General features: G+C 36.5%; 2 protein-coding genes across 2 annotated transcripts; one reads left to right on the top strand and one right to left on the bottom strand.

The window, feature by feature from the left end:
* Positions 1-24,621: 24,621 nt before the first annotated feature.
* On the top strand, positions 24,622-31,403 carry LOC139862620 (cellulose synthase A catalytic subunit 3 [UDP-forming]-like). The gene is made up of 15 exons (XM_071851235.1): positions 24,622-24,757; positions 24,918-25,015; positions 25,553-25,748; positions 25,907-26,127; positions 26,228-26,330; positions 26,414-26,606; positions 26,849-27,115; positions 27,237-27,582; positions 28,011-28,148; positions 28,266-28,391; positions 28,491-28,703; positions 28,819-29,086; positions 29,173-29,375; positions 29,467-29,817; positions 30,562-31,403. Exons 2-15 carry the CDS (start codon positions 24,992-24,994, stop codon positions 31,144-31,146), a joined length of 3,234 nt encoding a protein of 1,077 aa, XP_071707336.1. The 5' UTR covers positions 24,622-24,757; positions 24,918-24,991; the 3' UTR covers positions 31,147-31,403.
* A 10,217-nt stretch (positions 31,404-41,620) lies between these two features.
* On the bottom strand, positions 41,621-48,079 carry LOC139862766 (carotenoid 9,10(9',10')-cleavage dioxygenase 1). Its single transcript, XM_071851396.1, has 14 exons — positions 47,793-48,079; positions 46,916-46,986; positions 46,765-46,779; positions 46,503-46,614; positions 46,071-46,170; positions 45,858-45,920; positions 45,631-45,741; positions 45,370-45,554; positions 43,901-44,039; positions 43,613-43,730; positions 43,416-43,517; positions 43,056-43,307; positions 42,846-42,957; positions 41,621-41,806 (listed from the first exon to the last, which is right to left on the bottom strand). Exons 1-14 carry the CDS (start codon positions 48,015-48,017, stop codon positions 41,777-41,779), a joined length of 1,635 nt encoding a protein of 544 aa, XP_071707497.1. The 5' UTR covers positions 48,018-48,079; the 3' UTR covers positions 41,621-41,776.
* Positions 48,080-72,089: the final 24,010 nt, after the last annotated feature.

Here is a 72,089-nt window from a genome sequence, read left to right on the forward strand (position 1 = left end):
GAGGGTGTTTTTAATTCGGGTTTCAAACCGCTTTAAGCTAAGGAAATATTAGGTATTATTCGGGGTATTGTTCTTGAATCCAAGGCCACCCATACGGTCGTCTACCATCATTACGTCTACGCAATTTGCCTACAATATTGAATCGCAATATTGAACTGTGAGTTTATAGTCTCCCTTTTTAAATACTTTAAATATTTTTGGGCTGAGAATACATGCAATTTATTTTAAACGCGATAAGACACAAGTACATACTAAATTCTACACTGAGTTAAACCGAAAATCCCTTAGCTTTGGTAACTAGTAGCTTCCAGTACATAGGATATGGACTGGTGGGCGCGAATAATTGTATATGGATCCATAGGGCTTGACATCCCCGTCTGAGCTAGAGCGCTAGCCTTTTAACGGACGTATGTTATTTGAGTTTAAGACACGTTGGTTTGCGTGTATTAAAACGAATGGGGTAATTATCACTATAGCGTTAAGTTTAGTTACCAGGGTGCTCTGTTACGTAGAATCTATTGATAAACTTTTGATGAAATCTTGTGGTCTATCTTTATATATGTTTATGACTCGAGCAATTAAACCTATAACTCACCAACATTCGTGTTGACTTTTTAGCATGTTTTATTCTCAGGTCCTTAGAATGCTTCCGCTGTGATGTGCTTGTTGCCTGCATGGAGTCTCTCATGCTTTGTACAAAGTTTATTGCATTCAAAATAAAACTGCGTTGTGTAATAAATAATTGGACTGTGATGTCAACCTGTAAATTAAAGACTTATGTATTTCGGGGTTTTGCTTATACCTAAGCACTTGCCCACATGTTTATAACTTTCTATGTTTAGAAAGTCACTTATTTTAATGAATGCAATATTTTATCAAAACGTATCATATAGAGGTCAAAACCTCACTGTGGAATCAATGATTAACGTGCCGCGTCAATAGCGATTTTGACGGGTCGTTACAGTTGGTATCCGAGCTTGAGGTCATAGGGAACAAGAAATTACATTAGTGTGTTTAACTGGTAACTGTTAGGATGCATTAGTGAGTCTGGACTATGACCATATCTGTTTTTACTGATTTTTGCTTATCATTTGGTCAAAAACATTATATGTGATATATTTATATGCTAACGTAATTGTTGTTTCAATTATGTGATAGATGACTTCTTCTAATCCTATCATTTTGTACGACTCGGAATCGGACACTGAATCTATTCTATCCACAACTGAAAAAGGGCGTTCCAATACCTATTAAAGAAGAAATTGTGTTAGCCGGGGAATCTCAACTCCCGGTAAACCCAGAGGAGGTTCCAGCTCCACCCAGCTTTAGTTTTCCGGAGCCACAGTATCGTTGGCATGGACCCATGATCCCTGGAGTAAACGAGGATCGTCCATTTCTAAATAAATATGGACATTGGTCCAGATATACCGCCGACGAGCGGGTTGTGCCGATTACGCCTGGCAGATTTCGGTTCATGACCACCGGTACATATTCTCGCAGTTCGTCATTATATTCTCCTACACATGACTCAGACAGTTCGTCATCAGACGAGATCAGTAAGGAGGAGGATTTCGCTAATGAAATAAAAGAGATCACTAAGGAGAAATTCCAACTTGCTATAGATAATAAAAACAACCACAATAATAAAAAGTCCTTAATTATTAAAAAGGAACATGACCATTCGATCCGTAACCACCCTTATTGTATTAAACCCACTGAGGCAACGGGTACCTCAAAACCCCAACCAAAAATAAAATACACTGCCAGAATGTCTGCCGGTGTAGCGACCCGACCAAAATCGTCATTGACGGCGCCGCTAACTGAGGTCCCGTTACGTGGTCGTAGTCCCTATATGAGACTCGTTTGACCAAAATTATGTCGCATTCATTTGAAAAGTACAAGACTTGCAAAGTTTAGTTTAACAAGCGGATCGACAACAAGTTTAAGTTTACAAAAGTTATAAAGTACGAATGAAATATTTAGCGACATAATTAGTTTAAATCACAGTTGCTATAAATAGCGTAAATATGTAGACCAAGGTTTAAATCCAAAAGTGCTATCCCTAGCGTATGCATGCATGGTTGACTCCAATCAAGAAATCAAAGAGTGCGGAAGCATGTATCAAGTAGCCAAGTATGAACCTGAGAAAACATGTAGAAAACTGTCAACGCAAAAACGTTGGTGAAATCATAGGTTTAAGTAAGTAAGTGAGTAAAAGTAAAGTAAGTCGAACCACAAGATTTGCAAAGTTGAATAATAGTACATTCTAAAAGTTAATATTCACGAGCACCCAATTATCAAAGCTTAACATTCCGTCCGTTGAATACCCCATAAATTAGTGCTAGAACAACACTGTTTCCCGAAAATATATTTCATCCGTAGACGGTAGCGAACCGTCAAAGATGAGGGTTGTCAAACCCATATGGCCATATAACATAAGTTCTCGCTTACATCATCTGATGTAACTAATGATAATCGGATTGAGGATTTTCGTTCTAAACTCGTATGTAGAATGTTTATTTTCCCGTTCTTGTGTTCACTTAGTTCAAAAGAATCGTTTATGTTTTCTCATCCCAAAAGTAAGTTCAAAAGAGTAAAAAGTGGGACTATGATCTCACCTCGAGTGGACGAGTATAAAAGTACTTCACAAAGTAAACGTGTGCATGAAAGTTGCTTAGCCTTGACCTAAACAAGTAAGTTGTATCAATTAACCGGTTACGACACAAGGTCGGGCGAAATGTGTTCAATTAGTCCTATGGCTCGTTACGACTCGATTAAATATAGCATGTGAATCACGTTGCCAAGTTTCATGCGAGAATCAAGTATAAAAGCATGTTAGAACGATTGCATAAAAGTTTGGTTAAGTTTGACTAAAAGTCAAACTTGGTCAAAGTCAACGAAAAAGTCAACATGTTCGGGTCGGGTCCCGGACTATTTTTCTATGCTAATTATTCATATACAAGTATATTAGAACAAGTTTCATGTGAATCGGAGGTCGATAGCTAGTCAAACATTTCACGTGAAAAGGGACATAATGAGCAGAATCTGGCCAGACCCATTTGCGCGCCGCGCGGGGTGAGGTGCGCGCCGCGCACCATGCTGTTCAGCTATTTTCTGCAGTTTTCAACTTATGCACGAATCCAACTTCAAAAATTCCTAACTCACAAACCGCAAATCTCCTAAACATGTATCTTATATCGTTGGAAAGGTATTTTAACAAGGAATACAACTAAACACTTTTCATAGATCATAACCGACAATTTCCAAATCGAAAACATCATCAAAGTTCATCATTTTCAACCAAAAATCAAAGAAACGCATTTTATGATTCGGGAACTTTTAACATACAAATGATATGACGTTTTGAAGGTAATAACGCATACATTGCAACTAGACGCATATTCCAAGTTTCAATAAACATTTACTACGTCAAAATCACTAGCCACGTTATCGTTTCAAAATCAATTTCGACACAAATGAGACTTATGATTCACTAATCAAACGCTAGCATACATCACACCATTTCGAAGCTATTTACGCATACAATTTAACTAGTTAACTAGCATACATTCAAACAAGTGTCTCAACTAGCATTCAACCGCATCAAGTTCCTACCAAAACGATAATCGATTCACCAAAAACACATTTCATGTTATTGAGCTAGTTTTTCATCATCCAACATATCAAAACGAAGCTAATGAAGTAACTAACACTTTTAACACATACACTTTATCTTATAACATCATTTGAGCAACCAAAACTCAAGATTAAGCTAGACCCATTTGGGTGTTCATGTCATATTTTCAAAACACGAAGAACGAGCATACAAATTACATACACGACATCCCTACGAGCCATAGACACTAATTAACCACTTGACAAGTCTAAAAACGAATTTAACAAGTTAGGGTTTCATGAGAAATTCTTACCCCATGCCATGAGACTAGTATCAAATCGAAGAGGATGAAACGAGAATTCCAAAAGTACAATTTGTTTTGATGTTTGATTCCTTGCTTGAATTTGGATGATGATTGAAGAAGATGAAGAATTTAGGATGGGAGTTTTTGGTTGAGAGAAAAGAAGAAAGAAAAAGAAATTAAATGTGGAGGATGGTAGAGAAGTAGTTGACTTAGTCAACTACTAGTGAGTAGTTTGGCCATTTGGTAAAAATGGTCCCTCAATTTTAAGCCGGGTGCGTAATTTAACCAAACGAGATATTTTAAAACGCTAGAGTAAACGAGTGGTGTTAAAATTGAATAGCGGAAATATTATGAACGTTAGTCAACGGAAACTACGAATTTAAATAACGAAAGATATTATAAAAAAAAGAAGACGGTGTTAAAATAAATTTAACGGAAAAAACGCGGGATGTTACATTATCCACACCTCAAAAGAAATTTCGTCCCGAAATTTAGTTGGAAGTAGTAGTTGTTGAATCTTCATCGAGGTCTTGTGTTGCCGATTCTACGAGTGAGGGAAGGTACGTCCTTGGGTATTTCAACGAACCTGAAGGTCGGGGTCGTATGTTGTTTTAAGGTTTGGTTCCATGATTTTATGGTTTCCGGTCCTCCTAGGAAGTGAGGTTTATCGTCGATAGTGAGTTCATCAAAGAAGATAACAAGTTCTCGTTTCGCAAAACACGTCTTTGAGTTAATACATCGAATGTAGGATAACGGAGACCCAAAATGAGTCGGAAAAGTCTAAACGGCTAGCGACGGGTCCAAAACGCCCCAAGAATTTAAAGGATCGAAATATAGCGGATTTAGCTTCCTACGTTTCCCGAAACGGATTGCACCTTTCCAAGGTGCGACTCTTAACGTGACGCGGTTTCTCACGTGGAATTTGAAATGTTTACGTCTAAATCGGCGTAGCTCATTTGGCGACAACGAGTCGTGTTGGGTCTTCCTTGGATATGGATAAGTTTTCTCGGTCGCTCATGCATAATCCCGGTCCCGGTGAATTGGTCATCGTTTACTTGGTTCGACAAAAGGAGAATGACGTTTCCGGTCATATAAGGTTTCGAAGGCGTGGCGTCAATACTCGAATGAAAATTTTGTAGTAAGAGAGTTTGATTAAAGGCAAAGACGTTTCTCAAGAAAATTTGAAGTTGGTAATACAAATTCGTATTATGGTTTTCAAGACTTAAATCGTATGTTTGTTCGGTCCGTCGGGTTGTGGATGGTACGCGGTACTCATGTCTAAACGGGGTCCCGAGGCTTTTTGTAAGTCTAGAAATGAAACGAGGATCTCGATCCGAAACGAAGTACATTCCGTAAGGTGTATTTGAACAAGTTTGTTAGGACTTGAAAACGTTAGTTGGAACAAGTTTCTCAAGAAATTCACGTCGCGGGAGATTTATCGGTTTCCAAATACGTTCGTCGGGACAAATTTCTTATCGGTTTTTGAAAGAAAAACGTTCGTCGGAACTATTCACCCTCGAGGTGAATACTAGTATCACGTGGAGAGTCCCTCCCTCCATTGAAAGTTTAGAATAAAGATTTCCTGAACCGGAAGTACGAGTGTGGTGAGAGAGAAGTTTCCGCCTCAGTGCGAGCATAACGAGTAAATTGTAATTAGTCAATAAGACTGTGCGAGGACGAGCTAGTATACACGTGTAACATACGGTTGAAGCCGAGAGGAATCGGTAATTCATTCGGAAGCATAAATACAGTTCGACAAAAGTCGAAGGTGTGTCCCCGGTATGGTTGTTATCAATATTCTCGGAGTTTTCAGATGTCCAAACATGAAAGGATGAAGTCATGTACATGGCACATGGTGGTGTTTAGGTTGATCGAGTCTAACCACCATCACGTGTCACTAGAACTTTGGTATGTCTTACCGTAATATAACTACGTTGATCGAGTGTAGTTATATTACGCTAACTCATACTTCCATTCCCACATCACTCCATAGTTTCAAGTTCGTGTCATCGCGAAAATCTAAAATGAACAAAATGTAACGACGTCTCAAACGTGACTCGTATTAAATCGAAAGAGTTTCTACAACTCTAAAGAAGCGTTTCCCCGTGGGAAGTGTATAAATGATTGTTCACGTCAAATCGGTTCGATTCAAACAATAATGTATTTAGGTACGAAAAGAGTAACGAGTCATGATAACGAGTAGTACGCAACCGTAGCAATAAACAGTGATGACGATACTCATCTAGAGTAGTGACGGTGACTTTACAATACTCATGAATAGTAAGATGAGACGGGGTGAATAACAACCATGGAGTCAGAGTTCCCAAACCAAGGTGGCAGAATACGAGCTCGTATGATGAAGGTTGGGTACCATTAAATATTTTTCCTAAGAATGATTCAAGTATAATGCACAGGTAGTCAAGTAAGTGCTATCTATAGCAAATGTATGTCAGAATGCAATGGCTAACTATCCGGTTGTAGTCTAGACTCACTAATGCGTCCTAACGACTCTGTCAGACACACTAACGCCCTAGTTCCCTACAACCAACGCTCTGATACCATCTGTAGCGACCCGACCAAAATCGTCATTGACGGCGCCGCTAACTGAGGTCCCGTTACGTGGTCGTAGTCCCTATATGAGACTCGTTTGACCAAAATTATGTCGCATTCATTTGAAAAGTACAAGACTTGCAAAGTTTAGTTTAACAAGCGGATCGACAACAAGTTTAAGTTTACAAAAGTTATAAAGTACGAATGAAATATTTAGCGACATAATTAGTTTAAATCACAGTTGCTATAAATAGCTTAAATATGTAGACCAAGGTTTAAATCCAAAAGTGCTATCCCTAGCGTATGCATGCATGGTTGACTCCAATCAAGAAATCAAAGAGTGCGGAAGCATGTATCAAGTAGCCAAGTATGAACCTGAGAAAACATGTAGAAAACTGTCAACGCAAAAACGTTGGTGAAATCATAGGTTTAAGTAAGTAAGTGAGTAAAAGTAAAGTAAGTCGAACCACAAGATTTGCAAAGTTGAATAATAGTACATTCTAAAAGTTAATATTCACGAGCACCCAATTATCAAAGCTTAACATTCTGTCCGTTGAATACCCCATAAATTAGTGCTAGAACAACACTGTTTCCCGAAAATATATTTCATCCGTAGACGGTAGCGAACCGTCAAAGATGAGGGTTGTCAAACCCATATGGCCATATAACATAAGTTCTCGCTTACACCATCTGATGTAACTAATGATAATCGGATTGAGGATTTTTGTTCTAAACTCGTATGTAGAATGTTTGTTTTCCCGTTCTTGTGTTCACTTAGTTCAAAAGAATCGTTTATGTTTTCTCATCCCAAAAGTAAGTTCAAAAGAGTAAAAAGTGGGACTATGATCTCACCTCGAGTGGACGAGTATAAAAGTACTTCACAAAGTAAACGTGTGCATGAAAGTTGCTTAGCCTTGACCTAAACAAGTAAGTTGTATCAATTAACCGGTTACGACACAAGGTCGGGCGAAATGTGTTCAATTAGTCCTATGGCTCGTTACGACTCGATTAAATATAGCATGTGAATCACGTTGCCAAGTTTCATGCGAGAATCAAGTATAAAAGCATGTTAGAACGATTGCATAAAAGTTTGGTTAAGTTTGACTAAAAGTCAAACTTGGTCAAAGTCAACGAAAAAGTCAACATGTTCGGGTCGGGTCCCGGACTATTTTTCTATGCTAATTATTCATATACAAGTATATTAGAACAAGTTTCATGTGAATCGGAGGTCGATAGCTAGTCAAACATTTCACGTGAAAAGGGACATAATGAGCAGAATCTGGCCAGACCCATTTGCGCGCCGCGCGGGGTGAGGTGCGCGCCGCGCACCATGCTGTTCAGCTATTTTCTGCAGTTTTCAACTTATGCACGAATCCAACTTCAAAAATTCCTAACTCACAAACCGCAAATCTCCTAAACATGTATCTTATATCGTTGGAAAGGTATTTTAACAAGGAATACAACTAAACACTTTTCATAGATCATAACCGACAATTTCCAAATCGAAAACATCATCAAAGTTCATCATTTTCAACCAAAAATCAAAGAAACGCATTTTATGATTCGGGAACTTTTAACATACAAATGATATGACGTTTTGAAGGTAATAACGCATACATTGCAACTAGACGCATATTCCAAGTTTCAATAAACATTTACTACGTCAAAATCACTAGCCACGTTATCGTTTCAAAATCAATTTCGACACAAATGAGACTTATGATTCACTAATCAAACGCTAGCATACATCACACCATTTCGAAGCTATTTACGCATACAATTTAACTAGTTAATTAGCATACATTCAAACAAGTGTATCAACTAGCATTCAACCGCATCAAGTTCCTACCAAAACGATAATCGATTCACCAAAAACACATTTCATGTTATTGAGCTAGTTTTTCATCATACAACATATCAAAACGAAGCTAATAAAGTAACTAACACTTTTAACACATACACTTTATCTTATAACATCATTTGAGCAACCAAAACTCAAGATTAAGCTAGACCCATTTGGGTGTTCATGTCATATTTTCAAAACACGAAGAACGAGCATACAAATTACATACACGACATCCCTACGAGCCATAGACACTAATTAACCACTTGACAAGTCTAAAAATGAATTTAACAAGTTAGGGTTTCATGAGAAATTCTTACCCCATGCCATGAGACTAGTATCAAATCGAAGAGGATGAAACGAGGATTCCAAAAGTACAATTTGTTTTGATGTTTGATTCCTTGCTTGAATTTGGATGATGATTGAAGATGATGAAGAATTTAGGATGGGAGTTTTTGGTTGAGAGAAAAGAAGAAAGAAAAAGAAATTAAATGTGGAGGATGGTAGAGAAGTAGTTGACTTAGTCAACTACTAGTGAGTAGTTTGGCCATTTGGTAAAAATGGTCCCTCAATTTTAAGCCGGGTGCGTAATTTAACCAAACGAGATATTTTAAAACGCTAGAGTAAACGAGTGGTGTTAAAATTGAATAGCGGAAATATTATGAACGTTAGTCAACGGAAACTACGAATTTAAATAACGAAAGATATTATAAAAAAAAGAAGACGGTGTTAAAATAAATTTAACGAAAAAAACGCGGGATGTTACAGCCGGACCATGTGCACACAAACAATTGGCTGAGAGAACCAAATGGGAAGAAGTTTCTGATAGTTCTGAATAAACGACCTCGCAACCATAAATCTTCCATGCGCTATTTTATTGCTTATGTGTGCTACTCTATCTTGTTATGTAAAATAAGCATATGTAAAATATCAGTATTGTATGGTATTGTATTATTTTGGTTTATTAATAATAAATGCATGGAATGATTATTTGTATTATTACTACTTCTTATTATTATTATTACATAATAATGTAGTAACTCGCTATAATTTTTCATAGTGGAATATTATTAGGATTTTAGTAGTTAATTCCTTGTACTAGCTATTATGTATGAACTTAACGGGTAGGTAATACCCTAGAAATAATTATAAAATGCTAATAAGAAGAAAAGGCTTTTATAATAATTGGTTCATATTATTAATATGCTACGATTAACTATTGACAACTCATTTTACCTATAATATTCTATATGATTAAATTATATCTGTTGTGTTTATTGAAGAAACATGTCTCAAATGTCGGATGCTGAGTTTGAGCAACTAGTCGAGAAACGTGTGAATGAAAGAATTGCTGCAACCGAGGCAGCAAAAGCAACAGCCGAAGCAGCAGCCGTAAACACAAATTCACGAAACGGATGCTCATACAAAACTTTTCAAGGATGCAAACCACAGACGTTTAGTGGAACTGAGGGACCAGTCGGTCTAACCCGATGGTTTGAAAAGATGGAGTCCGTTTTCAAAATCAGTAATTGTGCAAAAGGAGACAAGTCAAAGTATGCTTCGTGCACGTTGCAAGATGGTGCACTTACTTGGTGGAACAATTATGCTAAAGCAGAAGGAATAGATACGGCATATGATATCTCTTGGGAAGAACTGAAAAAGATGCTAATCGAGGAGTACTGTCCTCGAAACGAGATCAGAAAAATGGAATCTGAGTTACGTAATCTGAAGGTTATCGGCGCGAATCTCAATAACTATGAAAAGCGTTTCATGGAACTAGCCTTGTTGTGTCCCGAATTGGTGCCAAATGAGAAACGAAAGATAGAAATGTATATTGACGGTTTATCGATCAATATCAAAGGAAATGTTACATCGTCCAAACCGAATACGATGCAGGAAGCCATGACAATGGCACACCAACTCATGGACCAGATCACAGAGAGTTCGATTAAGGCACCAATTACCGAAGTCAAGACAACTGAAGGAAAGAGGAAATGGGAAGACTATAAGGGTAAAAGTACTCACCTGAAGAAACAAGAAACTTTTAAAGGTAAACAAGATGGGGCAACTGCAAGTCCAAACTATAAGGGACCCCATCCGTTCTGCAAAAGATGTTACACACATCATGCAGGCTATTGCCAAGTGGTCTGTGATAAGTGCAACAAGAAAGGACATGTGGCGAAAGATTGTTATGTCACCGTTTCTGAAGTAAAGACAAAATCGACCGATGTCAAGAAATGTTATGGATGCGGGAAGTCTGGTCACTTTATAAATCAATGCCCTGATAAGGAGAAGAACAAAGAACCCGCACGTGGGAGGACATTTAATGTTAGTGCCAGTAAAGCACGTGAGGATCCTAATCTTGTCACGGGTACGTTTACCGTTAATAATCAACTAGCTTCTATTATGTTTGATACGGGTGCTGATAGAAGTTATATGTGTAAAGACTTTAGTTTTAAACTAAAATGTGCATCATTACCTCTAGACGATAAATATACTATTGAATTAGCTAATGGTAAACTGATAAAAGCCGATAAAATTTGCCATGGTTGCGAAATGAATCTCGCTGGTGAAACCTTCAAAATTGATTTGATACCCGTAGAATTAGGAAGTTTTGATGTAATCATTGGCATGGACTGGATGTCCAAAACAAGAGCGGAAGTTGTTTGCGCTGAGAAAGCAATCCGCATCCCTCGTAAGGATGAAACGTCATTAATGATTTATGGGGAGAAGAACAACTCAAAACTGAACTTTATCAGCTGTATGAAGGCCCAGAAACTTATAAGAAAAGTTTGTTATGCTATTCTGGCACACGTAAAGAAGATCGATACTGAAGAAAGAATCATTGATGACATGCCGGTTGTAAGAGAATATCCCGGAGTATTTCCAGAAGAATTACCGGGGCTACCTCCACACAGATGTGTAGAATTCCAGATTGATCTCATACCAGGAGCTGCACCTGTAGCCCGATCTCCATATAGACTTGCACCTTCAGAAATGCAAGAATTACAAGACCAGTTGCAAGAATTATCGGACCGTGGATTTATTCGTCCTAGTTTTTCACCTTGGGGTGCTCCTATTCTGTTCGTCAAGAAGAAGGATGGATCTATGAGAATGTGCATAGATTACCGAGAATTAAACAAATTAACGATCAAGAATCGGTACCCATTACCGAGGATTGATGATTTGTTTGATCAATTGCAAGGATCAAGTGTTTATTCTAAGATTGATCTACGCTCCGGATATCATCAGCTGAGAGTGAAGGAAGAAGATGTTCCTAAAACCGCGTTCAGAACCCGTTACGGTCACTATGAGTTTCTAGTCATGCCTTTTGGATTAACTAATGCTCCAGCAGTATTCATGGATCTAATGAATCGCATCTGTAGACCGTATTTAGACAAATTTGTCATTGTTTTTATCGACGACATATTGATTTACTCGAAGAACAAGGAAGAACATGAGCAACACTTAAGACTGGTACTAGAGATACTCAAGAAAGAAGAATTGTACGCAAAATTTTCGAAGTGTGATTTCTGGTTACAAGAAGTACAATTTTTGGGCCATGTTGTCAGTAAACATGGAATTAAATTTGACCCCGCCAAGATCGAAGCCATTAGTAAATGGGAAACCCCGAAGACTCCAACACAAATTCTCCAATTCTTAGGTCTTGCTGGTTACTACCGAAGATTCATTCAAGATTTCTCTGGAATCGCCAAGCCCTTAACTGCATTGACTCAAAAGGGAAAGAAGTATGATTGGTCCACGGAACAGGAATCCTCATTCCAGTTATTAAAGAAGAAGTTAACGTCTGCACCCATTTTGTCATTACCGGAAGGAAATGATGATTTCGTGATCTATTGTGACGCTTCGCGCCAAGGTTTAGGATGTGTATTAATGCAACGCACAAAAGTTATCGCATATGCCTCACGACAACTAAAAATTCATGAAAAGAACTATACGACGCACGATTTGGAACTTGGAGCAGTAGTTTTTGCACTCAAAATATGGAGACACTATCTATATGGCACCAAGTGTACAGTGTACACCGACCATAAGAGTCTTCAGCATATTGTTGATCAAAAACAACTCAATATGAGGCAACGTCGCTGGGTAGAGTTGTTAAACGATTACGATTGTGAAATCCGTTACCACCCCGGAAAAGCTAATGTTGTAGCTGATGCCCTAAGTCGAAAAGAAAGAGTAAAACCTCTTAGGGTCCGAGCTTTGAATATTACAATTCATACTGATCTCATAAAGCAAATTCAAGCAGCACAGTTAGAAGCTTTAAAAGAAGAAAACGAAAAAGGTGAAATGAGCAAAGGGTTAGAAAAACAACTTGAAGTAAAAGCCGATGGAACCCTGTATTTTGCTGGTAGGATATGGGTACCAAGACATGGTAACCTAAGGCAACTAGTACTAGATGAAGCACACAAAACGAGGTACTCAATTCACCCAGGAAATGGGAAAATGTACCACGATCTCAAGAAGTTCTATTGGTGGCCTAATATGAAGACAGAAATTGCTACTTATGTAAGCAAATGTTTGACGTGTGCAAAGGTTAAAGCTGAGCACCAAAAGCCGTCAGGATTACTGCAACAACCAGAAATTCCGCAGTGGAAATGGGAAAGAATAACCATGGATTTTATTACGAAATTGCCAAGGACTGCAAGTAGTCATGATACTATTTGGGTGATAGTTGATCGTCTAACTAAATCAACTCACTTCCTACCAATAAAGGAGACAGACAGTATGGAGAAATTAGCACGCCTATATTTGAAGGAAGTAGTTTCCAGGCATGGTGTACCCATCTCCATCATATCTGATCGCGACACCCGATTCACATCACGTTTTTGGCAATCATTACAAAAAGCATTGGGAACTCGATTAGATATGAGCACCGCTTATCACCCACAGACAGATGGTCAAAGTGAAAGAACAATACAAACATTGGAAGACATGTTACGGGCATGCGTGATTGACTTTGGAACCAGTTGGGATCGACACTTACCGTTGGCAGAATTTTCATACAATAACAGCTATCATACGAGCATCAACGCAGCACCATTTGAAGCACTTTACGGTAGAAAGTGCAGATCTCCTATCTGTTGGAGTGAAGTAGGAGAAAGACAACTTACTGGACCAGAAATTATTCACGAAACCACCGAAAAGATCATTCAAATACAACAGCGATTGAAAACGGCCATGAGTCGCCAAAAGAGTTATGCTGGTGTAAGAAGAAAACCGCTAGAATTTCAAGTGGGCGACAAAGTCATGTTGAAAGTGTCACCCTGGAAAGGCGTTGTACGATTCGGTAAACGAGGAAAGCTAAGTCCTAGGTACGTAGGACCCTTTGAAATCACCGAAAGAATTGGAGCAGTTGCTTATCGATTAAAGCTACCGCAAGAACTTAGTAGTGTTCACGACACATTTCACGTGTCAAATTTGAAGAAATGTTTAGCTGAAGAGGATGTCGTAATTCCTCTTGACGAAATACAAATTAATGATAAACTCCATTTTGTCGAAGAACCTGTTGAAATCATGGACCGTGAGGTCAAACAATTAAAACAAAGCAAAATACCGATAGTTAGAGTTCGTTGGAACGCAAGACGAGGACCCGAGTTTACTTGGGAACGTGAAGATCAAATAAAGCAAAAGTATCCACATTTGTTCACTGATATCGCTCATGAAACAGGTACTACTCAAAATTTCGGGACGAAATTTTCTTTAACGGGGAGGTACTGTGATGACCCGAAAAATTTCGACTAATTTAAACCAATTCTCTATACGATTTATTATTTTGGCACGTTAAACAAAGTCTGTTAGATTGAGTCTCAAAATTTTAGAACTGTTTCATATATACAATTACCTTTGACTACTCTCAACGATTCATGAACAATTATATGTATGTATATATATATATATATATATATATATATATATATATATATATATATATATATATATATATATATATATATATATATATATATATATGTACAAGTAAAAACGACTTTCCTACAGTAAAACCCTAGTTGCTACAGTAAAAATTACTTTGCTACAGTTAACACTATTTGCTACAGTAAACACTATTTGCTACAGTAAAACACTCTTTGGTCCTTACTTCTTTAATTGATTAACATCGAACATCTTTCTTTATTTTTTATGCTTCTATTTTTAATATGTTAATTTTTCATCCTTATCTTATAGAACGAGTTTATGTATTTTATGATTCGTTGTTATATCTTGGTGATTTGAGTCGCAAATAACTCACCGACGGCCAAAAATCAAGGTTATTTCACCATTTAATTTCAGAGGATTTCACTTTTTAATACTCCGTAAATAAGAAAACGTAAAATTTATATTTTATTTTATATAAATTTTTTCAGAGGGTTTCACAATTTATTTTAGGGTTTGTTAACCTGATATAAACATGTTCTATATCTTTTATATCTGATTTCAACCTAGTTTATTATTATTATAATTTTGGTTTAATTCTGCATCTGTAGGCTATATCTCTAATAGAGCATACACAGTTTTTTGCTTTTGAGATGTTTATCATATTGTATATTTTGAGTGTTTTAGTTATAGTTTTATTGTAAGTGCTGCTAATAAGTTGCTCCGTACTATGTATTTGGTGTTTAATTTGCTTCTAGACTGAAAAAATAAGGTTTAATATGGTAAATAAAAGAAAGGGCTAAAAGTGTCCACAAATTTTATTTGGTGGTGGATGGCAAAAAAGAAGCGGTGTACGGATCAACTCCCTTTCATCAATTCAACAACTTCACATTATTGTTTTTATTTTTTATTTTTAAAAAGTATACATGTTATCGATAACGATATATCAACTTTTAGAAGTCTTTTACATTTGAGTAAACTAATTTTCGAACCCTCGCTTCTCGCCGTGAGTTTGGTTTTCAATGTATTTTATTGCGTTTAGTTTGTAAATTATTTCGTGACTAATGATGATGTCGTTGAAGCGTGTGATGACCCGAAAAATTTCGACTAATTTAAACCAATTCTCTATACGATTTATTATTTTGGCACGTTAAACAAAGTCTGTTAGATTGAGTCTCAAAATTTTAGAACTGTTTCATATATACAATTACCTTTGACTACTCTCAACGATTCATGAACAATTATATGTATATATATATATATATATATGTACAAGTAAAAACGACTTTCCTACAGTAAAACCCTAGTTGCTACAGTAAAAATTACTTTGCTACAGTAAACACTATTTTGCTGCAGTGAAACCGTATTTTGCTACAGTGCTACATTGAAAACGACTTTGCTACATTGATTTGCTACAGTAAACACTATTTGCTACAGTAACACTATTTGCTACAGTACCCCCGATTTGCTACAGTAACACTAATTGATGTCGACGAACTAGCAAACAAAAACGGAAAAGGCGGCCATGCGATCGCATGGCAAAAACACTGAAAACTCATGCGATCGCATGAGCTACAGTAAATCGAAAAGTAATATAAATACGCAGTTTGTTCGACGAAGTTTTTTCCCATTTATCTCTCAATATTTATATTATAATTATAATTTTAAATTTAAGTTTAATAATAATAAGGTATATACGAGGGTGTTTTTAATTCGGGTTTCAAACCGCTTTAAGCTAAGGAAATATTAGGTATTATTCGGGGTATTGTTCTTGAATCCAAGGCCACCCATACGGTCGTCTACCATCATTACGTCTACGCAATTTGCCTACAATATTGAATCGCAATATTGAACTGTGAGTTTATAGTCTCCCTTTTTAAATACTTTAAATATTTTTGGGCTGAGAATACATGCAATTTATTTTAAACGCGATAAGACACAAGTACATACTAAATTCTACACTGAGTTAAACCGAAAATCCCTTAGCTTTGGTAACTAGTAGCTGCCAGTACATAGGATATGGACTGGTGGGCGCGAATAATTGTATATGGATCCATAGGGCTTGACATCCCCGTCCGAGCTAGAGCGCTAGCCTTTTAACGGACGTATGTTATTTGAGTTTAAGACACGTTGGTTTGCGTGTATTAAAACGAATGGGGTAACTATCACTATAGCGTTAAGTTTAGTTACCAGGGTGCTCTGTTACGTAGAATCTATTGATAAACTTTTGATGAAATCTTGTGGTCTATCTTTATATATGTTTATGACTCGAGCAATTAAACCTATAACTCACCAACATTCGTGTTGACTTTTTAGCATGTTTTATTCTCAGGTCCTTAGAATGCTTCCGCTGTGATGTGCTTGTTGCCTGCATGGAGTCTCTCATGCTTTGTACAAAGTTTATTGCATTCAAAATAAAACTGCGTTGTGTAATAAATAATTGGACTGTGATGTCAACCTGTAAATTAAAGACTTATGTATTTCGGGGTTTTGCTTATACCTAAGCACTTGCCCACATGTTTATAACTTTCTATGTTTAGAAAGTCACTTATTTTAATGAATGCAATATTTTATCAAAACGTATCATATAGAGGTCAAAACCTCACTGTGGAATCAATGATTAACGTGCCGCGTCAATAGCGATTTTGACGGGTCGTTACAAAGCGCAACTCGAGTCGAACTAAAAGGTATAACCCGTGAAAGATTTAAATGTTATTTTAAATTAACAATATATGTGCATCTCCGCGTTTCGCTATGAAATTGTCGACTTTTAAAAATTTAACGCAAATCAACGTGTATGAAAAGTACCCAAAATATTTAGCGTTTTTTAAAAAGCGTCAGTTTTGTGTATAATTAGTGACATTGTGTTCCTAAATTTATTTCGAGTTTAGTGCTGGTGTCGGAAAAATTTAACTCGTTGCGAGCAAGAAGATATGACCCGTTGATTATTTGGGTGGAGTTTATTTAAGATTTTTTATGAAAATGGTTATTTGACACTTTACTCCCTGTTTAGGGGGACGATTTGAATTTGTGGAAAAAATGTGGGGGCTTTGTTGGTGTAATGAAATTTAATTAAAAGTAAAAAAATAAAATAAAAAACTGAAAAGATGAAAATACCCTTAGTCACTATTCATAACTTTTGTATATTAGATAACAAGTTTTGGGGTCAGCCGCGCGCTGCGACTGTGGACCCCATATTTTTTATATACATAATTAGTCATTTTTTCGTTATACACATTTTATGTTTAAAATAAATATTTAAATGTTAATAACTCTAACAAAATTAAAGATAAAATATGTTTAAAAAATATATTTTAAATAGTTAAAATCAACATAATTTGAATATTCGTGTTATTTAATTGTAAATTTTGGGAGTAGAAAAAAATTATAAAGAAAAGGAGTGAAAGAAAGAAAAATAAAAGTTTTTAAATAGAATATTAAAAAAAAAATTAAAAAGTGGTTAAGATAAAATAAATAAAAAATCATATAAATATTGTTAGAAATGTGAAATTACAAAAGAATTTAAAAATAAAAGAACGAGAGTAGGAAGTGTGAATTATAACTAAAAACATTAAGGGGTGAATTATGAAAAGTTAATAGATATGGGGGATCAATGGGTAAAAATAATAATACAAAAAAAAAAAAAAAGATAAAGTAGGTTAAAGGGAATCGAACACTTGAAGCCTTGTGACAACACGCACGCTTAGCCACTCAACCAGCCTTGACATTGTGTTACTTTTCACAACTGCTACTATATATATAACTGGAAAAAGGTGGTTTTAAAAGTAAAAATGACGGCTGTGTTTGCTCCTTTAGTTGAGGTTTATTACTGGATTATCTTAAATAAACAGTGTCTTTCATTGATTTTCTAATTGAATATATTTATAATTATAATTATAATATAGTAATATAATAATAAATCACTTTTCCTTCCGTTAACCATCATAGCCTCATTGTCACGGACTTATCTCGATAAGCTCACGTGCGGCACTTAGTCTCTACTAAGTCAGCCTTTCTCGGACCTTATAACGATTCAAGTAACCAAAAGAGAAAATATTATAGAACAAGTGGAATTGAAGAAAATACTTATATTGCTTGAGAATGCTTTACAAGAGAGAATGTTTGAGATTTGAGGTGTGGTGTGCCAAATGAGGCCACCCCTATTTATACTACTCATATCACAAAATGGATGGCTAGGATTAAATACAATGGATGGCTAAGATCTAAGAACTAGAAGCTTCATGTATCTAGATATTTCCATGGACATTCTATACCATTCCATGGAAGAACTCATGGGAAAGTTCTAGTGAACTTCCATGAGGTTCTTGGGCCTTCTTTGATTTTCACATATTGGGCCATAAACTTAGTGGGTTGGGCCATAAAATTGTTGGATTGTGACATTCTCCCCCACCTAAGCTCACGACGTCCTCGTCGTGTGATCCTCGTGATACTTCTTGATTTTGTCTGTGAACTGCCACAATAGGTCTTCGGCCTCCCAGCTTGCTTCACTATCGGGTAAGTTACGCCACTTAACTAGGTATTCTCTATAGCTCGGCACACCTCGTCTTCGTACCGTTCGATGTAACAAGATATCTTCCACCTCACGATCAAACGAAGTCGCAACTGCCATTGGTGCTCGTTTGGAAACTCCTCGTTCTGGTTCTTCCTCGTCCCCATGATAAGGTTTTAGAAAACTTACGTGGAAGACTGGATGAATCTTTAACTTGGGCGGTAGTTGGACTCGATAAGATACGTTCCCAACACGTCCAATTACTGGGAATGGGCCTTCATATCTCCGGATCAATCCTTTGTGCACCTTCCTAAATGTTTTGAATTGTTGAGGTAAAAGCTTCACCATCACTTGGTCCCCGACTTTGAACTCAACATGTCGCCTTTTCTCATCCGCCCATTTCTTCATTTTCTTGGCCGCCTTATCTAGTGATGCTCGGGCCAAGTCGGCTTGTTCGTGCCACTCCTTCATCGTTCTATAAGCGGCTGGGCTGCTTCCATCATATGAAGCGGCCAAAGCATTTGGGGTCAAAGGTTGGCGTCCTGTCACCAACTCAAAAGGACTCTTCCCCGTGGACTCACTCCTTTGCATGTTATAAGAGAACTGAGCAATATCAAGGAGCTTAGCCCAATCATGTTGATTTGCACTTACATAGTGTCGAAGATAGAGCTCCAATAGTGCATTCACCCTTTCTGTTTGTCCGTCCGTTTGGGGATGAAAACTCGTGGAGAAATTCAAGTCCGTCCCCATGATCTTGAACAACTCTGTCCAAAAACGCCCTGTGAACCTCGGATCTCGATCACTTACTATCACATGTGGTATCCCCCAATACTTCACCACATTCTTGAAAAATAGTTTTGCGGTTTCATCCGCGGTAACTTCGGATGATGCGGCTATGAAGGTACCATACTTAGAAAACCGGTCTACCACGACTATAATACTCCCACACCCTTCCGACTTGGGTAAGCAAGTAATGAAGTCCATAGAAACACTCTCCCATGGTCCTTTCGGTGTAGGTAGCGGCTGTAATAGTCCTCCTGGTTGGCGTTGCTCTATCTTGTCTTGTTGGCATATTAGGCATGTCCGCACGTACGTCTCTACGTCGTCTTCCATCCTTGGCCAATAATAAGTGCCTTCTACTAATGCCAGTGTCCTCTTGATACCTGGATGACCAGCCCACTTTGAATCATGACACTCCTTCAAGATTGTCCGTCTAAGATCACCCCACCTAGGTACATATAACCGGTCTCCTTTGGTGAATAATAGATCACCCTTGAGCCAAAACCTTCGCGTTTTCCCATCTCGAGCCAATCCAACAAGGTTTTTGGCTATAGAATCATGCTCTAATCCCTCCTTTATACGATCTTGAAGGAAGAATTGTGGTTTTGTGATCGCTGCAAACTCCGCCTTACGACTTAGGGCATCAGCTACCACATTGGCTTTCCCAGGCTTATACTCCAGCACATAGTCAAATTCGGCTAAGAAGTCTTGCCAACGAGCTTGTTTGGGACTCAACTTCTTTTGGGTTTGAAAATAACTCGTTGCCACATTATCCGTCTTGATCACGAACCTTGATCCCAAAAGATAATGCCTCCATGTCCTCAAACAATGAATAATCGCTGTCATCTCTTTCTCTTGCACAGTGTACTTCCTTTCCGCCTCGTTAAGTTTTCGACTTTCGAACGCGATTGGGTGACCTTCTTGCATTAGAACTCCTCCAATAGCAAAGTCCGATGCGTCTGTGTGTAACTCGAACGGAATGGTCACATCCGGAAGTCTCAACACCGGTTCTTCCATGACAGCTCCTTTTAACTCCTCGAATGCTGCTTGACATTTCTCATCCCACAACCAAGCTTTATTCTTCTTTAACAATTCTGTCAATGGAGCCGCTTTCGCCGAGTATCCCTTGATAAAACGACGATAGTAGTTTACTAAACCAAGGAAAGATCGTAAATCAGTCACCTTCGTTGGTGCCTCCCACTCTTGAATTGCCTTGACCTTAGCCCCATCCATGAGTAACTTCCCATTTTTAATTCTATGTCCAAGAAAATCCACCTCCTCTAATCCGAATGAACATTTCTCTAGCTTCACATACAACTCGTTGTCCCTTAGTACTTGAAATACTTGCTTCAAGTGCCTCACATGATCTTCCATGGTGTCGCTATACACGACTATGTCATCCAAGTACACCACGACAAACTTGTCGAGGAACGGGTGGAATAATTTGTTCATCAAAGTACAAAATGTGGCAGGGGCATTGGTTAAACCAAAGGGCATGACTAGAAATTCATAAGCGCCATACCTCGTCACGCATGTGGTCTTAGCCTCATCTCCTTCGGCAATTCGGACTTGATAATATCCCGATCTCAAGTCTAACTTGGAGAAGTATCTCGCCTTCCCAAGTTGATCGAACAAATCAGCAATAAGTGGGATTGGGTATTTGTTCTTGATAGTTACCTTGTTGAGTGCCCGGTAATCTATACACATCCGCAAGGACCCATCCTTCTTTCTTTGAAATAGCACCGGAGCACCATACGGGGATTTTGACGGTCGGATGTATCCCGCATCCAGCAACTCCTTGAGTTGTCTTCGCAACTCCTCTAACTCGGGTGGTGGCATTCGGTATGGGGCTTTGGAAGGTGGTTTTGATCCCGGCTCCAACTCAATCGCATGGTCAACCTCCCTTCTAGGTGGTAACTTCTTTGGTAACTCCTTGGGCATGACATCCTTGAACTCATCAAGGACCTTCTCAATTTCCTTTGGTACCTCTAGTTTTCCCTTATCTTCAACCGTCTCTTGCTTTGCTACCGCTAAATAGCATGTCTCATTCTTGTTGTACCCCTTCTTGAATTGCATGGCCGAAAGTGACTTGGATGCACTCTTGCTTCCACGTTCGGTTGACACCATACAAGTCTTCTCACCATCCAAGATACACAGTGAATTAGCAAACGGCATAGGAAAACCGCGTACCTTATCTAGGAACTCCATCCCAAGTACCAACTTGAAGTCGTCCATAGGCACGACTGAGAGATCAATCATTCCTTCCCATTCTCCAATCTTCACATATACGTCTTTAGCCACCCCACTAATCGGTCTGGCACTCGTGTTCACCGTCTTCATCATGCCACTCTCTTTTGTTTCCTTAAGTCCTAGCCTTTTGGCTTCTTCGGTGGAGATAAAGTTATGAGTTGCTCCCGTATCCACCAATGCTCGTACCCGATCTTCACAAATGTTAATATCTACGAATTGGAGTCCTTTAGCCACTACCTTGGGTATCTCCGTCTTGGCCTTGATTGCGTTGAGGATATGCATTGATCCTATGCACCGCTCCTCATCCTGACAACCCGCCTTTTGAGCTTCCATAGCATGAAGGCTAGCTTTCTTCGGACAATCTCGGGCTCTATGCGGTCCATCACATATGAAACATCCATCATTCTTGTAAGAAGTTTTTATGCTCTTGTTATTCCCGGTTGGTGGCTTACGTGTATTATCATTCCTTAATTGGGCGGGCTTATCTCCCCCACCTTTCTCATGGCTCACCTTCTTATCTTTTGACTTGAACGAATCTTTCCTATTAGCATGGTCGACTAGTGCCTCCGCTTGAGCAATTGCGGTGGCAAGGTCTTGGACTCCTCGTCTCTCCAACTCCGTTTTAGCCCAAGGTTGCAAACCATCGAGAAAATAGAAGAGAAGAATATCATCGGGAATATCTGGGACCTCCAGGCTAAGGTTCGTGAATTCTTTAATATACTCCCGAATCGTCCCGGAATGATGTAATTTACGTAGACGACTCATCGCATCCTTTTGAGCATTCTTGGGGTAGAATTGATTCTTAAGTTCAGTAAGGAAATCATCCCAAGTATCAATAGTAACCGTACCTTTCTCGATATCTCCATATCGACGACGCCACCATAATGCTGCGGTATCCTTCAGGTAACGAGTTGCCGTCTTGATCTTCATTGCATCATCCACTATGTTGACTCCCTCCAAGTATTGTTCCATCTCCCATATAAAATCATCAACCGCTCGGGCTTCCCGCTTCCCCACGAACGGTGACGGCTTGGGAATGTCCACCTTCAGAGCATTGCATCCAGTGTTGCCACCCCCACTAGCCATGAATCTCAAACAAGAGTTCATGTTGGTTTGTAAATCCACGAGGCGTTGGTGAATAGTGGAGACCTCCCCCTCCATTTCGCCTCGCAACTTCGTAATCTCACCCATGAGCATACCCTTTAAGTCATGGATCTCACGTCGCATGTCAACGTCTAGCACGTTGATTGCACTCTTGCAATCATCTTTCAATTCGTCAAAGTCCCCGTCCAAACCATCCAAACGTTGGTGGACGTCTTCGACCTTTGCTTTCACGTCGTCCATGGATGTCTCTACATCCATGATCCTCTTATCCAAGTTTGCGACAAAGTCTTTGGACGTACCTCGGTTCTTCTTGGCTCCTTGGCGAGTCTCTACCCGACCACGAGTCTCATCACCCATCACACCACTTGTTGCGCTCACATTCTTCTCGGTCTCGGTTGCCATCTCCTTGAATCGACCTTGCTCTGATACCAAATGTCACGGACTTATCTCGATAAGCTCACGTGCGGCACTTAGTCTCTACTAAGTCAGCCTTTCTCGGACCTTATAACGATTCAAGTAACCAAAAGAGAAAATATTATAGAACAAGTGGAATTGAAGAAAATACTTATATTGCTTGAGAATGCTTTACAAGAGAGAATGTTTGAGATTTGAGGTGTGGTGTGCCAAATGAGGCCACCCCTATTTATACTACTCATATCACAAAATGGATGGCTAGGATTAAATACAATGGATGGCTAAGATCTAAGAACTAGAAGCTTCATGTATCTAGATATTTCCATGGACATTCTATACCATTCCATGGAAGAACTCATGGGAAAGTTCTAGTGAACTTCCATGAGGTTCTTGGGCCTTCTTTGATTTTCACATATTGGGCCATAAACTTAGTGGGTTGGGCCATAAAATTGTTGGATTGTGACACTCATAGTCCTAAAATATATAAATATATATTTTGTTCTACTATTATATTATATTACATATACATATATACATATTACTACATATTACATATTTACATATACATATTAATAACACAAATTAATTTAGTGGTTTTTTCGAGAATGGATTTCTAGACTATTTGTAGTGGTTGGGGGTGTGGGTTGGGAGCGTGGGTTGTTTTTTGTACCTTTTTGATGACTAGATGTGTGGGTTGTTTTTGTGAAGTAGTGGTGGTGTGGGTTGGGAGTATTGTAATTATGTGTTAAAATATAATTTGGTTAAGTATTAAAAAATGATAAAAATAAGATTTTTAAAATAATAAAAATTAATAAAATTGCAAACTACTCCGTTGCCATCCCAGGAACGCTCCAATTTTTGCTGTGAGCCACGCCTTGATACGGCTCGATAGGGGTGGCGCCGGGTGCCATGTCACCCCCCAACGCCGTTGCAACATACCGCTACAAGCGGTCTTACAAAGAAGATATAGATATCATAGATAAATATAAATAAAAATTCGGAAAGCATAAATAAAAGGTTTTAATAACAAAATGAATATAAACTATCTTCAAAGATTTTTTTATTTTCTATTTTTACAAATTAAAAATTATTTATTGATCAATTATTTGCTATTTAATGAGGAAAAATATTTTTTTTTGTATAATAAAACTCATCTTCTTTATTCTTTATATTGAAAAAGAAAAATATGTAGCTTTCGTGTCTGTTAGCTATTTCCACATCACTACATTAACAGCTGGAACATCTTGTATCATATCTTTTATATATATATCTTTTATATATATATATATATATACTCTGTATCTATAATGTATCTTCTATAATCTATTAATATCTATATCTACTATCTACTATCTATATAAATATTTGCGTATAAACACTAAAACATCCTCTTGTGGTTCTCAATTATACTCCACTTGATCTATCCATTCAGATCTCATACTTGTTTTTCTCACTCCAGATTTGATCTTCATTTACGTTTCACTCCAGAAGGTATTGCATCAATTTTATACTATACTGTTGTCTAATTAGCCCTAATTTTAAGTTACTTAATTCTATATTATACACGTTAATGTTTGTTAGTTGATGTTTTACGCACATTTTAACGTATTATATGATGAGAACCTAACTGATTTTATTATATTACTTACAGATCCGTGGTTATGTTTGCTTTTGGCGGTTGATTCTTCGAATTTGTAGTTGATTTGATTGCTTCTGTAAGGAGTGATGGAATCTGAAGGAGAGACTGGGGTTAGTAGTCAGAACTTGTTAATTTGATTATAATTGGTGTTTAATTCGACTTGGTTTTACGTCAATTTAAGTTGTTTTACTGATCTGACGTTTCATTTGAATACTGGAAAGTTATGGTGAATGTAGATTCAGGTTACACTTTTTTAGTTAATGCTGGATTGGAGATGGCAGTTGATCATGATTGTTGTGATTAATTACACTTAATTTAAGTTCAATTTCAGCTATTTTACTGATCTGATGTTTTGTTTGGATAATAGAAACTTTTCAATAGATATGTATTCAGGTTTTATATTTTTGGTCTAAGCTAGATTTGTGATCATTGGTCAATGTAGCTAATCATGATTTTAGTGGTTAGGTACACGTTTTTTAGTTGATTGCTGCAAATTTTACTGATTTTAGGTGTAAATTTTTAAATGCTGGAGATATTTTACTTATTTAATTAAGCATCATAGTTTAGCTCTTATGTTAGATACGTACATGTGCGATTAGGCTATATAAAGTTGATCTAATTTGAAGTATGATATTGGGATTATGTAGGGGACGTCTATGAAGAATGTGGGTGGTCAGGTTTGCCAGATCTGTGGTGATATAGTTGGCAATACAGCAAAAGGGGAACCTTTTGTTGCTTGTGATGTGTGTGCTTTTCCAGTTTGTAGGCCTTGCTATGAATACGAACGCAAGGACGGCAATCAATCTTGTCCTCAATGCAAAACCAGATACAAACGACTCAAAGGTTTGAATTTTTGTGTGATCTCGTATAAAACTGTTGTTATGTGTTTAGTCTGAACTTGATGAGTTTCATTAATATTTACATCTAGTGATACTGCGATATCCTATAATTGCAAATATATATATGGGCATTTGATTGATTGTTTACTTGTTTGAATACAGGAAGCCCTGCAACTGCTGGTGACGGAGAGGAGGATACTGACGCTGATGAAGAAACCACCACCTTTCCCTTCTCTTCACAAACTCAGAACGAGAAACAGAAGACTGCAGAACGCATGTTGAACTGGCACATGACGTATGGGCGAGGTGACGAAACTAATGCTCCTAATTATGATAAGGAGGTCTCTCACAATCACATACCTTTACTTACCGGTGGACAAGAGGTACCTACATTTTAAAATATCTTTTCTTGCATTTCATCATTTCTCATTGTAGCTAATTAACTGTGTGTATACCATTGCGTGATAATCTATATTTTTAAAGGTGTCCGGGGAGTTATCTGCTGCTTCTCCTCAACGTCTTTCGGTATCATCTCCTCCACCCGAGAGACTCACACATTCTTATGCTGGATATGTGAATCAATCCCGTATGTCTTTTGTAATTCAGTAATAAGACAATGAGTGATCTTTATAAAGTATGTAAATTCTGAAGTTAGTCTATCGTTTGCAGCTAATATTAGGGTTGTGGATCCTGTAAGAGACTTTGGATCCACTGGATTGGGAAATTTAGCCTGGAAAGAGAGAGTTGATGGGTGGAAAATGAAACAGGACAAAAATGTGGCTCCTATGACAACTAGCCGTGCTGCTTCTGAAAGGGGTCAGGATATTGATGCTAGTACAGACGTGGTTGACGATTCATTGCTGTAAGTCTATCTAATCATGTTAAAAGAAAATATGTTATTCTATCTTAATCGCTCCTAGATCGTTGTTATGTTTAAAGCCCGATGCGTGTTATAAGGGCTTGTTAGTGACTTCAACTGTTAATCTCCATTCTATAAAATGCTCAGTGGGTTTGATAATTGTTTGTGGTTTGGCTGACTGTGCTAGTTATACTTAGACCTATGTTTTATCTTGTTAATTAATATGATCTGTTCTACTTATGAAGGAATGATGAAGCCCGTCAGCCACTTTCAAGGAAAGTATCCATTCCGTCATCCAGGATAAATCCATACCGAATGGTTATTGTTCTTCGGCTGGTTATTCTTTGCATCTTTTTGCACTACCGTATAACGAATCCTGTGACTAATGCATACCCGTTATGGTTACTGTCTGTTATTTGTGAGATTTGGTTTGCAATATCATGGATATTGGATCAGTTCCCTAAATGGCTTCCTATAAATCGTGAGACTTACCTTGACCGGCTATCCTTAAGGTAATATAATGTCCTTTTAGATTCTTCTATTGTTTGAATATTTATGTTTGGATGTACAGTTTGAATATGATTACGTGATATTTGAAATTTATTATTTTGATATATAATTACTTATTTATAGGTATGAGCGGGAAGGGGAACCATCACAACTAGCTGCGGTTGACATATTTGTGAGTACTGTGGATCCTTTAAAGGAACCGCCACTTGTGACAGCAAACACGGTTTTATCCATCCTTGCAGTTGATTATCCGGTTGACAAGGTGTCATGCTACGTTTCTGATGATGGTGCTGCCATGTTATCATTTGAGTCACTGTCTGAAACATCAGAATTTGCTAGAAAATGGGTTCCTTTTTGCAAGAAATATCAGATTGAGCCACGAGCTCCAGAGTGGTACTTTTCCCAGAAGATTGATTATTTGAAAGATAAAATTCAACCAACATTTGTAAAAGATCGCAGAGCTATGAAGGTGATACTTTTTTCATGCTACTAGATTAATGATTCTACACACAAGTGACGATTTTGACCGACTTACTTTTAAGTTCGGTTTATTGGTGGTTCACCTCAAATACATCAAATTAGAAGATTAAACTAAAAGGGGATGAGTTAAACTACTTGAAAGTCGTTCGTCCATTTGGTTTTGTGATTACAATTAATATATTGGTTATTTATAAAACAATATACATGCAATTAAAAAGGATTGGACAAACAGTTGTCTGTGGGTGAACCCATTGTTACCTGATATGCTTTGACCCGTACTAAAGTACATCCTATTTCAACTCAAACCCGTTGTAACCCACGGCCGATCTATCCAACCTTATAATACTGCACATATATACTTGTATCATCTTTCTTTCGGTGGATTGTTTGTTACTTTAATTGAAAATAAAAATGCAGAGAGAATATGAAGAATTCAAGATTCGTGTGAATGGTCTTGTTGCAAAGGCTCAGAAAGTTCCTGATGAAGGATGGATTATGCAAGATGGTACACCATGGCCTGGGAATAACACCAGGGATCATCCAGGAATGATACAGGTTACTGAATTTACTTAACAAGTAGTAGTCTTTTTCACCTATGTGTGAAAAATGACATGAATACCTTCGTTATCACTTGTTATAATGTTATTAAAAGTGAATTATCATTTTTTTCAGGTTTTCTTGGGTCAAAATGGTGGGCTTGACAGTGAGGGAAATGAGTTGCCACGATTAGTTTATGTTTCCAGAGAAAAACGTCCAGGCTTCCAACATCACAAGAAGGCTGGTGCCATGAATGCACTTGTATGTAATTTCTATATCTATATATGAATCATATCAAATACTTAATATATCTTATTGACATGATTGACTTATAAAGTAAAAAAATGTTGCTGCTTGTAGGTTCGTGTATCTGCAGTCCTTACAAATGGCCCCTTTTTGTTGAATCTTGATTGTGATCATTACATTAACAACAGTAAGGCACTTAGAGAAGCTATGTGCTTTATGATGGACCCGAACCTTGGAAAGTATGTATGTTATGTCCAATTTCCACAAAGATTTGATGGCATTGATAGGAACGATCGATATGCTAACAGAAACACAGTGTTCTTCGATGTGAGTTCTTTCGTTTCTCAATCTATACTAATCTGATACATGTGCAAATGGGTTATACAATGTATTTTTGTGCACACATTTTATTTGACTTCTGGATAATTTGTTTCATGTACAGATTAATCTTAGAGGTTTAGATGGGATTCAAGGTCCAGTTTATGTGGGTACCGGATGTGTGTTTAACAGAACAGCATTATATGGTTATGAACCTCCCCTTAAACCTAAGAAGAAGAGAGAAGAAGGTTTCTTCTCTTCTTGCTTTGGTGGATCACGAAAGAAAAGTTCAAAATCAAGTAAAAAGGGATCTGACAAAAAGAAATCGAGCAAACATGTTGATCCAACTGTGCCGGTATTTAATCTGGAAGATATAGAAGAGGGAGTTGAAGGTAAATTTTCTAGTATATGATTTTATTATTTGAACCTTTATTTGCTATCAAGTTTTACAATCTTATATATTGTTATTACTCATCAGGTGCTGGATTTGATGACGAGAAGTCATTGCTGATGTCACAAATGTCACTTGAGAAACGGTTTGGCCAATCGGCTGTTTTTGTTGCATCAACACTTATGGAAAACGGTGGTGTTCCTCAATCTGCTGCGCCAGAAACGTTACTTAAAGAAGCTATTCATGTCATCAGTTGTGGTTATGAAGATAAAACCGATTGGGGAAACGAGGTCCATTAAACTTTATACATTTCTCATTATATTATCAATTCTAAAAATTTTCTATATGCTAATAAGAAAAATTTGAATCTGAAATGTGCAGATTGGATGGATTTATGGTTCAGTGACAGAAGATATTCTTACAGGATTTAAGATGCATGCTCGTGGATGGCGATCGATATACTGCATGCCACCTAGGCCCGCGTTTAAGGGTTCCGCTCCTATTAATCTTTCGGATCGTTTAAATCAAGTGCTTCGATGGGCTTTAGGATCCGTTGAAATTCTGTTCAGCCGACATTGTCCGATTTGGTACGGCTATTCCGGTAGGCTAAAATGGCTCGAGAGATTTGCGTACATTAACACAACCATTTACCCCATCACATCGATTCCTCTTCTCATTTACTGTACTCTCCCTGCTGTCTGTCTTCTCACCGGAAAATTTATCATACCACAGGTATTTGTTAGATCACCTTTAAGTTGTATAGGGTATGTTTGGTTAGGATCTTTTGGGTGTTCATCGGTTAGGTTTTCTGTTTCTTCGATACGTTTTCCTCGGTTTTGAAAATTTTGAGACCAAAACTGAAAACCGAATTTAAAGACAAAACCGGAAACTGAATTTGAATTCAGTTCGGTTTCAGTTTAAACCTTTAAAAAATCATAATTTAAACAAAGTAAACATAAAAATTGACACTGATTTCCAATTTTGGGTTTTTAAATTTATTTTTGGTCTATATAAATTAATGATTTAATATATTATTAGTCCTATTCGGTTTTCAGTTTAATTTAATATCAAAAAACTAAAACCGAATTCAGATTTGAAAACCCAACTGAAAACCAAATTCAAATTCGGTTTTTTTTTTTAGGTTTGGTTTTCGGTTTAAACGGTTTGAAACCAAATGTTGAACACCCTATTTTAGGATCTTTTAGCTTCTATCTTTAATGAAAAATCTCCTATTTTATAAATAGATTTGTTTGGATCTTAAAGCTGTTAAACAGAGTGAAAAAGCTAGAAGCTAAAAGCTCATACAATAGCGTTTGAGAAAAAGCTCCTAGCTTTTTGTCATTTTACTTTTTATTTTAACAGTTCCAGCTATCAGCTACAAGCTACCAGCTAGTTTTGCCAAACATGCCGATAATAGAATAATAGATTAATAGCCTCTTGATTTTATATTAACTTATTGATTATTCATAATTGCAGATCAGTAACTTAGCAAGTTTATGGTTTATATCCCTCTTTCTTTCCATTTTCGCGACCGGTATTCTCGAAATGAGATGGAGTGGTGTCGGAATTGACGAATGGTGGAGGAACGAGCAGTTTTGGGTCATCGGTGGTGTTTCAGCACATCTATTTGCCGTCTTCCAAGGTTTACTCAAAGTACTCGCAGGTATCGACACAAATTTCACCGTCACATCAAAAGCATCAGACGAAGACGGTGATTTCGCTGAACTTTACATGTTTAAATGGACCACTCTTCTAATCCCGCCTACAACTCTCCTCATTGTAAACTTGGTCGGAGTGGTTGCCGGAATTTCGTATGCAATCAACAGTGGGTACCAGTCATGGGGTCCACTTTTCGGTAAATTGTTTTTCGCCTTTTGGGTGATTGTTCATCTTTACCCGTTCCTCAAGGGTCTGATGGGGAAACAAAACCGTACACCTACTATTGTTGTCGTGTGGTCGATTCTACTTGCGTCCATTTTCTCCCTATTATGGGTCCGAATCGACCCCTTTACCACTAAAGTGACTGGCCCGGATGTTAAGTTTTGTGGAATCAATTGTTAAACTTATAAAGTAGAAGTATTTAAAGTTACCTATAAACCATATGAATATTTAAGTTCTTTTGTGATGTGAAGATTTCGGTTGTACTTGAAATTATCAGATTTACTGTGTAGTTATAAGACCGGTTACATATGTATTTCTTCTATTCTTTTACAGTTTTGTATTGTATGTTATACCTTTAAACCATCTTGTATTTTGGTACATTGATATCTGTAAATTTGCAATTTTCTTAAATTTTTATTTGTCCGCTTTGTCATGAACTCATTTGCACCCTCTAGAGACATGGTATGACTTAAGAGGTTAGAATCTGGGAACAGTATAGATGTATATGTTATAATTCAGTAGGCTTATAACTACCTTTAGTGGTTTGATTCTTGATGTTATAATTCAGTAGGCTTATAACTACCTTTAGTGATTTGATTCTTGATTAAGAATACTAATAATGAAGTGTAAGAATAAAGATGATAATGGAGAGAAAGAAAGAAACACTTTGTAAGTGTGAGAAAATGGTACATCTTTACAAGCATAATTCATGGGTATTTATACTACAAAAAGATACTATGGAAGTGACCCCAAGTTGACTATAAAATTGTACCAAAATTGACTATCCATACTTGCACAATTATTATTATTATCATAACACTCCCCCTTGGATAGCAATTTTGTTTGTTAAAGATCAACTGTAAGTTACTGCCTCGTTAAAAACCTTGGCCAAAGAAAAACCCAGTGGGATAAAAACTTTAGCTAAGGGAAAAAGAGTGCAGCATATAGTTGACTCCCCCTCAAGTAGACATTGCTGAGCTGTTACATCTTTTGAACTTGCCTCATGCCAATATTGTGAACATGCGTTCTGAAAATAGCAGTTGAAAGTGCTTTGGTGAAAAGATCAGCAGAGTTTTGATGGATTGAACATATATCATTTCAATCTAGTTGTCCTTAATGATGTCTTGAGTGTATGAGAAGAATCTAGGAGGTATGTGTTTTGTTCGGTCACTTTTGATATATCATTCTTTCATTTGTGCTATGCAAGCTGCATTATCTTCATAGATAGATGTTGGACTTTTATCGGGTTCTAGTCCACAAGAATAAGTAATGAGTTGTGTCATTGATCTCAACCAAAAACATTCCCAAGTAGCTTCATGTAATGCAATCACTTCGGCATGATTTGATGATGTAGCAACAAGTGTTTGTTTTTGAGAACGCCATGATATTGCAGTACCTCCATTTAGGAATACATATCCAGTTTGAGATTTAGCTTTATGTGGATCAGATAAATAACCTGCATCAGCATAACCAACCAAATCTTGTTTTGATTCGTTAGAATAAAATAATCCTAAATCAGTAGTTCCTCGAAGGTATCGAAATATGTGTTTGATCCCATTCCAGTGTCTTTTGGTAGGAGCAGAGCTGAACCTTGCCAACAAATTAACTGCAAAAGAAATGTCAGGTCTTGTACAATTTGTAAGATACATAAGAGCTCCAATTGCACTAAGATATGGTACTTCTGGTCCAAGAATATCTTCATGATCTTCACATGGACGAAATGGATCAGTTTCAACATTGAGTGATCTAACAACCATAGGAGTACTTAATGGTTTTGCCTTGTCCATATTGAAACGTTTCAAAATCTTTTCAGTATATGTTGTTTGATGTACAAGTAAACCATTAGGCATATGCTCAATTTGTAAACCAAGGCAATACTTGGTTTTTCCGAGATCTTTCATTTCAAATTCTTTCTTTAGAAGTTGAATGACTTCATAGATCTCTTTATTTGTACCTATGATGTTAAGATCATCAACATAAACAGCTATGATCACATATCCGGATGTTGTTTTCTTAATGAAAACACAAGGGCAAGTAAGGTTATTTGTATACCCTTTGCTTATCAAGTAATCACTTAATCGGTTATACCACATACGTCCCGATTGTTTTAACCCATATAAAGATCTTTGTAATTTAATTGAATACATTTCTTTGGCTTTTGCATTTGATGCTTCTGGTACCTTAAATTCTTCAGGTATCTTCATATATATATCACTATCAAGTGATCCATATAGATAAGCAGTTACAACATCCATGAGATGCATTTCTAAATTTTTTAAAAAAAAACTGCCAGGCTGATTAAGTATCTAAAAGTAATTGCATCCATAACATGAGAATAAGTTTTCTCATAATCAATTCCTGGTCTTTGAGAAAAACTTTGAGCTACAAGTCTTGCTTTATACCTTGTAACTTTATTTCTCATTTCTTTTTCGTATAAAAATTCATTTGTGTCCCATACGTTTCACATCTTTAAAAGTGAAAATGATTTATCCGAAAACTTTTCTTTTATTGAGCAATTCTAATTCAGCTCGTATATAGTCATATCTATTTTGACATTCAATGACAGATTTTGGTTCCAGCTCATCATCTTTATTCATGATGTCATTATATGAAAAATTCTCATCAATATTTGTCATTCCATTTCGATTTCATATTATTGCATAATTTATTGCAATTTATGTATTTACATTTATCAATATCCTCTGCAGAAGGAATATTGATTTGTGGTTCTTCTTGAACACTTTCTTTTATCTCATTATCAGCTGATTTTTCTTTTCAGGGATTTTTTTATCTTTGGAACCAATTGGTCTCCCACGTTTCAGGCGTGACAAAGACTCATGAGTGACATTTCCAGCTTTTAGAATTTCAATTCTAGCTGAAGCATTTACTGCTGGTATATATGATTTAGTCACCCTTTTTGTATCTGTAAATGCATCAAGTAATTTATTTGCAAGTTCTTGCATATGCATTATTTTTTAACTTTCTTTTCGCATTCTTTTGTGCGATGATCAAGATACATTAATTTATGTTCACACCATGAAACATATTTTTCTTTATTTTTCATTTCTCCCCCTAATCTAGGGAACATTGATAATCAGCAAAACGTGCTGTAAAAACATCACCCGTTATAGGTTCAATATATCTTATAATTGAAGATGTTTCATATTTAATATATATATCCCCATCCTCCTTTGAGGACCCATTTTAGTGTGTTATGGTTGTGCAACTAGAACATATATTGCACAATCAAATGTTCTAATGGTGGGAAATATTTGGCTCTTGACCAAAAGCAAGTTGTAGGGGGGAATATTTATGACTTGCACTTGGTCTGATGCGAATCAATGCAGCAGCATGTAAAATTGCATGACCCCATATAGATACAGGGAGTTTTGTTCTCATTATCAATGGTCTAGCGATTAACTGTAAACGTTTAATCAATGACTCGGCTAAACCATTTTGTGTATGCACATGAGCAACAGAATGTTCAACAACAATTCCTATAGACATGCAATAGTCATTAAATGCTTGAGATGTAAATTCACCAGCATTATCAAGTCTCACCCTTTTAATGGTGTAATCAGGAAAATGAGCTCTCAATTTAATAATTTGGGCAAGAAATTTTGCAAATGCCACATTACGGCTTGATAACAGACAAACATGAGACCATCTGCTAGATGCGTCTATTAGAACCATGAAATATCTAAATGGTCCACATGGTGGATGAATTGGTCCACATATATCACCTTGAATTCTTTCAAGAAACATTGGTGATTCTTTCTCAACCTTAAGTGGTGAGGGTCTAGTTATCAATTTTCCAAGAGAGCAAGATGTACATGGAACCATTGTATCATGATGGATTTTTCTATCCTTTAATGGATGTCCATGAGTACATTCAATAATCCTTTTCATCATTGTTGATCCTGGATGGCCTAATCTGTTATGCCATAAACTTAATACACCAGGATCAATATATTTTTCGTTAACTACCATATGTATTTCTGGTACATTTATATGTGTATAATGTAATCCAGAACTAAGTCTTGGCAGTTTTTCAACCACATGACTCTTGTCAGTGATACTTAAATATTTCTCATTTTCTGTTGTCACTGACTGATAATCATACCCGTTAAGGTATATGTCGGAGAAACTCAATAAATTTCTGCTTGACTTGGGAGAAAATAAGGCATCATTTATTAAAAATTTTGTACCATTTGGTAGTATGAAATTTGCCTTTCCTATCCCTTTTATCAAGTTAGCAGGTCCTGATATTGTATGTATAGTTCCTTCCGTTGGTTTTAGATCAATAAAATATTTCTCGGATTTAAGTATAGTGTGTGTAGTTCCACTGTCTGCTATACAGAGATCTCCACCACTTGATTGATGTTGTATTCCAGCAAAATTCATATTGAACTTCATATATAAGAAATAAATAGTGAGTACATTAATATTACACAATATTTTAAACGCAAATAGATAGTACTGAAACATTTAGCAAACATAATGACAAAGACAGACGATATTAAATCGTTTATTTTTCAAAAGACACACAACTTAAACATTCAAGAAATCTTCATATAAATCAGATGGTTTCTCAGTGACTGTTGGATCAATATTATCCACAAAATTTACTTCCTTTTCTTTACCTTTCAGCGAATCCTGATACATCTTAACAAGATGTTTAGATGTTCGGCAAGTATTAGCCCAGTGGCCCATTCTACCACATCTGTAGCAAGATTCTTCAGAATTTTTAGAAGAATTTTCTTCAACATCTTGTTTAGTGGGCTTGTTTTGTGGTTGATATTTATATTTTCGTGGATTATTATTTCTTTGACCACCACGGCCACGACCACGACCACGTCCTCGCCCATTACCATTACCATAAGGATGGTTTCTACCATAGTTATGGCTTTTGGCATGATGATGGTGATGGTTATTATAACCACGACCTTGCCCGCGTCCTTGTCCCTGTTTATAATTATTTGCAGTATTTGCTTCAGGGATTGCAAGTGTACCAGTAGGACGGGATTGCTGATTTTTCATTAATAGCTCATCATTTTGCTCTGCAACTAAGAGATATGAATTAAGTTCAGGATATGTTTTGAACTTTAGCATTCTCAAATTTCTTTGCACTGTGATGTTTGCAGCATTCATTGTGGAGAAAGTTTTCTCCATCATGTCCGCATCACTTATTTCATGTCCACAGAATTTAAGTTGTGAACATGTATTATACAGAGCTGAGCTATATTCATTTACTTTCTTAAAGTCTTGGAACCTTAATGTTCTCCATTGTTCCATAGCAGCTGGAAGTAAAATTTCTCTTTGATTATTGAATCTGCTTTTGAGACCTTCCCATAAAACATGGGGATCTTCTACAGTCACATAATTATTTTGTAAGCATTCATCAATATGTTGATGAATAAAGCAACATGCCGTTGCTTGTTCTTTTTCAGAACAATTGTTGTTTTCATTTATGGCTTCAAGAATGCCCATTGATTTAAGATGCATTTTTACTTTTATAACCCATGGCATGTAGTTGTTTCCAGTTGATTCTAAAGGAGTAAATTTAAGCTTTTCCAGATTCGACATTTTCTATTAAAACAAACAACATGATAAATTATAGTCACTTTATATTCATAAGTATATAAAAATTAAACATAAATTTAATATAACATAAATGATAAGTAGGTGACAGTGTCGACCATATGTAAGCAATCATTAATAAATGTTATATAACATAAATATAAATATTAGTAAACATAAATGATAATTAGGCGACAGTGTCGGCCATATAAATGTTAGATAATAGAAATATAAATGTTAGTAACATAAATGATAATTAGGCGATAGTGTCGGCCATATAAATGTTAGATAATAGAAATATAAATGTTAGTAACATAAATGATAATTAGGCGACAGTGTCGGCCATATAAATGTTAGATAACATAAATATAAATATTAGTAAACATAAATGATAATTAGGCGACAGTGTCGGCCATATAAATGTTAGATAATAGAAATATAAATGTTAGTAACATAAATGATAATTAGGCGACAGTGTCGGCCATATAAATGTTAGATAATTGAAATATAAATGTTAGTAACATAAATGATAATTAGACGACAGTGTCGACCATATATTATTCAGGTGGTATAACCGACCATATATCATTTAGGTGGCAGAGCCAACCATAATTAGTATTAAGATTATCGTGCTGATAACGTGTTATAATTCAGTAGGCTTATAACTACCTTTAGTGGTTTGATTCTTGATGTTATAATTCAGTAGGCTTATAACTACCTTTAGTGATTTGATTCTTGATTAAGAATACTAATAATGAAGTGTAAGAATAAAGATGATAATGGAGAGAAAGAAAGAAACACTTTGTAAGTGTGAGAAAATGGTACATCTTTACAAGCATAATTCATGGGTATTTATACTACAAAAAGATACTATGGAAGTGACCCCAAGTTGACTATAAAATTGTACCAAAATTGACTATCCATACTTGCACAATTATTATTATTATCATAACAGTATACAATTTTTCTAGTTTTTATATATTTTTATCTGATATCAATTTGGACCAAAGAAAACAGACTTGGGGGATAAGACGAAGTAGATACCCTAAATTTATTAATGTAGCTGCTGAAGAAAAATGAAAATAAACTGTTTTATAATTATTTTAAATGAACATATGAATTGAATAATATTAACTTATTAATATGTTCCACTAATAAGAAAAATATACTTGTTTGTTAAGTGAGAAGGATATAACCACTTGGGCATAGCCCACTAGCCACCGAGTTCTCCGTAAAGCAGGAAACCCAAGTTCGAATCTTGCTAACGCCCAAAATCGAATAAAAAATGGGCTATTGACCGAAGGGGGCGCCACTATGCGCAACTCACCCGGTTACGGGTCTCGTCGCTCGAGGGCTCGTCACCAAAAGGCTTTACTCGCTAGTGGGGACTCAATGTGGTTGTCTCTAAGGAGGTTTCCTCTGCGAACCCAAAATAAGGTGAGGAGGATATTACGGAAAATTTATGTGCTTAATAGTTAAGAGAGTATACACCAAATGAACCATTCAGCATCATATGTCATTAAGAGGTAAGAAACAAACGCAGTGAATGGTTTAGCGTTCAACCATTCAATTAAGAGGTAAGCAAACACACCATAAGTAGCTCTTTCTTGGATGATGAATGGGATGCAAGAAGGTCTATTTATCTTTCATGAATCACCATCAGCAAACTCCCAGTAAATTGAATATTTCTTTCATGAATCACCATCAGCAAACTCCCAGTAAATTGCATATTGTTAGCGAACTTGGTGGGCATACAAAGAGGTTTTTAACGACGTTAAAATGGTAACTCTTATTTCTTTCTGTTTCCTTGCACCTTTTGGTAGTTAAATTATTTTAGTTTTCTGTAATTCTTGCAAGAAAATAGTCGTTTAAGTGCAGGAACTGCCAATTGTTTCACTGCAAAAGCAGTTAGAACTGTTCTTTATCAACTCTGTGAGATGAATCCTCCACAGTATATCTGGCTGCACAAGCAAGTGAAACCAATCTAACTCACTTTTATGCAGAATATTCTTTCTAAACTTGTTTTGGTTAATTTCTTGTTCTTGATTTTTCAGTTCCATTGCCAAAAATGATCCTGCAGATGGGAAGATATTTCTTAGGAATCTTGCAAAGGTATATTTCAAACCATTTACTTTTGTATGTCTCGATTTATGTAATATAATTATGTCTAAATCGACAAGAAAATCAAAAAAGAACTTTTGGGTCAAACAAGTGGAAAGTGGTCCACATTGTATACTAAGGAACGTACATAAGGCTTCTAAACCACCGTTCATATGGACTTCACCAACAAAACTACTCATATGGACTTGAAAAGCGTCTTGACTTGGTACCCAATCCATAACCCACCCATTTTACCACTTATGTTAGCTGCTATCCTAGGATGACATGCAACCTATGCAATAACATATATAGTGAATTACTCTGTATTAAATTACAGAAGTGATAATACAAAGACTAAACTTCGTCAATCTGTCAATGTCCTAACATATGTGCTGCGTTTGTGAGCATATAAAAAACTTCAAGTTTCAACTATATTTATCTTTATATGTGAGCATATGAAAAACTTATATTTATTTTTAGGAAAACCGGGATCTTGCTGAAAGAGTGATGATCACAGCCTTATGGATCAAGGTAAACTCATATTGGTATATATAACTGTTCTTTCTTTTTTAATGGATGATGATAATAAAAGTTAATTAGAGGTGTAAATAATGGTGAAATAGCAATATAATCATGATAAAATATACAAGCAAAAGAAGTTGTGATGTGGTCCAGCGGTTGATGGCCTGCCTCCTTTGGGGGAGGTCAGGAGTTCGACCCCCGTTGGCTACATATCAATTCTATCTTGTAAAAGCACACATTAGTCGCTATACGAAAATTGCAGTAACGAGATTAAACAGAAATAAAATCTATGTTTTCATTTTTTGTTTATTCTACAAGTAATCGCCGATATTGTTAATCTCAACTTACCTGATTCAGTCACCAACAAAATCCCCAGATGAAGAAACAGTGTTACTTGCCTACTTTGACTTGCAGTAAAAAATAATGAATGGTACTTTCAATCTAATCGTCAATTGCATTAAAACGCCATGGCCATTTCTATTCAACCAAAGGCAACACGAGTGAAATGTTTGATATGTTCAACCTTCAGCATTTGTGTTGGCTATATTCTGCAAAATGTGTGCTCTAACTGCGTAAAGAGCATAAGCCCTAACCATATTGAAGCTGCAGCAGTGTTTTTGAAAAGCTCAATGCATGGTTTACTTCTAGGGTTAAGGTAAGTAGCCCAACAAGTAAAAGTAAAATTAAGTAGTCTGATCATACCTTGAAAAATACGACATTTAACTTTAAGTTATCAAACGCAATCAGCAGCAAGTAATACAACTCTAAAAATATGCATCAGGGAATGAAACATATGCAGCTTCGCAGACTGCGTACATGGTTATGCAGTGTAATCAATCTATCTGCAGATAATTACAAGCAATATATTAACCATATTTTAACGACGATGAAGCCTTGTTGTAGTGGTAAAGTGGCTGCAATAGTGTTTCAACAACATGTATATTCTAAAACATGATGTTAATAAAATTCTTTCTGAAGAACAGTTATCAATATATGACAAAATGTAAACTTTTTAATTACCAATATCATAAAGATGAAAATATTTCAAGATACACTTAAGTGATGATAATGTAATATATATATATATATCCCTCAGAATGCCTAGTATCAGCCTGACATGTAGTCATGGTTCCTCAACCTTATAAGCAAAGCAGCTTATAAGGGAGCACCACATTTGCAACTTACATGCACATATTCAGATTACTAAATGTTTCATCACAGGGCTTTAGAATATACACAATTTTAACGCTGCACAATAAACAAAATAGATCCTTAAGTTTTATGATGAATAAATCGTTGTACATCTAAGTTGCAACATCAATGACCGACATAAAATAGTTATGATTTCTGATTTACAGGGTATAATAACAGGTGAATGTTATACAGATGAGTTAATTATAGGTTTAGATTACATTACCGAAGCATGTAAATGACAAAATCGAAATTAAAGAAAGTTGATTCCGCTTCTATTATCGACTCTGCAGCGGCGGAGGCGGGGGCGATAAAGTGGCTAGGGTTTGGTTTGTTTGACTGTGTTAGGGTTTATGGCCATGTAGGCACTACAACTGTTGCGGCTTTATTAACAGAGATTGCTATTGCTAAAATTTACCAACCAACACACCTCCATGTCCACACATTTTTTTGTTCTCGAATGAAAGTGTTAATTTTTTTGTTTCAACAAATAAAAAAAAAAAAAATACTTTCATCCTCCCCAGTCTAAGGTTACGGTCCTTTCATTACTTTTGAATTACTTTTGAAGGCCATAATATAAAATGGGTCATCATAAAAATTAATTTTTTCAACATCTTCATCATCACATTTTATCAAATATTGCAGTTTTCGTGTCCGTTTAATACAAATACGTGATTACACGCCTCCGTTTTTTATCACGTTTTATAAAATGATCCGTTTTTCAAAATTTTGAACTCTTTCAAAATATTGGGCCATGTGTGATTACCCCACTCGCACACCCTCTGAACGCACGCCGCTGGTCTAAGTCCACATTTAAATTTAAAAGAAATAAAAATTTTTAATACCCTTGATGTATAGATATAGGGAGGTGATCCTCATACACTTTTATTGATCCATGTAAACTTTTATTTCATAAACTTACTTTTATATTCCTAGATTAATATAGAGTTAAACTGGTATTATCTATATCAATGGAATTAGAGTTGATGTAAGTGAGATCGCAAGGGGGCTAGAAATAAAGGAAATTCTTAAATTTCTTGGAATAGATGTCTTTCCGCTTATTTTGGTATTGCAATCGATTTCCAATTGCTTTTTTCACCATAAATAAACTCCTTAAATAGTTAACTTCCTGTGAACTTTGTACCTTTTGAATAGTAAAAAGATATTCACTCATTTGTACACGTAAGGTAAACTTTTCTCTGTGTTTTGAGATCCAATATAACCACGTAAGAAGAAAAACAAACGAGGCACACGACTCAAATATACTAATTCCATAGTATATATATATTGTATATTACGTAGAGTAGCAATGTCAATACACTGGATTCATATTACCGACGAGTATACATTGCAGATCGAACTTTTACTACACTTTATCATACACATGTGCAGCCACTTCTATTGACCTCGCAAAGACTCAGAAGTTAGCTTGTTCGAGAATTTGTTCCTGTTCAAAAATCACAATTATATTATCACAAAATCACCGGGAGAAATAGCGTTGAAATCATCAAAACAAGGTTTCGTATATGAGGATTAAAGGAGCTATTTGACTACATTAACGAACTCTGTCATAGTGAAGGCATTGAAACTGACAGTATTTGGGGCATTAGTCCAAGTGTCAACTACTTCTATATAGCGTTGCTAACGCACTCATATCATATGCCAAACTTGTTTATGACATAAGTATAATAATCAACTTCAGTTGCTACTGAACCTATAACAGAAGTGCCATCTAACACTAAATAACATATAAACTTGAGAGTATTCAGACACAAGTGCATCGAGGGTCTGGAATATGATTTTCTAATTTTAGTCACCACTGAACAAATATATATTTTCTCGTGTATACCTTTGTTCACGTATAAGCAAACGAGGTTAGTATAGGAACCTTCAGCTTTAATTAATGCTCCATCCCAAAACAAACTATTCCAGTTTAACTTTGAGGTCATTCAATCTCTTATCAACTTTGACCTTAAATAATTTTGTTTGTATGATATAATATTTGATGAAAATTATATGAATGGATTGAGTTTTAAATGTATTTTTCATTGGTATAACTTTTGTGAAGTATTTTATAATACAAATAAAACAATTGAAAGTGAAAGTTAAAGGAAAAAGACTTTGAAAAGTCAAATGGGACAGTTTTTTGGGACGGAGGGAGTACGTAGTATTTAGATTAGAAGGTATGACATAATTCAAACTACCCCAAATCTTCATTATTAATAGTATAAGAAATCGTCCCCGTGATGGTAGATTAGTGGTTATTGGACATGCAACATAAAGCGCAGGTCATGGGTACAATTCTAGCCTATATCCCTTTAATCATGCGTTACGCGATCATCAGCTCCCATGTTGGCCTTGGGACGGGTCGGTAGGGTCCGCCCAAGGGTCGATTTTACCCTTATATTAATAGTATAAGAAACTTAATTCATACATTTTAACGGTGCCAAAGAGGACGATACTGAGAAGAAACTTAATTCACTGACCTCTGTCACAAAGAAAGCATGAAAACCGTATGGAACTCTATGGGGCAACGGAACAACTGCAACTGGATCAGGAGACATTGTTCTGGCATCTATAACTGTTACTGATGATTTCCTGCACATTGAAATTATATAAACATAAAAAATGATTACATTTTAAATACTTGTTAATATATTATAAGATAAAGATAATGAATCGTCAGAGTTATATACCCCGTGTTTTCATCATGTGTAAAGAAGATCAAGTAGCCATCATCTTCTTCAGAATCAACTCCAGGTACTCGAGGAACAAAAATTGCCTCTGAACCATATCTACCAGGCCCAAGATCGTATATGCCTTGAACGTTTCCTCCAACTTCAATTTTTGTTTTTCCAGCCTCGGGTTCCGCATGTAAATCAAATTTAACAATTCCGGTAACCTTTGCAATGCTGTCAAGCCTAGTCGCATACACAAATCGTTGTTTCCTGACACGTAAAATAATAAAAAAGATAAATATCGGAAATCCGGCACTCAAATATATATATTTCACTCAACATTAATTAGGAAAACAGTAATAATAATAATTAATTTACCTTCCGGTGTAGGACTCGTTGACCCTTGGAAAATCAACCGCAGACTCTGATAACTTTTTCTGAGAAGCAAGACCAGTTTCCATGTTGAATCTCATCTCATACCTGAATAATGGAATTTTAATTAGAAAATAATTATCTTTATTAAGAAGCTAAACGCTTCTTAACCTCTTGATAACGATAAAGGATAAGGATCTTACAGCTCATTTGCAAAATTTTCAAGCTTCTCTTTAACACCGCCACCAACCATCTCCAAATTTGGATTCTGAAGGCGACATGTAACCAGAACAACTTCATCTCCTTCCTCCCATGCATTGGCTGGTAAAGTAAGAGGGTGTAAAGGGCATACATTAGAATTCAAAAAATATCAAAAGAAAAAAAAAAGATTGTCAATACTTGCCATTGTAAGAACTTATTAAATGAAGGAAGGATTTTTTCAGAAAATGATCCGATAAATCAGGAAAGGCAACAAATGAAAGAAGACTCACCATTGTGAAAGATGAAGCAATTTGGAAGCTCGAACCATTTTATCTGGAGTTCGTTCTTTGCATACCGTGGAAGGATACCAAATCGAGCTTTTTTTGTTGCATCAAATGTAAAAATTAACTTTTTCTCCTTGACCATATCCTAAGGGTAGCAACGTAGAATAAGATCTAATGTGAACACCAGTTATTTTCATGGTAAATATATTCAAGCTAACTGATTAAAAAGATAATGTACTTAGGTCTAAAGATATAATGTAGGTATCTAATTAATAGAATTTAAGAAAAGGCAAGGTTGTAAAACTCGCGACTCGGGGAGAACTCGGCAGGAGGTTTTCGAGGAGTTCTCGGCGACTTGGGGGAGAACTCGGATGTTGACTTTCGTTGAATTTTTAGTTTTTTTAGTATATTTTATATATATTTAAGTTTACAATATTATTTATTAACTTATAGAGCTCATATGTGTTATTCTCATCCCATTTATTTATATTTTTAACTCTTTCTTCCTTAACCTTTTCTTCGTTAACTCAAATTCCGGCAAATAACTTCCAAATTCAGCCATCAAAATTCATTTTCTAGACCCCAAGAATATGAAAAAGGTGAGAAACAAAAAAAAAATTAAAATTGAAAATTTTGCAGGTTTGAACTGCGTTGACTGAGTTGACCAAGGTTGACCGAGTTTTGACCGAGTTTGTGGCCAATTTCTCGTTTCCTCCGATCTGCCGATTTCTCCCCGAGTACTCGGCCGAGTTTTGCAACACCGAGAAAAGATAAGATGAGAATAATGATGCGAGTAAATTCTGACCATAAAAGGCTAAAAATTGGTTACTTGGGAAATCAAATTATATAAAAATAAGATGTTACTATCTAGCATGCATCCAAAATACAAGTCATACCAGAGTTTGGTAACATTCATGCCATTAACCCTCCAAATTACAAATTTTTGAAGATAAACGGGTAAACAGAGGAAGTTTTACCCGTTCAGATCTACCCCGAAGAGGGCGAGTTTTTTACTCAGGTATAAGCGGCCTAACCGGGTTATACCATGACCATTTTCAATCCTTTCCCCAAGATTTATGCTACTGAAGTTTCAACCCAAGACCTTTTTTCGAGGATATCAAAACGTCAACCACCAGGCTATCTTGTGATGGTTCTTGAGGAATCGTTTCTTAACTTTATAAGGGGAGCTTTTTCAATAAATACACACAAAGGAAAATGTTTGGTAGTCATTAGGGCTATGATAAGCCGTCTTTATTTAGAGTTTCCAATATTAAAACTCATAATTTCCATGGATAAACAATCCTAACATATTTATAAAAGAAAATGCGAGTATTGAAAGAATGTTAACATTTCACAATTAATTTAGGTTAGTTCGCAAATAAATTTATAGAAGGTTTAACTATAGCCGTGAGGGCTATGGTTAGCAATGTCCAATTTTAATTTAAAGAGTGACAAAAAAGTTATAGTTCACATACTTTTGGTCTGAAGTACAAAGGTAGATCCATGAAGATTGCATAATTCTCCGTAATTGCAAAGTCGTGCATCATTATTGGTTCTGGTATAGTGATTGGCACAGGATCATTCATGACACCATCCTTTGAAATCACTCGATACGTGACATATGGTGGTGCTTGTGAATAACCAAATGCAAACATCTCACCTGAAAGTAAATATAGTGTTATAAATGATACTATTAGATAAATATAACAGCACGGTTGGTAGCGACAGGGTTTTACCCGTAATTGGATCAACTTTTGGATGAGCAGTGAAAGTGTGAGAAAGTCTCTTATCATAATCCATCAAGCCCAAAGTTTGCAGGTCACCATCCTCCAAAACTTTAATAGCATCTGAAAAATGTCAAAAAGAGGATCTATCATGTATATCACTTAATTATAAGATAGTTTAAATATATTAAAAGGATTAATCTTCACGTGTTTATGGTCAACATGTGTAAAACATTTACATGGTTTATCTCCTTCTGAGAGTGCCAAGAGCTTTCCATGATGATATATGAGAGCCGTGTTGCCTAGAATAAAATAATCGGAATAGTTAGTTTTAAGGTTTAACTGCACCGAAAGAAAACTATTTTGGAACTGGTAACAAACTTGTTTGAATATAACTATGCAAATGCCGTACAAGAACAAGTATAATATTGAAGAGGAATTCATCAATTAACCTGTCCCTTGGCCATATGAAAGGTCTAGCACGTTCAACTTGGATCTAAGCATTTGCATATGGACCATCACTAATCCAAAAAAACCTTTAAGATCTCCAATCTGAAAATTACAATAAGCAAATTGTAACTAGGTCCATAATGTAAACCTGTGCAACAACTAGCGCATGAAGATAACAAAATGCTCAGAAAGATAAACATATATATCATAGTGAACTTCTTGAGTTATTGACTTCAATCTTCCTTCACTGTAATTGAATGAATAATCAGCATCAACAATACTTCTACAAAATCCATACATACAATAATATAGAAACGCATTTCATATGACCTACAAAATAGCTTACAACTGATAATATCTGTAGCATAATATGTTGAGCATGCATAAAACAGTAAAGATGTTTGGGCGTTTGGCTAACAGTCTTAGAGATATACCTTCATAAATTTAGCTCCTCCAAAATATTCCTCTTGTTCCAAACGAGATGTTTTCACATAACGAGAGAGATAAGTAGCTTTTCCATCTTTGATGCGCAAGCCATGGATCATACTGCAGGGTTAAGCAATTTGTAATCATTTATAAATTCCATTTAATAAACATTTGAAGTGTTCCAGGCTTTTTTTGAGCTACTTTACAGCGACTGCACATGATGCACAATAAAAATATACAACTATAGATCAAGGAACAAATTACACGTACCCATCTCCATCAAACCTGCACACATATAACAGAATAAGTTAGTTGCAGGAATTTGGCTTTCTGTAACAGAAAGATAATAATTAACCATAAGAAATGTAAACTGTTTTATTATTTTAACACAAAAACCACTTGACCAAGAGAAAAGATATACCAGTGATATCCAGCCACAGGAGCAAACTTTGGATTGGGACCCACTCTAACGAACTCGCCATTCAAGCACTCCTATCATTACAAATACGAAATTAATATAAGCAACACAAAATTAAAATGTACACACTAAGATATTAAGATAAGAAATAACACAATTTGGCATTAGACGATAAGGAAACACTAGCCTTCTTATGCCAAATTCATTTATAGGTCAGACAGTTATCGAAATTATATTACAATTCAGCATAAAGACACTGAGAAACTAAGTTGCTATCAACCGTGTTAAAAAAAACGCCAATAATAAAATTCTCTGGCAATGATAACTTGCGAAATATAAAAGAATAAGTCTCAACATTCAGACACATATATGCTAGCAACTACGGAGTAATAATTAAGCAGAAGATAACACAAATATTTAAAACTTACATATATCAGAGCAAATTTATCAAAATTCAAGTGCAATTCGACATCCACAACACAAATATGCTAACAACATACATTCAAACAGAAGATAACATCGATAATAAGACTTATATAACAAATAAATCAATTAACCAATCAGATTCAACATTTAATTTATTAATCTATCAAATATAATATTACTTTAAACAATCAAACTCTACTTATATATTAATTTTAAACAATCAAACTCTACTTATATATTAATTTAATATATAAAATAGACATAATTAGTACTCGTATAATTTACGTAATTCAAAATATTATTAATTAACACGGAGTATATATTAAGAATAAATTGTATACCTGGTCTTTAATACTACGAGTACTACTCATACTCATACTATACAGATACAGATACAGATACAGATATAGATATAGATATACTGATATACATCAAAAAAAGGGGAGAAACTAACCGGTAGGTGACCGATAACATCGAGATCTTTGCAAGGAGGAGATTCATCAACAGGAGCAAAATTACCTAAAAGCCAGTGATGAGGTTGCGACGAATCGTACATTAGCTTCACTACAAGTTTCTCTAACCAATCAACTGCTTTTGAACTAAGGCCTTTCTTCGGCTTAGGGTTTACCACTACCGGACCTCCGCCGATCTCCGCCTCCGTTGCGGTGGTTGTTCCCATCTGTTTTGTTTTGTTTGTTTCGGAATGAATTTATTACCAGTAAATAAATAATAAATAATTGAAATGAAATGAAAGTGTGTTGTGTAATTTTATATTTATACACTCGTAGCAAAAACGGTATCATTTTATTATTTTAGGAATTTTCTACTCGTATTTGTTTTTTGGAATTTTGTGTGAGAATTTTTATTGGAGGCGAAACGGCCACGTTGGCTGATTTTCATTATGTGTTGATGATTGATTATCTATTCGCTTACTACTTGATCGTACGAGCGTCCACGTGTCGTTATTATATAAATACAGTGGAAAACGGCAACTCTTTTGTGGTTTTAGTGGACGTTGCTTTCTTATGTGATAATAATGTATGGAGAAAATCATAAACATAAATATTGTCCCTTTTCAACTCGAGAAATATTTTAATAGGGTTCAAAAGAATATTTGAACCTTGAGGATTCCCTGTAGTTTACTCATTACATGGGAAGTCCAAAATCCTAACGGCTTTTAAAATCCGTTAAGTCATCTCATATGATGTGCACGTGAGAGTAAAGATGTCTTTTACCATTTTCTTTCTTTTATCTTTACCCGTGACTATGTGGTTGTTTACTTTTTTTTTTCTTTCTATAATTAGTCCGGTTCCCATTGGTTTTTGTGGAGTCTGATTCCATATTTTCTAGAAACACACAAATTTTCAGTAAGATTAAGTGTTAAAGAAATAGCAATTTAACTTACTGAATTAGAAGTTGTACAAAAACAGCATATCATTAAGTGCATATGACTATGATGACTACCTACCTGTCGTTCCTTCTCAATTTCCCCAACATACTCCTACAATGTTTAGAATCAGATGCAGATATGATCTTCAAATACACTAATAACTACTTTTTTATTCAAGATTTCATATTTGAATCCTCATGGACACCATTTTCATTCAATCATCGAAGCTTGTTGAAGTTTTTACAATGCTAGGTTAGTAGGTTTAGGCACGTTTACGGACGTTGAGTCATAGATGGTTGAAAAGGTTGTATATAGCCGATTGGAGACACTAAGAATATTTATTGCAAGTTTCTGGCAAAGTTAAGACCCCGATGAAACCTTGGACCACAATTGCCGATTTATAAGAAAAAAAATAGGTTCGATTATATGAATAGTAAAACTAAGTCTCAAAGTCCAATACGAGCCTAACCCGAGCCTAGCTCTGAACCCGGGCCATTTTCTTCAAATGATAATCTATATGACGAATCTGGGCCATTTTCTTCAAATGATAATATATGAAAATTTTATAAAAAAATAAAAGTCTATGGTTCTTATTGAAACATGATTTATATTTTTTTTTTAAAAAGAAAATGAAAGAAAAGAAAAAAAAAAAAAAAGGGAAAAAGAAGCATTGATGGTGTAAAAAGGAAGGCTAGTTCTTGTTTTGAATCCTGGTCAACACACACAACAGAATGATACTCGAACGCTAAACCAAAGACACATTCAGAAAATTTTATATAGAACACTTTAAGCAAGTTGTGTAGAAAAAGGTGATATTACATTGGTGCCCAAACTTTAAGGCACTTTTTTTGTTTCAAAAAGTAAGAAAATGCTGATTAAATTAATAAAATCTAGCTAGAAGTTAGCAGATACAACGACAGCAATCGACACGGCTAACATCAACCCTTAACACTTAGCAAGGACCCCGAAACTAAACGACACTTCCCAAAAAAAAAAAAAAACACACACCATACAACCTACAAAGACAAACTAAAAAATTACCCCCTAACACCCAACTAGATTACCACGAAAAACCCAAAAAAAAAAAAAAAAACGAAAGTGTTAAACCACGAAAAGAACTTTACAGCACTTTCATTTCTTCTTTTTGATAATATGTAGTGTAATGTAACGAATGGGTTGCACCCGCACGTTACTACTTACTACGGGTTTTTTTTTTCCTTTCATTGTTGTACTTTTTAACTGTTTTATTTTTTATTTATTACTTGTCCTAAAGATTGATATACACAACGTGTTAAAGATGGTCTAAAGTACATGCTTAATACAGTTTGCTAGTGATATATTTAGTGATATATTTAGTCGTGATTTAACTCTTAAGACATAGGAATTCTCGGACTGGAACAATTGAATTCACTCGACCGAATTTAATTGGAAGATATTATTCAGTTGTGTATTACTACAATTTAATTGAAAGAAAATTAAAAAAAAAAAAAAAAAAAACTAATTACATAGCACATGGAGATTAAGCTTACTACTTGATTAAAAAAATTGGTCCATTATTTTTGGTGTAATTTTCGGCCCATATTTCATACTAATTTAAGAGTTTGTTTAGATAAATTAATTGGAGTTGGAGCTGAAGCTTATATGCTAAAGTTAGAGCTGGAACTTATTTTTGAAGATGTTAGTTGAAGCTTATTGTTTTTTTATAAGTTTTTTGTAAACTAGTTTGAGTTTATTTTTCAATTCATAAGCTCAATTTTTTTCAAAAGCTACTTTAAGTAGCTTATTTTTTAAGAGTTTATGATTTCATAAACTTTACTTTTTATGTCTACTTTATTAAAATCATAATTTCAAGTTTTTATAAACTCTCGTAAGCTCCAAGAAACTTGTATGCCAAACACACCCTAAGTGTGTTGCTTAGGGGTGTGCGACCATAATCATTGTTTTTCAAAGAGTAATCCTCCATAATTATCTTAATTTATTAAGAAAATAATAATAATTAATGATAGGGTTCATCATGTAATCACTATTATATAATTATATATATATATATATATATATATATATATATATATATATATATATATATATATATATATATATATATATATATATATGTGTGTGTGTGTGTGTGAGAGAGGATTTTTAATGAAAAAAAATAAATGAGTGTAGTTGAGTGGTTAAAAAATGACTTGCATTTGCTGGAAGGGAAGATTTGATGGAAAACAATTTGCAGGTAGATATTTGAAAGTGATTAAAAAAGAAGATGAAAAACCTAAATATCAAAAATACCCTTACGTGCACTCCACATTATAGGAATTAATGAATAATGATATAACAACGGTTAATGAATGAAGGTGAAAGTACCATGCAATTATTCTATATTACAAGGATTTTCCAAACCAAAAAAAATCTTTTAGGCTAGCTGAGGTTTTTGAACATATCACATAAACATCCCGCGCAATTTTGTCTTAGAATGAAGGTGGAAGTATGTTTCAATATTAATTTAATTTAATTTTAATTTTAATTTTAATTATTATTAATTACTTAATATTAGTTAAAAGTAATTTTAAATATTATTCCTCTTTAACCAGTATTAGTTCTAATTAATTTAAATTAACATGAATATATTGATATACATCAACCGTCTTAATCTCTTGCAAATTACACCAATCGTCCCCGTGTGATTATGTAATGCGCGACAATCATCCCTTCGATTTTCATTAACTTACACCAATCATTTAAAAATCACACCAATCGTCTTCGACTTGCATTAAAGTGTATGTTGATCGTGTATGACTTACTTAAAATGCGCGTTAATAGAAGAAACTATCAACACACCTTTATGTCAATCGAAGACCACCAACACACTTTTAAGCAAGTCAAGAACAGCTAGTGTAATTTTTAGTAGATAAGGGCGAATTGTGTAATTTTATGAAAACCGCACTGACTATAGATATACTCATTTTATCTCATATTAATAGTCTTTTGTTTTGACTTTAAAAATATTTTCTTTTCAACTTTGAGTTTGAATTATTTTTGTGTCTTGTATAATATTTGATAAACGTTGTACCGGTAAAAATATACTCAAAAACTACTCATTTGATATAGATTTTATCGAATAATATTTAATACAAACAAAAATATTAAAAGTCAATGTTGAAAAGAAAAAATTTTAAAATCAAAACAAGACTATTATTATTGGACGAATGAGTAATTTTTAAAAGATCATTATGATTAGTGTAATTTTATGTAAATCACAAGGAACGTTAGAATAATTTAATTTAAATATTTAAATATCAAGATTAATATATTGATGCATATTAAAAAAGAATCCAAACCTGAGGTAATGTAGTCGTGTAATCCTCTGGTTCAACGTTGAAGATTAAGCGATCTGCTTCTCCCTGGTTAACTAACTGTTCGATAGGTCTTCTAGAATTGGGATTCGATATTTCCAAAGTTTCCGCTAACATTAACATCAGATCGAGCTTTATAAATATGTCCTTCTAATAACCAGTTTTAATTATTAAATACTAAAGGGCTTATGGCCTAACAGTATCCAAGGAATCTTTTAATTAAAGAGGTTAATAGTTAAGTCCGATCCTGGATATATTGATGAATAATAGGTATTGGGTACGTGAATTTGTTCTAAAAAAATGTTTTAATTATTAAAAGCATGTTAATAAGATAACAAATTTCAGAAAAAGATGAATAAAATAACAAATCTTAATGGGGCAAATTAATACTACCTTGATTCATCTTCAAACTTCCTCTCACTCTTATATTTTCTACACATAAATTTTATAGGCTGTCAGTTATATTAAATTTTAAGTGATAATAATTATAAATTGAAAAAGAAATATGTTACCTGACATTGTAGGATATGACTGAAGTTTTGTTGTTAAATATCCACTTGATTCACGACAAGGTTGATCACTTAACAAAACTGTCCGATAGCCTATAATGTTATACAAGAATACAAAGATTATTAGTTTGTTACTATTAAAGTTTATTAATATAATTATATTCAATAGCGTCGACTTATTGACGACTTACTGCCTCTTAGAACTTAAATTGATTTTCAGGCAGACTTTAAAACTCATGGAAATTTGATCCTACAATTTTCAAGACAACTATTTTATTTTTTGCCGGATGTGCTCACGGAAACAATTTCTCTACCATGGAGTAGAAAGAGGAATAAGGGTAAGAACGTGGTGTAGCTTGCTTACTTGCGGGTTGATATGCTTTGGATGATGTCTTTTGTGAAATTCTTGGGTAGTGTGAACCTAAGATCCATGTTCAGGTCCATCTTTTGTACTAAACTTAAATTGGGTCGAATTTGTCACTTGAATTGTAACAGGTCGTCGAATCCACTTGATGATTAATTATGTTGGAATTGATATTGATATTGGTACTAAATTTGAAGTGTTAAATGCATTTGAGCAAGTTTGGGTCAACATTGACACGTAATGGGTTATTTTTCAACACTTAGAAACTTTTGGAATTGATTTAGTGGCTTTATGGTGACTAACTTCAAATACTAGTATAAATTGCGACGCGCGGATGGGCAGAACTTGGCCACCAAGTCTAGGGACACAATTATTTTGAAAACATGCATTAAATCGCGACGCGCATTGAAAATGCGCGGCACGCAATTTTATGTAAAAATGGGTAAAATTTCGAAAATGGTTTCGAGACGTTTCATTTGTTACTTGCGGGTACCAACATGTCCGAAATCAACAAGTTGAAGGGATTACTTTTCCATGAGTTCGAGATGAAAAAACTTGGTGGTGTTAGGCAATTACTTGGAATGAGTATTGTGCGTGATCGTGGGAAAGGTACTATATACTTGTCTCAATTCAAATATATTGAGAAAGTTGTAAAGCGGTTTAAAATGAAGAATTCAAAGGCTCGTTCTATGACTTTGGGTAGCGAGATAAAGTTATTGAAAAATTAATCACCTAAAATGCAAGAAGACAAGGCGAAGATGAAAAGATTCATTATGCATCGACCGTAGGTAGTGTTATGTATGCCATGGTTTGTACGAGACCAGATATTGCCCATTCAGTGGGAGTTGTGTGTCATTATATGTCTAATTAGGGAAAAGAGCATTAGGAAGCGGTCAAATGGTTGCTTCGGTATTTGAAAGGTACTTCTAGTATGAGATTGTGCTTCTCTAAAAACAATATCGTACTTAGGGGTTATGCGGATGCAAATTTGAGTGGATGTGATGATTCGGAGGAAAACACTATTTGTATGTTTTCAAGATAGGGAAGACAGCGGTTAGTTGGATGTCTCGACTACAAAAGAGTGTTGCCTTTATCAACCACGGAGGCCAAATACATGGCTATTGCGAAATCTTCTAAAGAACTTATTTGGTTGAAGAACTTCTTAGGTGAATTGGGTAAAAGACAAGACTGTTGCGTTTTTTATTGTGATAATAAAAGTGCAGTTCATCTTGAGAGAAATCCGGTGTTTCATAGTCGTACGAAACACATTAAGTTAAGGTATCATTTTATCGAAAACATATAAATGATGGTACATTAATATTGAAGAAGTCCTTGGTTCGAAGACTCCCGTGGATATGATTACTAAGGTGGTTACGACAAACAAGTTGAGGTTTTGCATTGCCTCAACCGGTCTTCTCATGAATTGATGAAAAAAGACGACCGGCTAAAGGGATAGAGAGATGATGGTTCGATTCTAACAAGAATTGTTGAAGACCTTGTATCGAAAGTCTACTCATCCAAAGTATGTGCTGAGTGTGCGTGTCCCAAATGGATTTTGGCGGTAAATAGTGGTTTAACGTTCTTAGTTAGTTTGTTGAAGTGTTGGGTTGACGAAGTTTAAGTTTGTTTAGATTATCCTTCAAGTGGGATATTGATGGATGTTGAAAGGTGAAGAATATCAAAACAGGAAACTGTTGTAGCTATGCAACTCGCAACCCCGAAGGGTAAAGTCATACATGTATGCACGAATTTTATCAAAATAATCTCTCTAGTTTGGTCCGTAGATTAAAGTAATCAACCTTTGATTACATATAACCACATTAATTATCATGTTCTTAATTTTCTCATCATTGTCTTCGTTTATCTTTTGTGGGCTGAGTAATTTGTTTGGAATTACTCATATTGTTGGGTCCTAAAAACCTTACAGTTACCTCTTAATTGAATTGTTTAGCGCGTGTTTGTTTTTGACTTCTTAATGGCATATGATCCTAAATGGTTCAGTCTTCAGTGTTAAACCATTCAGAATTGAAACACCCCTTTAAACATTAAGCACGTAAATTTTCTGTAATATCCTTTTCGAATCATATCTAGAACATTTAACAAACATACATGTTGAAATTTTTATTCACGTAACACGTTAATAAGGTGGCTTTACACAATTTATATAATTCATTTAAAATGATTATCAAATAGATTATTTTCATTTAGGACCAAGTTTATTCAGAGACTATTAATCATTCAGATTATGAACCATTCAGCGTTAAATAGTTCAATTTTAACAATTGTAGCCTAAGAGGTTTAATACTTGGTTTTTACGAGTGATTCGTTAAGTCAATGTTATTGTGACATGTGGTGGAGTTTAAACATGTTTTTGTGATTAAACAATTCACAACAAGAAACTTGACATTTGCTGACGACATGTTCTAACAATATGTTGTCTGAGAAATTCTTCACCGATGATATGTTGTCGGTGTAACATGTCATCGGTACAAATTGGTCGACGTAAGCTTTCACAAACAACTTATTATGTTTATTCCAACGACTCTGTGGGACTTACATTGACAGACAAAGTTAAATGTGAGGGAGCTATTATGCCGACGACATATCACTGCAAGTTTTCTTTTATTATTTATTTGTAATTTTTACATTCTTGACATCATATCATCGGAAGTGTCTTTATTTTTCAATTTATTGATTTAGTTATTAAGAATGCTGACGACAAGTTGTTGGTGAATCCTCGGGCAAATATCAGACGAAAAGTCTGACAATAAAGTGTTTTTTGTCGTTTTGTTAGATATCTGCCGACGATAGGGAGTTGTTTGCAAAAGCGTCTACGGGAAAAGTCTTTTTCCTTTTAGTGATTAATCATTAATTTTTTTTAGAATCGAAATGATTAAAATATAGTCCGTACATAATATATTTTAAAATCATTAAGTAAAATTACACTAACACCGCTAAATATGAAGGTCATGTTGTCTCTTGCCCCTCAAAACTTTTTTCGCTATTTATATAGAACATTTTTCTAACAATGATTCTTAGGGTTGTCGTTAATGTGAATTAATATATAGTAAATAGCTGTTAATATTGACTTTTTAATTATGTTGAAATGTAATAGTTTTCTTTTATGAATGTTTAGTCGTAAAAGTTTTTTTTTATGAATGTTTAGTCGTAAAAGCCGTCATTAGAAAAATGATTAAAAAAATAAACACAAATATTTGGATAATTTTAGAGTCAAAGAAATATTTGAAGATATACCTGCAGTGTCATATTTGCATCCAAGTCTGAATAGTCCATTAGACCCTGATCTCAACCAAATCTAACAACGGGTAGTGGCATAAAATTTAATATAGTTCAAAAGAACAACATAAATATGTTTTCAATGACATGAAGTATCTAGATTGTAAAAAAGTGGATATACTAACCACACGTTATTGTGGAGAATGATTTCATTCTATATCTTAAACATTAATTACGCACATTGACGATTGATACAAAACTTAAATTAAATGAAAACTAATGAAAAAAGTTAAAAAGATAAAAACTAATAGAAAAAATATCAATCAATAGAAAAAATCTAAACGACATTGCTTTCAACATAAAACTACAACCATGTTCAACATGAATAGTATATATATATGTATATATGTATATATATATATATATATATATATATATATATATATATATATATCTGTAACATTATATAAATCATGAAAGTTAATCCTAGGTGTCAGCTGCTAATCACCCCACTAATCATGTTGCTGACATGGAATTTTGTTAATTAACAATGCTTAATTAAAATTAAATCAACAATATTACATGTGGCAATGCAACTACGGGCACTTTGAAACAATTAGGCGGTTGCACTGTTGAAAATCATTTAGGCCGTTCCAATTTGTTTTTGGGATTTCAAAATAAGGGATTCAATACTTGATGAGATAACATCCAGGCATCAAAACTCATCATCTTCACCACAAAAATTAGGGTTCATTGTCTCACAGTCATCAAATACGTTTTCGTTCCTTATTTTAGGGTTCCTTCTCTTGCTCCTTTTCTGAAACACATTCCAAAAACTTCATCGTCAATTCCAATCGTGTTCCGCGGTTCCGCCTGACTATCGATCTCCTTGCAAATATCGCTTCCAATTATCCCTACCAAAGCCTACCTAATTTTCCCGATTACGTGATCGTCACCGATTAATCGTGTTACAATTTGGATTTCGTAATCTGATACAAACTCAATTCCGATTTCATAACGTTCCCATCGAATTTCGATTACGATTTCATCCATGCTGAAGGATTCATTTTTTACAAAGGTATTTGTGTTTTGTAGTTTGATTTCATCTTAAACACTTTCATCTTATTTTGATTATGACTTCATTATTAAGTTAAGGTTTTAGTAATCTGTTTTTTGAAAGAAAAAAATAATAATAAAAAATAAAAGCTCTATGCTGATCAGGTGGCTGATTATGTGAAAAATAAAGCCCGACTTTTTTTTTCCATTGTGGCTCTTCAGTATGCTAAGGAAATAACTATTTCAGTATATGAACACCGCATACATTTATTTCATTTATCTGGCCTTTTTTATCGAATAAGGTAGACACACAGTGTTTCATGAAATGTTTTCGGAAAAAACTATTTTATTGTTTTTTAATTGTTATATGTTGTTTTTGATTGTTTTTTGTTGTTCGTTGTTGTCCTCTATTTCACTACTATTGTTGAAATAGGTGGTAAATATGTTGTTCTCCATACTTGCTCTTTTAGTTTATAAATAACAATGTTAATACTGCCTATTACCCACCACAATGCCACATACTAACTGTTGGAAATAGGAGGTTATGTATATTATTTGTGGAAGAGAGGATTGATGATTTAGAAGTTTGATTGATCTTGAAGGCGTTGTTTATTACTTGATTTGCTTATTGAATTGCTTTGTTGCTTGATTACAAATGAGGGGTGAAGCCCTCTATTTATACTACTCAATGGAGTAGTCTAGATCACTCCATCATCTACTACTATCTAGATATTTCCTAGTATTTCTAGACCTAGATATTTTACAAGATTATTCTACACACATTCTACACACTTTCACTACTACATATTACAAGAAGCTTCTACATAATGGGCTATAATCTTGATCCAAAATATTTGTATACTTGCAAGCCCAAATCCAAAACAAATAGCCCAAAATCAAGTTTATTTTCCAACAGCCCCCCTTAAACTTGATTTCGTTACTCCGAGCATATTCCGTAATCTCTGAAACGTCTCGTGTTTTAGAGGCTTTGTGAAAATATCTGCAACTTGGTCAAGTGACTTCGCGTACTTTATCTGCACCTCTTTATTTGTAACACACTCCCTGATGTAATGGTATTTCGTATCAATGTGCTTGCTTCTATCATGGAAGACTGGATTCTTCGCTAGAGCAATCGCAGACTTGTTATCCACATATATCTCTGTAGATTCCTTTTGAAAAAACTTAAGCTCATTTAGTAACTTCCTGAGCCATATTGCATGACAGGTGCACGATGTTGCTGCTACAAACTCGGCTTCACACGTTGACAGAGTCACAATGGGTTGCTTCTTCGAGCTCCATGTGAACGCCGTATCTCCCATATAGAACACGAAACCACTCGTACTCTTACGATCATCTATGTCTCCAGCCCAATCACTATCACTGTATCCAACTAGCTTGAAGTGCTCAGAAGGCGAATAAAACAGGCCATAGTCAATCGTACCTTTGATGTAGCGAAGTATCCTCTTGGCCGCCTTCAAGTGATTTATTGTAGGTGCTTCCATATATCGACTTACTAGTCCAACTCCGTAGAGAATATCTGGTCTCGTGCAGGTTAGGTACCTCAGACTTCCAACCAAACTCTTGTATTGTGTTGGGTCCACCAAGTGTCCTTCATCATCTTTTGACAATTTGAGATTGCAATCCACCGGTGTGTTCATTGACTTGCAGTCATTCATCTTAAACTTCTTGAGCACCTCATTCGCATAACCTTCTTGGGATATGAATATTCCTTCTTTCTTTTGTTTTACCTCAATCCCAAGATAGTAAGCCATAAGTCCAATGTCGGTCATCTCGAACTCCCGAGCCATTGCTTTCTTGAACTCATCAAACATTTTGGGATTACTGCCAGTGAATATTAAGTCATCCACATATAGGCACACAATCATAACATCTCCTTCCTTGCTTACTTTGGTATAGAGAGCATGCTCATGTGGGCATTTTGTAAAGCCATTCTGTTGGAAATACTTGTCTATCCTGCTATTCCATGCTCGAGGCGCTTGCTTCAACCCATATAAGGCCCTTTTCAATTTCAGCACCTTATTCTCTTGGCCTTTCACGATGTATCCCAAAGGTTGTTCTATATAGACTTCTTCTTCTAAGTGGCCATTAAGGAACGCGGATTTGACATCCATTTGATAAATCTTCCAATTATGCTGAGCCGCAAGTGAGATTATTAATCTTATAGTTTCTAGACGAGCGACGGGAGCAAATACTTCTTCATAGTCTATGCCAGCTCGTTGACTATATCCCTTCGCCACCAACCTTGCCTTGTATCTTTCAACTTCACCTTTGGAATTCTTCTTGGCCTTGTACACCCACTTTACACCAATAGCCTTATGCCCTTTTGGAAGTGTAGCAAGATCCCACGTATCATTCTTCTCGATTGCTTGAATCTCCTCGTCCATGGAACGTTTCCACTTTTGGCTTTTTGCTGCATCTTCGTAACTTATTGGCTCACAATCGGCAAGAAGGCTGAACAATGTTAGATCCTCCATAGGTTGAGTTACCTCGTACAACTCCTCAATGCTCCTTGTGTGATGTTGTAGCCTACTTGATTCTCCTCCTGATGTTGGTGTCACTTCATTAGGTGTAGTGGTTGGAGTACGTGGAGAGTGCGGAGATGGTGTACTAGAAGGTTCTTGAACTTCTAGATATTCTTCGTTCCTTGCAGTACTCTCGAATGGATAAGGGAGAAAGTCGTAGTTCTCCTCTTCGGGAACATTCCAATCCCATGTTTCTTCTTCATCGAACACCACATCTCGACTTGAGATTACTTTACCGGTCTTGGGATTGTATAACTTGTAACCCTTCGAACTTGAGTCATAGCCCACGAATATGAGTTTCTCGCTTTTATCATCGAGCTTCGTCCTCTTCTGATCTGGCACATGAGCATATGCCACACTTCCGAACACTCGAAGGTGTGAGATGCCGGGCTTCCTTCCACTCCAAGCTTCAATGGGCGTTTTGTTCTTGACGCTTCTAGTGGGCGAACGATTTGCTAGATAGATCGCACAGTCCACTGCCTCAGCCCAAAACTCCTTAGGCATCCTTTTGCTCTTTAACATACTCCGAGCCATATCAAGAATGGTCCTATTTTTTCTTTCCGCAACACCATTTTGCTGAGGTGAATACGGAAGGGTTAGAGGACGTCGTAACCCATTGTTGTCGCAAAATTCCTTGAATTCCTTGGATGTGAACTCTCCTGCACGATCGGATCTCAACGCCTTTATGGTGAGACCACTTTGATTCTCCACAAATGCTTTAAACTTCTTGAACATTCCAAAAGCTTCCGACTTCTCTTTTAGAAAATAGACCCATGTCTTTCGACTAAAATCATCAATGAATAGAAGAAAATATCTATTTTTACCAAAAGACGGTGGGCTGATGGTGTGACGCCCCGTACTAAATCATCATGTACGGACCATCAACAACAGGATCATTACAAGGTTAAGTACTATATGCGTTTTCAAAACAGAGTTTACATTCATAAATAAAAGTGACGTCATAACATACGTCAATTGTTTTACAAATCAAAAGTATGCTTCGCTAAGTAGAAGCATTAAATAAGTGTACGTGACCATAATGGTCGTTACATAACATAAGTTCATAAGTAAAAAGTTTGAATGCAACATAAGTAGTCATGCGATACAACTCTAGGCAGCGGGTTCTACAGCACGACTAGTAAGATAGCGGAAGCGACTTCAAACACCTGAGAAAATACATGCTTAAAAAGGTCAACACAAAGGTTGGTGAGCTATAGTTTAAGTATAACAGTAATGTAAGTAGGCCACGAGATTTCAGTGCTACAACGAGCGTTTCAAAAGTATGTAAAAGTATATGCTTAACCGTGGGCACCCGGTAACTAACTTAACGTTTAAAGTACCCCCTTAAAGTGCACTTGGCAAGTGCGTATAACCTCGAAGTATTAAACACTCGTTAAATGCTAGCGCTACTAGCCCGAGTGGGGATGTCAAACCCTATGGATCCATATCTAAGATTCGCGTTCACGGTTCAAAAACCAATGATTAAACGTTACCGAGCTAAAGGGAATGTTTCTGCCGTTATATAACCCACACATATATAAAGTTTAAGTACTCGTGCCTAGTATGTAAAACATAAAATCCGCATGTATTCTCAGTTCCCAAAATAAGTTAAAGTAAAAAGGGAATGCTATAACTCACAATGATTAGTAGTAATGGTAAGGTAGTAGTCGGAAAGTGGTGTGCAAGTAACGGTCCAAACGTCCTCAACCTAAGTCAAATAGCACTAAGTCAATAAGTCATCTCAAAAGGTTTACAAGTACGTAATTAAGGTCATAAGGGTCATCATCAATCATCATTAAACAAAAGGTAACAAGTAAGACTCGTTTATGAAAGTCGTTTAAAACAAAGGCTGACTTCGGTCAGTCACCACGGCCTCTACCCTTACTGAATTAAGGTGAGACCAGTGGTCATGGCTCCGTCTATGAGTCCCTTAAGTGTGATAAAATTTACAGAAGCAAACTCGTCTTGGTTTGACCGTGGCGACGGTCTAAGTGCGAGTAGGTCAGAAATTTCTGCACAACGTTAAAGGACATGGTAACGATCGGAGGGCCATAAATCCTAAACCGTAACTCGGATTAAGACGAGTCCTATATGAAAAGTTATCTACTCGAAAAGTTCTATCCAAAAATCAAGGTTAGAACAGCCCAGGTCTACTGGTCTGTTCCAGAAGCAGTAGGTCAGAAACTTTTGGACAGAACAGTGGGTTTTGGAGAGTTCCGGTCGTCTCGGTGCTTGATGTTCATCACGGTTCTCATCCTTGATGCGTATAGCTTCAAGTGTACAACTCGTTGATATGTTAACATCATTTTGACCAAGGTTTGTCCATCATAACTCAAGTGCAAGTGTTGTAAGTGTTTGATGAACCAAGGTTCCATGTAAGTTTATGAACAAGTTCATGAACACTAAGAAAGATCACAACCAAGTGTTGGATCCATGATACTTGCACCAAAGTGTAAGCTCTTGTTGGTTTCATGTCCTTGTTCAAATGTGTAGTAAGCTACTAATAATAAGAAATAAAGAAAATGAATGATAAGCCTAAACCAACCATGAAGGTGGTATTCTAGTAACATACATCAAACAAGAACACAAGTAACAAAAATTAAAGATTATAACTTTAAATCTTTTGAAACAAAATATGTAGAACATAACTAGATAGATTATGTTCTTGGATGTTCTTGTTATAACAAGATAAAGATGAAGAATCAAAACTAGAAAGTTTGATCTTGTAACTTAGTAAATAAAGACAAGTAAGTAAGTAAATAACAACTAGTAAATGACAAGTAATCAAAGACAAGTAATCTTTAAACAACAAAGAACTACAAATGATGATGATTAAAGGGTATAAGGCCACGGTTTTGTAAAGAAAAGAAAGGGAGAAAAGAAGTCCAAATTGCTTACAAGTATGAAGAGAAAGAAGAGGAAGTTTGAGAGAAATTTGAGAGGTATCAAGTGTGTGTTTGAATGGAAGAAGTCTAGCAAGTGAGGTAATGAAAAATGAAAGCCAAAAATCACTCCTAAAGGCCATCAAACCGTTGGCTAGCTGAAAAGGGAGGGGGAGGACAAAGTTCTTTGGTTATTAGGGTGTTAAAGCTTCAAAAGTTGGTTAAAGAGTGGTTATACATGGGGATTATGGCATGACTAGATTCCAAATGTTCAAACCAACTAGTTACAAGTCCTAAGTAATACTTACACTTTGAAAGAGTGGGCTAAAGGTCCATTAATAAATGTAGGGTGGGCTTACACAAGTCCATTAACACTAAAAGGCCCAAGTTGTAAGCAAGTAACAAGTAAGTCCACTAAAAGTCCAACATAAGCCCAAGTAACTAACTAATAGCTTTAGTTAATTAAAATGATTAATAAAATTAATCATGAATGTAAATAATATCTTAAAATATTATTCGTGCAAGTTCCGGGTGTCACAAAGACGTTTCGGGCATTTAAAGTTCAAGTACGGGCAATCAAAGCAATATGTAAATGTAATAACATACATTCGTTTAATCAAGCGTATTAATAATAATAATTATTAATAAATAACGTAGGAAAAACCAGGGTCGTTACATTACCCACCTGTTAAAGAAAATTTCGTCCCGAAATTCAAGCTGAAGTAGATGGAGGAGTCGGGAAAAGATGAGGATACTTTCGCATCATTTGATCCTCTCGCTCCCAAGTAAACTCAGGTCCTCGTTTGGCATTCCATCGTACTCGTACAATCGGAATCTTGTTGCGTTTCAAAGTTTTGATCTCACGATCCATAATCTCAACAGGTTCCTCCACAAAGTGGAGTTTGTCATCAATAGTAAGTTCTTCCAAAGGTATGATGAGTTCGGGTGCAGCAAGACACTTCTTCAAGTTTGACACATGGAAGGTAGGATGAACTGAGCTCAATTGTGCTGGTAGATCCAAACGGTAAGCAACTGGTCCAACACGTTCCAAGATCTCGAAAGGACCAATGTATCGTGGGTTCAACTTTCCACGTTTTCCAAAACGGATCACACCTTTCCAAGGTGCAACCTTCAACATTACACGATCACCAACATTAAATTCAAAGTCTTTCCGTTTAAGATCGGCATAGCTCTTTTGGCGATCACGGGCAGTCTTAAGTCTAGCTTGGATCTGGGCAATCTTCTCCGTGGTTTCGTGAACTACCTCGGGTCCGGTGATTTGCTTTTCGCCTACTTCGGCCCAACAAATAGGAGATCGGCACTTACGACCATACAATGCTTCAAAAGGTGCAGCATTAATGCTTGAGTGATAACTGTTATTGTACGAGAATTCGGCGAGTGGCAAATGCCTTTCCCAGGCCTTTCCAAAATCAATGACACATGCACGCAGCATGTCCTCCAAGGTCTGAATCGTTCGTTCACTTTGCCCGTCAGTCTGAGGATGATAAGCAGTACTCATGTCAAGACGAGTTCCCATGGCTTCTTGCAAAGAACGCCAAAATCCGGAAGCAAAACGGGGATCGCGATCGGAGATGATTGATAAAGGTACACCATGACGAGATACAACCTCTTTGATGTACAGCTGAGCAAGTCTTTCCATTGTATCAGTTTCCTTCATCGCTAGGAAGTGTGCAGATTTGGTGAGGCGGTCAACAATAACCCAAATAGTATCGCATCCGCCCACCGTCTTCGGCAGCTTAGTAATGAAATCCATTGTGATCCTTTCCCACTTCCATTGTGGGATTTCCGGCTGTTGAAGTAACCCAGAAGGTCTCTGATGCTCGGCTTTAACCTTCGAGCAAGTCAAACACTTACCAACATAAGTCGCAACGTCCTTCTTAAGATTCGGCCACCAATACTGTTCTTTAAGGTCGTGGTACATCTTACCGGCACCGGGGTGAATCGAATATCTCGATTTGTGTGCTTCATCAAGTATCAGGCTTCGCAGATCTCCATAGTAAGGTACCCAAATTCTTCCGGCATAACATCGGAGTCCAGACTCTCTAACCTCGAATCGAGAGACAAGTATGTTCAAATGCTCGTGAGATATGTTCTCCTCCTTGAGAGCCTCAACTTGGGCTACTCTGATCTGGTTGTTGAGGTTCGAATGGATGGTGATGTTCAGAGCCCTAACACGGAGAGGTGCCGTCCTCTCCTTTCGGCTTAAAGCGTCAGCTACAACATTGGCCTTGCCAGGGTGATAACGGAGTTCACAATCGTAGTCGTTGAGCGTCTCGATCCATCGACGCTGTCTCATATTCAATTGCTTCTGATCGAAGATGTGCTGGAGACTCTTGTGATCGGTGAAGATAGTGCTCTTAGTTCCATACAAATAATGTCTCCACAATTTGAGTGCAAAGACAACGGCTCCAAGTTCAAGATCATGTGTAGTGTAGTTCCGCTCGTGAATCTTCAATTGGCGGGAGGCATAGGCAATAACCTTTGATCGTTGCATCAGTACACAACCAAAACCACTCTTCGATGCATCGCAATAAACAACAAAGTCGTCACTGCCTTCAGGGAGTGATAGGATAGGTGCGGAGGTTAACTTCTTCTTCAAAGTTTGGAATGCTGATTCGTGTGTGGGTTCCCAAATGAACTTCTTGCCCTTGTGAGTCAGTGCGGTCAAAGGACGCGCAATCAGAGAAAATCCTTCGATAAACCTTCGATAATAACCGGCGAGGCCTAGAAATTGGCGAATATGCGTTGGAGTAGTGGGGGTCTCCCACTTGCTGATGGCTTCAATCTTGGCGGGGTCAACTTTGATACCCTGGTCGCTCACAACATGACCCAAAAACTGTACTTCCTTCAACCAAAATTCGCACTTGGAGAATTTGGCGTAAAGTTGCTCTTGTCTTAAGAGTTCAAGCACAAGCCGAAGGTGTTGCTCATGTTCTTCTTCGCTCTTAGAGTAGATGAGGATATCATCTATGAAGACGATAACAAACTTATCCAAGTAAGGCTTGCAGACACGATTCATGAGATCCATGAACACGGCAGGTGCATTTGTCAAACCGAATGGCATCACGAGGAACTCATAATGACCATAACGGGTCCTGAATGTAGTTTTCATCACGTCACTTTCCTTCACCCTCAGCTGGTGATATCCGGATCGCAAATCGATCTTTGAATAAACGCTCGATCCTTGTAGTTGATCAAAAAGATCATCAATTCGTGGAAGAGGATATCGATTCTTGATAGTCAATTTGTTGAGTTCACGGTAGTCGATACACATACGGAAGGATCCATCCTTCTTCTTTACAAACAACACAGGTGCGCCCCAAGGTGAGAAGCTTGGTTGGATAAACCCTCGATCTAATAGCTCTTGTAGTTGACTCTGTAATTCTTGCATCTCGGAAGGTGCGAGTCTATAAGGTGCGCGAGCTACAGGTGCAGCTCCTGGCACTAAGTCAATCTGAAACTCTACTGCTCTCTGCGGCGGTAATCCAGGCAACTCCTCTGGGAAGACATCAGAAAATTCGTTCACAATTCGAACGTCGTTCACGTTCTTCACCTCAGTTTCTACCGCTTTCACATGTGCTAGGACAGCAAAGCGTCCCTTCTTCATAATCTTTTGTGCTTTCACGCAACTAATGAGGTTCAACTTCGAGGTACATCTCTCTCCATAGATAACCAGTGGTTCGCCATCTCCTTGTGGTATGCGAAGTGCTTTATCTCCACAGATAACATCGGCCTTTATCTTGCTCAACCAATCCATACCGACGATCGCGTCAAAACTTCCCAGTTTGATAGGTATCAAATCAATTTCGAAATCTGCACCAGCTATGTTGATAATAGCTCCACGACTAATATGGTCAACCTTTTCAAGTTTTCCATTGGCGACCTCGACAAGCATACTTTCCTTCAAAGGAACTAACGACCAATCTAACTTATCACAAAAATGTCTACACACATAGCTCCTATCGGCACCAGTATCAAATAGGACAGAAGCTAAAAGATTGTTGATCTTGAATATACCTGTCACCAAGTCGGGGTTGTCGCGAGCGTCCCTTGCATTAACATTGAAGGCTCTAGCACGTGGTGGTCCGCCATCCTTACGCTTGTTAGGACACTCGTTTCTGAAATGGCCCGTCTTTCCACATTCATAACACTTCTTAGGCCCATTGTTGTTGTGGTTTGGCTTCACATTCAAAGTGGTAACCTTGCAATCCTTGCCAACATGTCCAGATCGTTGGCACTTCTCACAGATAACATTGCAATACCCAGTGTGGTGCTTGTAGCACCTATTGCATTGTGGTAGGGTTCCTTTGTAGTTCGGATTGGTGCGGTTGTTGTTGTTGGGGTTGGTGTTGTTGTTGTGCATGTTGTTGTTTTGCCTAAACCCTTCTTGTCGCTTTGCCGGGTTTTGATCATAGTTCCTACCCCTGTTGTTGTTGTGGTTGTTGTCCCATTTCCTCTTTTCACCACTAACAGTTTCGAACTTAGCCTTCTCCGGCTCGTCAAGGATGATTTGATTCAAGAGAGTATGCGCCATGCGCATTGCTTCGGGAACACTTGGTGGCTTGGATGAGGTAACATTACCCTTGATGGACTTAGGAAGTCCCGAGAAGTATTTCTCCAAACGCTTAAATTCGGGGGTGACCATGGTTGGACACATAAGAGCCAATTCCAAAAACCTACGGTTGTAGTTGTTAAGGTCGTTCCCTACGGTTTTCAATTGCATAAATTCGATTTCCATCTTTTGAATCTCGGTTCTCGGACAGTATTCCTCGATCATAGCACATTTAAATTCTTCCCAAGGCGTAGCATACGCCTCATCAATTCCTTTCGCTTGGGCCATGGTATTCCACCATGTGAGCGCGCCATCAGACAGCGTGCAAGATGCAAATTTCGTTTTGTTAGCCTCAGAACAATTGCTAACCCTGAATACCGATTCCAACTTTTCGAACCATCTGGTGAGACCGACGGGTCCCTCAGTGCCACTGAAGTAGTGTGGCTTGCAGTTTTGAAATTCCTTGTAAGTACACCCATCTCGGACGACAGGTGGATTGACAGGCGGTGGTGGTGGAACTTGGGGTTGTCTTTCAGCTAGTGCAGCAGCGACTCGCTCGTTAATCATTTCCTCAATTTGTGCCGCGGTGGGGATAGATCTCCCGTTGGCCATGATGTTCTATACAAACATTTTGACTCAAGTCAAAATCCATTATGCAAATAATAATAATATAGTATATAACAACCAACATGAAAACAGCACAACACATGTTGATTAAGTAATGCAAGCATATATAAGTACCACAAAACCATGATATGATAACGTAAATAGAACACTTGCGCACAAAGTAACAACACAAATTCCATTCATTAATGATAATAAGTTCATACATTACAATAAGTTCGTACATTACATAAGTGAAATATGAAATTACAAAAAGAGATTACAATACAGAATCTAGTACAAAGTCCTACGGCGATGGTGGGTACAAGATGTCCAAAACATGAGCCAACTGCTCCTCGAGCTCAGTAACTCGAGTCTGGAGAATCTCAATCTCCCGCCTCATTTCCTCATTAGAGGAAGATGGTGGGGCAGGTGGTGCTGGCGGTGCAGGTGGAGCCGGTGGTGCTGAAGTGGATGGTCCGGCTCTGGGTGGAGACGGTAATATCAGTGGGTCGGCGGGGTACGGCACTAGCCGTTTACGAGCAGTGATCCTACGACGCCGACCATAAGCGTCAGTGACAGTACGACCAGGAATTATGCCAGCGAAGCGATACCGCTTCTTCGGCGGGGTAGAAGGTGCCTGAATCGGTCGGTCAGCGGGATCCTCCTCATCACTGGAGTCGTCAGATGAGGTGTCGTCTGAAGAAGCATCGGTGGAAGAACCGTCGTCTGAATCATGCGGTGGTGGCGCGGGTGGCTCAACGTATCCGAAAGCGGCCAACATCTGTCGGTGTCGGCCTGGCGTAATCACGGCTAAGCGGCCGTCGGCAGTGCGTCGGCAAGGTGTGCCCCAGTGATTGCGGAAGGGACCTTCCCCGAACTCCGCGGGGATCTCCCTGCCACCAATGCGAGCCAGTTGTCTCAGGGGTCTGGAAGAAGACGCCGGGATAGGCACACTAGAGCTAGCTCCAGAACTAGAGGCGCCGGGGTCGCCAGTGGGTGTCGGGACCGGAATGTCAGCAGCAGCAGCAGCAGCAACAGGTGCAGCAGTGGGAGGAACAACGGGGCCTGAGCCGCTCGGGATGTCAGTAGGTGGAACGTCCGACATCTGAACAAGGAAAAATAAATTTTCCATGTCAGTATGTCATAAAGCAAGCAAATAATAGGCCAACAGTTTAAATCATGTATAACAATAAGTAGCATGGCAATATCAGTAATCGTACGAAACTAGCATGCAATCGAAAGCAAGTAATAGCATGCAGTAGTGAAATCATGTAGTAGCATACGGCATATAGCAGTAACAGTAAGCAGCAGCATGCAGTAAGTTCAGCGGAAACAAGTAAACTAACAAGTTGTAGATTAGCCCTATTAGTGAATCCTACTCGGGTCGGTCTTAGACTCACTAATGCATCCTAATTCCCTACAACCAATGCTCTGATACCAAATGTGACGCCCCGTACTAAATCATCATGTACGGACCATCAACAACAGGATCATTACAAGGTTAAGTACTATATGCGTTTTCAAAACAGAGTTTACATTCATAAATAAAAGTGACGTCATAACATACGTCAATTGTTTTACAAATCAAAAGTATGCTTCGCTAAGTAGAAGCATTAAATAAGTGTACGTGACCATAATGGTCGTTACATAACATAAGTTCATAAGTAAAAAGTTTGAATGCAACATAAGTAGTCATGCGATACAACTCTAGGCAGCGGGTTCTACAGCACGACTAGTAAGATAGCGGAAGCGACTTCAAACACCTGAGAAAATACATGCTTAAAAAGGTCAACACAAAGGTTGGTGAGCTATAGTTTAAGTATAACAGTAATGTAAGTAGGCCACGAGATTTCAGTGCTACAACGAGCGTTTCAAAAGTATGTAAAAGTATATGCTTAACCGTGGGCACCCGGTAACTAACTTAACGTTTAAAGTACCCCCTTAAAGTGCACTTGGCAAGTGCGTATAACCTCGAAGTATTAAACACTCGTTAAATGCTAGCGCTACTAGCCCGAGTGGGGATGTCAAACCCTATGGATCCATATCTAAGATTCGCGTTCACGGTTCAAAAACCAATGATTAAACGTTACCGAGCTAAAGGGAATGTTTCTGCCGTTATATAACCCACACATATATAAAGTTTAAGTACTCGTGCCTAGTATGTAAAACATAAAATCCGCATGTATTCTCAGTTCCCAAAATAAGTTAAAGTAAAAAGGGAATGCTATAACTCACAATGATTAGTAGTAATGGTAAGGTAGTAGTCGGAAAGTGGTGTGCAAGTAACGGTCCAAACGTCCTCAACCTAAGTCAAATAGCACTAAGTCAATAAGTCATCTCAAAAGGTTTACAAGTACGTAATTAAGGTCATAAGGGTCATCATCAATCATCATTAAACAAAAGGTAACAAGTAAGACTCGTTTATGAAAGTCGTTTAAAACAAAGGCTGACTTCGGTCAGTCACCACGGCCTCTACCCTTACTGAATTAAGGTGAGACCAGTGGTCATGGCTCCGTCTATGAGTCCCTTAAGTGTGATAAAATTTACAGAAGCAAACTCGTCTTGGTTTGACCGTGGCGACGGTCTAAGTGCGAGTAGGTCAGAAATTTCTGCACAACGTTAAAGGACATGGTAACGATCGGAGGGCCATAAATCCTAAACCGTAACTCGGATTAAGACGAGTCCTATATGAAAAGTTATCTACTCGAAAAGTTCTATCCAAAAATCAAGGTTAGAACAGCCCAGGTCTACTGGTCTGTTCCAGAAGCAGTAGGTCAGAAACTTTTGGACAGAACAGTGGGTTTTGGAGAGTTCCGGTCGTCTCGGTGCTTGATGTTCATCACGGTTCTCATCCTTGATGCGTATAGCTTCAAGTGTACAACTCGTTGATATGTTAACATCATTTTGACCAAGGTTTGTCCATCATAACTCAAGTGCAAGTGTTGTAAGTGTTTGATGAACCAAGGTTCCATGTAAGTTTATGAACAAGTTCATGAACACTAAGAAAGATCACAACCAAGTGTTGGATCCATGATACTTGCACCAAAGTGTAAGCTCTTGTTGGTTTCATGTCCTTGTTCAAATGTGTAGTAAGCTACTAATAATAAGAAATAAAGAAAATGAATGATAAGCCTAAACCAACCATGAAGGTGGTATTCTAGTAACATACATCAAACAAGAACACAAGTAACAAAAATTAAAGATTATAACTTTAAATCTTTTGAAACAAAATATGTAGAACATAACTAGATAGATTATGTTCTTGGATGTTCTTGTTATAACAAGATAAAGATGAAGAATCAAAACTAGAAAGTTTGATCTTGTAACTTAGTAAATAAAGACAAGTAAGTAAGTAAATAACAACTAGTAAATGACAAGTAATCAAAGACAAGTAATCTTTAAACAACAAAGAACTACAAATGATGATGATTAAAGGGTATAAGGCCACGGTTTTGTAAAGAAAAGAAAGGGAGAAAAGAAGTCCAAATTGCTTACAAGTATGAAGAGAAAGAAGAGGAAGTTTGAGAGAAATTTGAGAGGTATCAAGTGTGTGTTTGAATGGAAGAAGTCTAGCAAGTGAGGTAATGAAAAATGAAAGCCAAAAATCACTCCTAAAGGCCATCAAACCGTTGGCTAGCTGAAAAGGGAGGGGGAGGACAAAGTTCTTTGGTTATTAGGGTGTTAAAGCTTCAAAAGTTGGTTAAAGAGTGGTTATACATGGGGATTATGGCATGACTAGATTCCAAATGTTCAAACCAACTAGTTACAAGTCCTAAGTAATACTTACACTTTGAAAGAGTGGGCTAAAGGTCCATTAATAAATGTAGGGTGGGCTTACACAAGTCCATTAACACTAAAAGGCCCAAGTTGTAAGCAAGTAACAAGTAAGTCCACTAAAAGTCCAACATAAGCCCAAGTAACTAACTAATAGCTTTAGTTAATTAAAATGATTAATAAAATTAATCATGAATGTAAATAATATCTTAAAATATTATTCGTGCAAGTTCCGGGTGTCACAAAGACGTTTCGGGCATTTAAAGTTCAAGTACGGGCAATCAAAGCAATATGTAAATGTAATAACATACATTCGTTTAATCAAGCGTATTAATAATAATAATTATTAATAAATAACGTAGGAAAAACCAGGGTCGTTACAGATGGGTCCACACACATCCGTGTGAATAAGTTCTAGAGGTTTCTTCGCTCTACTAGAAGCTTCTGTTGGAAAACTGTTTCGA

This window comes from Rutidosis leptorrhynchoides, chromosome 8, assembly GCF_046630445.1.
Source record: "Rutidosis leptorrhynchoides isolate AG116_Rl617_1_P2 chromosome 8, CSIRO_AGI_Rlap_v1, whole genome shotgun sequence".
Lineage (NCBI taxonomy): Eukaryota > Viridiplantae > Streptophyta > Magnoliopsida > Asterales > Asteraceae > Rutidosis > Rutidosis leptorrhynchoides.

What these genes read in the sequence shown, in the direction of transcription:
- LOC139862620 (XM_071851235.1), top strand. Translation starts at nt 24,992, where the DNA reads ATGGAATCTGAAGGAGAGACTGGG. An exon ending in TACTTACCGGTGGACAAGAG is followed by an intron (nt 26,128 to 26,227) that starts GTACCTACATTT and finishes ATATTTTTAAAG; the next exon opens with GTGTCCGGGGAGTTATCTGC. An exon ending in GAAACACAGTGTTCTTCGAT is followed by an intron (nt 28,704 to 28,818) that starts GTGAGTTCTTTC and finishes TTTCATGTACAG; the next exon opens with ATTAATCTTAGAGGTTTAGA.
- LOC139862766 (XM_071851396.1), bottom strand. Translation starts at nt 48,017, where the DNA reads ATGGGAACAACCACCGCAACGGAGGCGGAGATCGGCGGAGGTCCGGTA. An exon ending in GAGGAGCTAAATTTATGAAG is followed by an intron (nt 46,171 to 46,502) that starts GTATATCTCTAA and finishes TGTAATTTTCAG; the next exon opens with ATTGGAGATCTTAAAGGTTT. An exon ending in TTCATATGGCCAAGGGACAG is followed by an intron (nt 45,921 to 46,070) that starts GTTAATTGATGA and finishes ATTTTATTCTAG; the next exon opens with GCAACACGGCTCTCATATAT.